Source organism: Camelus bactrianus, chromosome 1, assembly GCF_048773025.1.
Source record: "Camelus bactrianus isolate YW-2024 breed Bactrian camel chromosome 1, ASM4877302v1, whole genome shotgun sequence".
In the NCBI taxonomy this organism is placed as follows: domain Eukaryota; kingdom Metazoa; phylum Chordata; class Mammalia; order Artiodactyla; family Camelidae; genus Camelus; species Camelus bactrianus.
The window spans coordinates 2,675,672-2,746,057 of record NC_133539.1 but is presented as its reverse complement, the minus strand read 5'-3'; the positions used below and the strand labels follow the sequence as shown (position 1 = coordinate 2,746,057).

At 51.2% G+C, this 70,386-nt stretch overlaps 2 protein-coding genes across 4 annotated transcripts; one reads left to right on the top strand and one right to left on the bottom strand.

Moving 5' to 3' along the window:
• Positions 1-5,812: 5,812 nt before the first annotated feature.
• WDR4 (WDR4 tRNA N7-guanosine methyltransferase non-catalytic subunit) lies at positions 5,813-28,896 on the bottom strand. Of its 2 annotated transcripts, XM_074347915.1 has the most exons (11): positions 28,029-28,896; positions 26,459-26,524; positions 25,551-25,694; positions 21,443-21,599; positions 20,785-20,897; positions 19,707-19,767; positions 14,454-14,552; positions 13,060-13,124; positions 12,132-12,315; positions 11,257-11,326; positions 5,813-9,918 (listed from the first exon to the last, which is right to left on the bottom strand). In XM_074347915.1, exons 1-11 carry the CDS (start codon positions 28,115-28,117, stop codon positions 9,758-9,760), a joined length of 1,209 nt encoding a protein of 402 aa, XP_074204016.1. In that variant the 5' UTR covers positions 28,118-28,896; the 3' UTR covers positions 5,813-9,757. The 2 variants fall into 2 exon arrangements, with proteins under 2 accessions (XP_074204016.1, XP_074204042.1); XM_074347941.1 differs by lacking the exon at positions 28,029-28,896 and having other exon boundaries at positions 25,603-25,694; positions 26,459-26,505.
• Positions 28,897-43,893: 14,997 nt separating this feature from the next.
• NDUFV3 (NADH:ubiquinone oxidoreductase subunit V3) lies at positions 43,894-54,486 on the top strand. Of its 2 annotated transcripts, XM_074347836.1 has the most exons (4): positions 43,894-44,053; positions 45,257-45,374; positions 50,819-51,886; positions 54,247-54,486. In XM_074347836.1, the coding sequence occupies exons 1-4, from the start codon at positions 44,006-44,008 to the stop codon at positions 54,408-54,410; spliced, it is 1,398 nt and encodes a 465-aa protein (XP_074203937.1). In that variant the 5' UTR covers positions 43,894-44,005; the 3' UTR covers positions 54,411-54,486. The 2 variants fall into 2 exon arrangements, with proteins under 2 accessions (XP_074203937.1, XP_074203986.1); XM_074347885.1 differs by lacking the exon at positions 50,819-51,886.
• The last annotated feature ends 15,900 nt before the right edge of the window (positions 54,487-70,386 follow it).

The window sequence follows — 70,386 nt, the reverse complement described above, 5'->3', positions numbered from 1 at the left end:
TGCAAACGCAAGCGACAGTGCGTCTTCACCAGCCATGTGGGGTTTACTGTTGGGGATTTCCTGTGGGACAAGGCATCTTCCAGCCACGTCTCCAACTGGCCTCCCCCACGGTGGTCCCTGCACCCCCGGACTCTCAGTGTTGCCACAGCCCTGTCCCCCACATCACCAGCAACGGGAGAACAGGAGGGGCCAGGCTGGAGTCAGAAGAGCCAGCACATTTGCACAAGGAAGTTCTGTCCCTTCTCCCACAGGGTGAAGCTGGCCTGGTCGCCTGCATCAGAGGCAAGAAAGGACAAAGGCCGCTGCGTGGGAGCGAGGCTCTCACTGCCCTCCGTGGAGGTGCGGCCCCTCCCAGACCTGCCTGCCGACAGCCAGGGGGGTGCATGGGGCACAGGACACCACCCCCTCCACCACTCTGCTGCCCTTGGGTGCCCTGACGATGCGGGGCAGCTGTCGGGACACGGAAGGGCGAGCAGAAGTCAGGTGCGTGCATGTGCGTAAGTGAACACGCACGCACACACGGCCGCAGCCTCTGAGTGAGGGACGGACTCACTGACCCTGGGCGGCGGGGCACAGAGGAGCAGAGTCCCCAACAGGGAAGGAGGGGGTTAGCCCTCCCCGAGCACCAGAGGGACTTAGAAAATTCTGAGGAAGGCACTTTGGGGTGAGGGGCCCCTGGGGAGGGTTCCCAACGCCCTCTCGTTGGCTGGACCCATCAACCTCCCACGGGGTTCCACTTGCCCGGGTCCACACTTGGTGCTGGGGAGGCACCGACTGTCAGGGGCCCGAGGAAAGACTGCGGGATGGAAGCTCTCTGCGGCTTGACGAGGATGACAGCGCAGGTGCACGTGGCGGGCAGCGCTCACCCAGCTGCTCCATGTAAATTAACCGTCTCCGCAAAATGCAACCTGCCCCGCGAAGGCAGGAAGGGCAGGCGTGGGGCCCCTGCTCACCTGCCCCGGACGCTCCCCTGCCGTCCCCCGGCTCTGCCGGTCACTCCCACAGACGCACCAACGGGCCAAGTGCCTCCCCTGTTTCAAGTGTCCCCACTAACATCCTCTTCCAGTTCCAGGATCCCAGCCAGGCCCACGCTGCCCCGAACTGCCAGTCCCCAGTTGCTTCTGTGCTAAGGCGTCCCCGTCTGCTGTCCTTGGTGGCCATGCCGCCTTCGCTGGGCCCTGGACGTTGTCCCTTTGCCTGGGCTTGTCCGCCGTTTCACGAGGTCACTCCTGTTGGCAGGAGCACCACAGCCGAGACACCAGATGCTGCTCAGCGTGCCAGACCAGTGAGGACGTGGTGTCTGCACGCCTGGCTCAGGGGAGGCACTGCCATCGCCAGGCTAGGGTGGCGCCTGCCGGGTTTCCCATCGTGAAGGTGCGGTTTCCCGTGGTAACGGACGAGTATCTTGGAGGAGGTACTTTGGAGCCATGCAACCTCCCTGCTGCTCCCCAAACTTCTGCCCCTGAACTGAGCCTCCATCGGTGAGTCTTGCTATGGTGTTTGCCTAGTGGTGACGTTCAGTTTCAGTCCTTCCTTTTACATTTCTCCGCTGGAACTCTTCTGGACGGAGAACCTGGCTCTCCTCCGCCATGTAGGTGTGTATTCAGCCGATGGCTTGGACCAGCTGGGTCCGTGGGTATGTGTCTCACACTCTGGGTTACTGTCCAGCTCAGTCACCATCTACTTAGTCGCTCAGAATGCCCCAGCTTTGGCCACTGGGAATGCCTGCAGGTTGGGTCCTGGGTCCTTTCAACAAAGACCCCTCTTTTTTCAAGCAATTCCTTATTTTCTGGTTCCATGAGACACCCTAGGCTCGGCTTCTATTCCCCTGCCACAGTCCTGGGATCAACCCCTCCTCCACGGATCCCGGTTTCTGATACTGGAGAATGGTGCTTTAAAATGGAGATCTGGGCATGAAGTGAGCTCACTGGGACTGAGATGTCACTGTCTTTGAGCAACGAGAGCTAGAAACCGTCCGTAGACACGCTAACCCCAGCGCACGCCCGCTTCCGTTCATCTGTCTGAACACGTGTACAATGAAAACCACAGATTCACCCCGATTCCTTGGATTCCAGCCCAAAGGAACCGCCAGCCCCCTTTCCTTGTTGGCGACTTCTTTCTCCAACAGGGAGGACCCTGGCCCCCTACCCCGCCGTGTATTTACTTGTTTGTTCAGTCCCAACGTGACATAAAGTGATTCCAGTATTGCTAACCCACACCCCTGTGTGGGATGAATTTACTGCCTGTTTTTTGAAGACTTCTCGGGGGGAAGTAATTAGGTTTATTTCTTTATTTTTAACAGAGGTACCGGCAACTTAACCCAGGACCTTGTGCGTGCCAAGCACGCGCTCTACTGCTGAGCTCCACCCTCCCCGCCATGAATTTACGGTCTGAAGCACAGTATTTTGTCTGGGTCTTTTTGTCTTTAGACTTAACAGCATTGTGGCAAAATTCTGTTCTGCAGAGTGACTTAACGCTGGCTCTCTCCTTCCGCAGCCCCTTCACAGAGGCCGGTTACTGACTGTACGGAAGTTAGGTTCATTTATTCCTGTTTGTATTCTGTCTCCCCCCACACCCCGGTTGGCTTTCATGGTTTACGTGGGGGTGCGCTACTATGGCTCTAAGAATGGGAGCTTTACAAACAAGCAGCCTTGGGTAAAAGCTGCTCCCACCTTCCCCCTCCTCCCCACTCTTCAGCTTCTGGTTTATCCTGTATTCTTTCTGCACAAAAGAGCAGATGCCTGTGTCTTGTCTTCCATCCCCATCTTTCTTACATGAAGGGAGCATGCTACAGTCACGCGTGTGCATGCTGTCCCTCCACGTGACGGTGTGTCCTGGCAATCACTCGTCTGTGCACAGAGGCCTTCTCCGTCCACGTCCCAGCCGCACAGGCTGGAGCCCGTGGGTGCACCCTCCCTGCGTGGGCACCTGCCCTGGCTCCAACATTCTGCAGTGACAAACCACGCTCAACAATGAACCTCATGGGTGTGTATGTTCATACTGTTGGACATGTATCCCCAGGGTGGGTCCCAAGAAGGAGGAGGGGCAGCACACGAGTGCACGTGCGGTGCTGCTGGTCACTGCCAAGCGCGCATCTCTTCCAGCGAAGCACGGGGGGCGGTTCCCGCTGAGTGTGTGTCATCGTTTTATTTAAGCTGCCGGCGGTCTGCTGAGTGAGACGTAGTATCTCATTGTTGTTCTGATTTGCATTCTCTAGTTATGAGTGAGTCAGAGCATTTTTTTTCATGCTGTGGGAGTTATTTTTATTTCTCTTTTGTAAATTATTTGGGCACGACTTTTTCGCATTTCTCCATCTGGTTCTCGGTCCTTTGTCTCTCAACCTTTGAAAGAGCTCTTTATATGATCAGGACATCACAAAGGGACAGACAGGGAGCTCTCTGTGGTCTGTGTTGCAAATATTTTCTCCCAGTTTGTCAGTTCAGTTTTTATGTGGTTTATGGTATTTTCTGTCGCGCAAAAACCTTTTATTTGTATGCAGTCACATTTATCCATCCTTTTCTCCTACTGCCTCTGGATTTTGAGTCACACGTCGACCCTCCCTACACAAAAGTTAACAAGGAACCCACCTGTGTTTCCATCGCTTGCATGGTTTCATTTTTCGCTTCCTAACCTGTCAGAGGCCACTCCTGTGTGTGGAGTGAGAGGAATCTAATTTTCTTTTTCCGAATGGCAATCCAACTGTCCCAGCACGTTTTCTTTAAAAAATTCATCTTTGCCCAGTGGCCTGAGACGCCACCCTCTCACGCGTGGCCTCCACTTGAACTGGGGCTAATTCTGCACTTTCGCCCGTCCCTTGCTCTGTGTTCACGAGCCTGCACCGCAGGGTCCTGACGACAGAGGCGTGGTGGTGAGTGTCACTGCTGGTCAGGTTAGTCCCCCCTCAGTTTTCCTGGATATTTTTGTTTTTCCGTATGACCTTCAGTATCAACTCACCGGAACTCCATAAAATAGCTAGTATTTTTACAGGATTGCTTTGAACTTATAAAGTTAGGGAGAACTGACATCCTTATAAAGCTGTCATTCCATCCAAAAGGAGAGATGTCTTTCCATGTGTTCAGGTCTGCTTTTGGGTCTTTCAAGACTACAATGTTCATTGCAGAGGTCTGCATGTTTCTGGTTAAATTTATTCCTGAGCAACCTCTGAGGCAACTGTAAACGGAATTTCCTCTGCGGTGATTCGCTTACTGTCCACATCTAGGAAGGCTACTGACTTTTTTATGCTGGTTTTGTACCCAGCTACTTCCCTGAATTCCTTCCCTTGGAGCGTGGATGCCCTAGGCATCTCCAGATGTGCTACCCCGTCATCTGCAAACACAGCTGGGTGCGCTGCTTCTCTGCCAGCTGCCAGGCCCCCGACGGCGCCCCCTGCCCGGTGCCGCGCTGGACTGCAGGGGGCAGGGGGTGCTGTGCGGCAGCCCCAATTTTACTGGGGCTGTCTCTGTCTCTTCGTAGAGTAAGACAGTGGCGTCAGGCCCAGGGTGTACAAATATATATTCTTATGTCAAGAGCACATCCCTCAGATGATTGCACACAACGTACTTAACGTCAGCGTACTTAAAGATGGCTAGAATGGCAGGCTGTATGTGTATTTTCAGCCCCATTTTTCAGAAACAGAAAGCACCGCTCAATCCCCGTTTTCTGCAGTGTGTTCACCATGGATGCGGAGTTCTGCCCAAGGCTGGTCTCCATGGAGATGACCGAACGTCTTCCACCAGCAGGTTTCCTAGCACCGAGCAGACCTGCACGCTTAAAGCAAGCCCCGCCCGGTCGCTGTGCGCTGCTTCCGTAGCACGGTGCTGGAGTCCGGCTGCGAGCGCCCAGCGTTGCTGTACTGATACTGATGAGGGACACCGGTATGCAGGCTTTCCCTCTGTGTCGTCTGCATCTGGCTTCAGCACCCAGTGTCACGTGAGCGTCACAGAGAACCAGGGAGCTTCCTTCCTCTCCTACGCTCCGCAACACTGGATGGCGCTCTGGGACTGTCTGGTCTTTCAAGTCTGGTGGAATTCCCTTGTGATCTCTGGGCCTGGGGTTTTCCTGGGGTGGGTATTTCCTTAATAACTTTCTCTGTTACAGTTACTTTTAACCTAGTTGCTCCCACTTAACCACATACGGTGAAGAGCTTTCCAACCAGCACCTACAAGAGCCTCTTCCCACTGTGCTGGTGGCTTTCCAATACTGAGCTGTTACGGTTCAAAACAAGCGTCATCCCAGGGGTCGACGGCAGAGGGGCCTGGAGCCCACGTGCTGTACCCAGCCTGGGCCTGGCAGGTTTCACTGGGCATGGGGCCAGCATGGGGACCTGTCGTGTCTGCTCTCGGGGTCAGACTCAGGGCGAGGGGACTGTGGGAAGTCATCACCCTCAGGCAAGGGCACCGCCTGAAGGTTTGCTGTGCGGAACAAGCCGCTTGTGCCTAAGAGTACGAGGCAGCACGCTCATGGCACGCTCCTAGGACCGTGTCACTGGAATATTCAGTCGTCAGAATCTTCTGTGAAAGGGGCAGACGCCCCTAGCTGGGTCACTATGATAGGCATCTCGCGTCCTTTTGATTTCTCTGGCTAATGGTCTGAGCCGCGAACCTCAAAGAATACGAAGCTAAGAGATGCTCGGCCCGGAGCCGCAGGCTTCCAGGGTCTCCCCCTCCTGTCATCACCCCCGCTGCGCAGAGCATCCTTGGGGGCACGTGGGGGCCGCGTTCCTGACTCTCTGGACTCGCCGGGCCCCTGACGGGCTCTTCTCCCTCCCGACACCTGCCCGCTCCCGTCAAGCCAGAAAAACCAAAACAAAACATCCAGAGGGGCCACGAATGCAGTTTTATTGTTTTAGCTCCTTCATTTCTGTCATGGAATTGGAATCAGCAAAACACAACATATCCAGTGTCAGGCTTGTGATTTTCTGCTTCAAAAACTGGCAGATCTCACTATGAATCTTAGAGTGAACGCCATGCTGCTCCCACGTCCTGGTGAAAAGCCAGGCTTGGGGGACAAAACTAAACTGCTTCTGACGCGGGGATCGCAGTCTCCCCACACGAGTGCCTCCCGCCAGCCTCCCGCCCCGCCCCGCCCCGCCCCGCATCAGGGGGCCGCCCCGATGCTGTCACCTCTTCCAGAACAAGCCATTCCAAAGGGGTGCAGGGTGGAGAAAACCCTTCCAAGGCCAGGACAATACCCCTGGTATCAGAAACAAAGCAACGAATACATCTGATTGCCAGAAAGGTCACACGACAAAGCCTCTAGAAAGCCAACAGCCAAACCGGAAAGATGCTCAACCCACACGGCAGGGGAGACCAGAGCGCTCAGCTTCGAGTCAGTCCCGCCCCCCAGGAAGCACTGCCAAGCCACCACGCCAGGACCCTCACAGGCAGCTTAGACGAGAGGCCACTGTGCCTCCCTTGTCACAAGACAACGGGACTCAGCTGCAGGCCACGGAGAGCCTGGGGGTCTGGATACCCGCCCCCAGGGCCAACCAGACGCCAGGCAGCATGGGTCTGAGGACCTGTGCCTGGAAGCAATTCTCTGAAGGCGCAGGGAGGGAGGCCCCAACGCAGTGGAGACGGAAACTGGAATTCAGAGGCAAGGCAGCTCGAATCTGGGACAGAGGACCTGTAAAGAGGGAGCTGCACAGCTCACGGGATCTGCCAGGGGTCCTCTTGGGTCTTGGATCAAACACCAACCTGCAGGTGTGGGTGGAACCCCATGCACATCACATGAGTGACTTTTGAGGAAAGAACCATTCCCAGACCCCCGGGGATGAGCTGGGTCCCCCAGGCCAGCCCATGCGGGGAGACGTCACGAATACACAGCATGCTCAGCGTGGGCCCTGGGGGGGCCAACCTCGGAAGTGGGAGCGCGCCATCCCTCCCAGGGCCAGTCCAGAGCCGCCCCAATGAGCTCAAAGCCCGACCTCGAAAGGTGGACTTGACCCACAGCAGCTAAACTGCTGCCAGGGACAGAGCGACATTCTTTCAAGGAACATCGTGAAACTCAGCGCTCAACCGTGAAAACGTCACAATGCTGGGCACCTAGCACCTAGACATACTCAGTAGCGGGAAGACGTGGCCGTAAGCAGAAGATCAGTCAACAGAAGCAGCAGGAATGATGGAGAAGACGGAATTAACACAAAGGAAAACAATCATTCTAAGGACGCACCAGATGCTCAAGAATTTTTTTTAACAAGTATGATGAGAAGAGGAACAGAAGACATTTGTTTAAAAGGACAAAATGAATTTCACAGAGACGAGAAACACAGTATCTGATCACGGAAAATACTCAGCCTTGGGTTAACAGCGGCGCAGACAGCACCGGGCATCAGGGGGCGTGAAGCAGCGGGAAGAACCCACCCAAAACGAAGCCCGAGCACGAAGGAGCCCGGGGTGGGGGCTGCTGGCCGCGGGCCCGTCCAGCGGCCCGACACACAAGCACCGGGACTGCGGAGGCAAGGACAGAAGGTGCCAGGGAGAAACCCGAAGAAGTAACAGCTGGAAACTTCCAAATTCAATTAAAAAAAAAAAAAACTAAATGCACAGATCTAAGAAACGCCAAGAAACCCTAAAAGGACACACACACCCCTCCCAAAGCATATCATGATCAAACGACGGACAACCAGTGACGGGCAGGGAAGCCTTAAACTCCAGGAAGAGAGAAGCGTTACGTGCAGCGGGGGAAAGGTGCATCTGTCAAGGGAGAGAAACCACACGGATAACTTAAGGGGGAAAACTGAATAGGAAAAATTACTAAATAGCAACAGGGGGTGGTCCACTAAGATATGGACGACTTTAAAGAACAGAGGAATCTCAGGTCTGGGAGTACCCCGAATCCCTCGGACGGAGCAGCCCCCAGACGCTGCAGCCAGAACAAGGCGCTCACTCAGCTGAGATCTGTCAAGGCCCGTTGATGGAAGGACTGATCCCAGAGGCGTGGACAGGGTTTGGGGACCAAGAAAAAGCCATTTCTGCCCCTGGGGCTGGAGCCAGAGGCACCCCCCCTCACCCCCCCAGAGGCGGCAGCCCTGCGGGAAGGCGCTGCTGGGCTCCGGGACGACTAAGCCCCCAGGAGCAGAGGCGACCGCCTCCCACACCCCTCAGCGCCCCTCTGCTGCCCTCCCAACCCCCGCAGGGCGGGGATGACCATGGGCGCAGGGTGTCAGAGAGCCCCGCTCCCCCTGCCCCCAGGGAACACAGTGAACGAGGTGAGGAAGAAGGTCCAAGAAGAGATAAGCTAACCAGTTCGTCTGAACCACCACACGGATTTTTAAAAGCCCTTAAATTGGGATTGACACACTTTTCTGTAAAGGGCGGGACTGTGCAGGCCATCCGGTCTCCCTGGCAACCACCCCACTCGGCCGCTACAGCCCGACACCGACACTGACCCCCCAGTCGAGCAGGCGTGGCCGTGTCCCAGTAAAAATTTATTTATGGACACTGGAACTTAAATTGCATATGATTTTCACATATCTGGAAATACTTTTTTTTTTTTGATATTTTCTAACCATTTAAACACGTAAAAACCATGCTCAGCTCAAAGCACAGAAAATCAGGCCACAGGCAGGATCTGGCCAGCAGGCCAGTTTGCCGACCTCAATCTTAGACCAAGTCACCATCAAGAACAAACCCAATTTTCTCCTAAAACCAAGAATTCAAAGCAGATCCTTACTGAAAGCACGCCCTGCGCCAGGTGCAACGCTGACGAGGTCAGGCTCCTCTATGCGGACCGTGGCCAGGTCGCCCCCACGTGGCTCCTGGGCACCCCATTCTGTCCCAGGCCCACCCCCCCGTTCCTGGACTTCTCTGTCCAATCGGCCCCCAGTCTGGGGGGGCCCGGATGCCCCGTGTGGGAAGCAGCCCTCAGCAGCTCACGAACAGCTCTGTTTTCAGATCAGTGTTTAAAGTAAAACAAGGCACTTAGGAAAAATATGAAGCACCCAGCTTTTGATACACAAAACGATTTGTTTCCAAGTGCCCTGGGAAAGCCCACACCAAAACAGTATCTTCAAATCAAAAAGCGAATGTTTCAGTCACACACAGTACACTCATCACTATTTCGCTCGATGTATTTCGGAATTAGTTCCACGTGTCGCTGCTAAACTACCAGAAGCTGCAGAAAAGCTCATCTTTATGATCGGTGATTAGACTTCAGCTGACACGGCCGCTCTCCAACACACAAACAAGTTTAAATCAACATCACGAACACACACACCACCCATCCTCTCCCCGTGGAGCACGCGTCCAGCCAGGGCTCCCCCGTCCTCACACGTCCGCAGACAAGCCCACCGTTTCCACGACGTCCCTAGGGGGCACCTGAGCTATTTAATTCCTCTGAGGTCTCAACATGGAGGCCCGAGGCGAGGGGCTGCCTGCTGGGCGGCGTGGAGGACCACCCAGCAGACAAGGAGACAGGAGCACATGCTCCCCCGCGCTGCTGTGAAGCGGGCGCGGCCGGCACGGGAGGTGCTGCGGGACGAGCGGGAGGGACGGGGGCCACGACTGGGGGTGACATCCCTCCAGCGCGAAGGGAAGGGGCTCCGTCCGAGGCACTTCCGGCTCACAGGGAGCATCTCCAGTTCAGCTGACACACGGCACGACTTCCTTCAGCCAGAGGGGCTCTGGACTCAGGCAGAAGAGCCTCTGCTCAGTAGTTCTAGAGCCCAGGTGACGGCCCCCAGGCACGGGCTGAGGGCGGGACTGCCCTGCCCCCGGGCCCTCCGCGGCTGCGGGCTGTCTCGGGTGCCGCCCGGCCTTCACCTCCGCGGCCGGCCCGCTGGGCCTGGGGGGCAGGTCCTGCGTCGCTTCCTCTCCAGCTGCTGCTGCAGCCGCTCCTCCTTCCTCTTCAGGTACGAGGTCACGTTGTCACAGGTGGCCTTGTAGAGGCCGCTGAGGCCACTGTCCCCGCCAGCACAGCCTGCGCGGGAGAGGCAGGAGCGGGTGTCAGGAAGGATAGGGGGCTCGGGGCGGGGGACCCTCCTGCAACAGGGAGTGGACTTGGTGACCACCCAGTTCCCAGCAGGCCTGTGGTGCCTTCTCCAACACGGCCACCTCCCCGTCACCACATCTGGCTGGATCCAGGACTCGCGAAGGCCGGAGGGTCAATGGGAGACCAGGTTCACAGCCTGTGCCTGCATCCTGGTGCCCATGTTCCCTCGTGCTGGGGGTGCCCTCCAGCCTGCAGGGACCTGAATCCTGAAACCCCCGAGTGGCCTGGATGCAGCGCCGCCACAGGTGGACGTGAGCGGGAGCCGGAGAAACAGTGAGGTGAACAGCGTGCGTTGTCTGAACCGGGAAGCACATGCTATGCAGCAAGAGGCTTGGTTGGTGCTGAGGCTTGAGGAGCCGGACAGGCCCAGACCAGCCCCACGGAGCCCACCGCGCCCAGGCAGGAGCTCCCGGGCCCCCCCAGCACTGTGCACTCTCCACCCTGCCCCCCCATACCGCCGCGCCCTCCTGGCTCCCTCCAACTCTTCTGCCCTTCGTGGTTTTCAAGGTCAGCTTCTCTTCCCCATGGGGCACCCCACCCCGGGGCACCACCCGATCACGCCTCCTCCACATCCGTGGCAACAGGCTCACTGATCTGCAGAAGCTCTTAGGACATCGAGGCCAGCCAGGGCCGGCCCTGCATGTCGCTCCCACCCTGGGGAGGTCCAGACACTCCTGCTACCACTGCAGCCCCCTGATCCCAGGAGGACAGAGGGTGGGCACTACCTGTGGGGCACAGAGCCCACGAGTCCCACGAGGGGCCATGCACACCGCCCCTGCATAGACAGAAACTACGTTTGTCTCCCCAAGAGCTCCAGGGAACGACGTCCCACTGGAGGCCCGTCTGTCTTCGCACGACGTCTCCTGAGCAATTTCTTTGCGTGAAGGCACCTGAACTCCGATGCTGACCTAACATAGTCCCCCAGACACTTGCTTCAAGCCTGGGCCCAAGAGAAGCCGCGTGTCTAAGAGTCTGCCTTCTACCCACAAAGGCGGGGGTCTCAGCATTTACTGTCCTCTAATGGGGCCAACAGCGTGGCTCCCCCGGGCCTTGCAGCTGACTGCGGCGCGTGGCTCTGACCCCGTCCCCAGGCAGCGCAGTCGCCCTGATGAGGACTCACACCCAGTGTCTGTGCTGGGTCTCCACCTCGGTGCCCCACCCGCCCATGACCCCCCTCGCAGAGATGGCTTCCTGCCCGCCGGGCACCGTGTTCCACAGCCGCGCCCGCGTCTGGACGCCACCCTGAAGGCAGGCAGGCACCCTCACCTTCCAGCGCAGCCCAGTTCCCACGGAGGTGAGCGGAGACTCTCCTCACCACGGCACTTTCAGGAACAGCCTGAGGAGATGGAAGGAAACCTTCGTCAGAAGAGGGAGGGCCGGCCCCCCAGTGCTGCGGCCAAGAACGGGCAGCTCTGCCGGGGGGAGCCTGCCCTCTGCACCTGGAGACGCCCCAGAAAGCTCTGCATGAAGACCAGCCGCACAGGCACGTTCACTCTGGCCCAGGAAACCTGGCAGTAACCCCACCCCATCGTGAGGAAACGCAGGGCACCAGTGCTCATCGCGGGTGACCGTGCAGGGAGCCCAAACCATGAGCAGCCCCGGCGGTGGCGCCTGCTCACGGCTCCTTTTCAGATCAAAGTGCCTGAATGAGCGGTCGGGCAGCTGCAGGGTGCTCTGCCGCCGAAGACTCGTCGGGACGCGCCAGTCTGCAAAGGGCTCCGTGAGCTCCACCTGCCCCTCCACAGCACCCTGAGACACACCCGGGCCTGCTCATCCAGGCCACCTGCGAGGGTGGCCCCCTCGGTGTCCAGCAGGACCGCAGCCCCAGGTTGAGGCCGTGCTAAGCCTGCAGATGTTAAGGACACACACCCAAGGCTCACCGACCGTGGGCATCTGTCCTTAAAAGACGTGTGACCAGGAGTCACAGGGGAAATAGGCTCATGATGGCAATTCCCCACTGCAGGCATCAAGACACTGAGAACCTGGCCCGGCGCCCCAGCTGCCTGCACCCACGGCACAAGCCCTATGGCCACTGCCCCAACAGGTCACAGCCTCCGGCACCAACGTGACCAGGCTGGAAGGGGCCACAGCTGTCACCCCACCCCCGGCTTAGGGGACAGCAGGGGCCCAGCACGTCTCACCTGCCACTGGCCGCCCACAGGCCTGCAGAGCACGAGGGGCTCCTCGCGGCAGTCCTGCAGGACCCACAGCCCCTGGCCCTCCTCGAACGCCACGTCCCACACTCGGTGCTGGAAAGGCAGCTGCTGTCTGTACACCAGCTGCTGCCGGGGGGCATCGAGCTGGAACAGGTAGACCACGGGGAGGCTGCGGGGAGAGCAGGCACAGTTGCCACAGCTCCCGCAGGGCCCACTCAGCCCCGGGCCAGCCCCGCGGCATACCCCGGCCGCCACCCCGTGACACCCTGAGCCAGCCGCCGAGCCGCGGGAACCCTGATGTAAGTCTAAGTTCTCGGGCAGCAGAGACAAAAGGAAACGTGCGGAGAAGACGGCCGTTCCACGGGCAGCGCCACCATTGGGACACCAGGCGCGGCACCCAGCCACTTCCTGCCGCCGTTTCTACCCTCTGGCCCTGCACCCTCGTTCCCAGTACGAGCGAGGGCTTGTGGTAAGGATAAGTGAGAACCACAGGGGGCACCAAATACCTTTCCTGACACACAGACTATGCTCAGGAGGAAACAGCTGAATGGCAGGTGCATCCTAAACCCGCCTCATCAGCACCGCCAGCCCTCGGGTGGAATCTACCATTCCCGGCTGGGACTGACGGAGCCGGATCCTGCCACCACTGAGCCTCAGCTGGGGCTCTATCTGCACAGAGGACCTTGATGCTAGTGGATTCAAATACCAAGTAAGAAGCCAGCATAAAGAAAGGGCCGCCCACCCCAGCCCCCACCCACCGCCCGGCAACAGCAGCGCTCATCAAGTGACACTCACTGCAGGGAGGTCCAAACCCCCCGATTCAGGAGACGCAGGCCACGGGGCCAACGGCACAGCCCATCTACCCCTCCCTCGCGGGTCTGAGGGAGCCAGGAGCAATTCCGCGTGAGCCCACCTGTCGCACAGAAGCGCCACGCAGTCCTCCTGGCGCCAGTACGTGATCCTGGACACGGCAAACCTCTGAAAGGAAAGGCAGTGGCTTCAGTGATGTCCCATCAGGGACCCGACGCCGGGCTGCTCTGCTCAAACAGAGAACAACACTGACAGCCCTCAGGTGTGGTCCTCGACGGGCAGAGACAGTGCAGAACTCTCTGGAAACCAGTGCAGGCCCAGCTCACAGGTGACACATGGGACAGACAACAGAGCAGGTCCGTAGCATGTCTCCAAGGCCAAGAGAACCGGTGAGAAAGTGAGGAGGGCGGAGAACACAGGGAAGAGAGAGGAGTTGTCAACCATGGGCAGCTGTGTGCATGCTGACGCATCCCAGGGTCAGAGCCAGGAGTACAGAGAAGAAACAACGGGAGGGGGCCACGCACACCTCTTGGGGGCTCCCAGACGGGAAGTGCGAGGTCCCGAGAAGCCCCCAGGCTCGTGCAGGCGCGGGGCCAGACGCAGGGCCAGGAACCTGCTTGTTCCGGGGTAGGCAGGTGGTGCAGGAGGGCGCAGATGTGAGGAAGGCAGTGGAACAACCACACCTCTTCGCCACAGCTCCAAAGGGGGCCCCAGGGCTGCAGAAACCCAAGGGGGAGGCACCCGCAGGGGCGGCCAGAGTAGCTGGAGTCCACTGACCTGGAGGCCCCTGCAGCCACTGGGCTGGGGGCCGCGCTCTCAGGGTGCACAAGAGAACCAAGAAGCCGAGCCAAGGACGAGGCTGGAGAGCCCTTCAACTCACACCTAGGACTCATCAGATGCACGGGGAAGCTACGTCCAGTGGGCTGCCACCCCGCCACTGAGACACCAGCCCTCGGCCAGCTCTGCAGACCCTCCCTCCCCACCAGGCCAGGTGAGCCTCTGGGAAGCTGGCAGGGATGCCCTCATGGACCACCTGGACCAGAGCTGCACAGGGCACCCATGTGGGAGCATCAGGGCGGAGAATCCTGCTCCCCTGAAAAATCTCCCTCACAAAGGCCCAGGTACCCTGACCTGGGGACAGACTGGCCAGCGTGTCATTCTGGGACATGAGACTGACCCCCAACAGGCAGAGGGAGAGAACACTTGGTGATCTCAGCTCCCTACCCAGGCACCACTATTTCTTCCATTTCCCAGCAGGACTAGAGACTTTTCTGTAAATCAGTGGTTTGAACAGCAACACAGCGAGATATAAATTACTTTCCACTCACGTGACTAGGTACCTTCAAAATCCGAAACACGTGATTTCTCCTGAGCTGGAAGAGGTCTGTGTTGACATCAAAGAGCCGTTTCCAATGTAAAAGGATTTTCCCACAGGACCCCAGTGACTGGAGAGGTCCCCACCAGCCCCTGGTAAACCCCAGACAAACGTAAGGTTACCTTGTCGCCCCAGGGCTCCGCTGGCTCCTGCAGGCTGGTCAGGTGACAGCAGTGCAACTGGCGGCCGCTCCGGTACTCCCAGAGCCTCAGGGTGCGGTCCTGCACACACCAAGGACGGTTAGCAAGGCGCCCCAAAGCACCCAGGCCCCACCAGCTCAGGAGGGTTAACTCGGCGACGACCAGTGCGCCCTTCCCAGCTGAAGGCTCTCTGCTCTTACTGACGACTGTGCAGTCATGCACATCAGGAGGAAAGGCCCCGCACAGCAAACGGGACAGGACACAAGACACCCCGTCACGTGCAGGTCAGAGGCCACGTCTGTGGTGCTCGGGCTGGAAGCACATACACACATGTGTACACACGCATGTGCCCATCAACGAGAACGCATCCACACAGGGAAAAACATGTGGGACTAATGAGTGTGTGACAACTGTCCACTGCACGGTTTAAGAGCGGGTGATGGGGACGTCCACTTGTTACCCGTGAGAGCGTCAACCCGAACAGCCTCATGTGGGCTCCAAAATTACAGATGCAAAAAGGGGGGATTTATCAGGAACAAGACGAGGATGCTCACTCTCGCCACTTCTATCCAACACAGCGTTGGGAGTCCCGGCCACAGCAACCAGACAAGGAAAAGAACAGGAATCCAAACCGGGAAGGAAGAGGTAAAGCTGCCCCTGTTTGCAGATGATGTGATTTTATACAAGGAAACCCTGAAGACTCCACCAAAAAAACGAGATTATAATAAATGAGTAAAGTTGCAGGGTACAAAATGTGCAAAATTCTGTTGTATTCCTATACATTAACAACAAACTAAAAGAGCAATTAAGAAAACAACCCCATTTACAACCGCATCAAAAAGAATAAAATACCTAGGAGTAAATTTAACCAAGGAAGCGAAAGACCCGCACACTGGAAAGCGTGAGGCGCTGTTGAAAGAAACCGAAGATACAAACAAACGGAAAGATAATTCATGTTCATGGACTGAAAGAATTAACGTTGTTAAAATGTCCATTATTACCTAAAGCAACTGACAGGCAATCCAGTCTCTATCAAAATCCCAATGACACTTCTCACAAAAATAGAACAAGCCCGAAAATTTGCATAAAACCACAAGGCCCCAAATAGTCAAAGCGATTTTGAGAAAGAAAAACAAAGCTGGAGGCATCACACCCCTGATTTCAAACTACACTACGAAGCCACAGAAATCAAAACAGCATCGTATTGGCAGAAAAACAGACACACAGATCAATGGAACAGAACTGAGAGCCCAGAAATAAACCTATGCATATGTGAACAATTAACTTACAACACAGGAGCAAAGAACATTCCACAGAGAAAGGACAGTCTCTTCAATAAACAGTGTGGAGGAAACTGGACAGCCACATGCAAAAGGATAAAACTGGACCCCTATCTTACACCAAACACAAAAAAGAACCTGAAACATATTAAAAACCTGAATGTAAGACCTGAAACCATAAGACTCCTAGAAGAAGAGAACGTACAGGCAGTACATTTCTTGACACTGGTCTTAGCAACATCTTTCTGAATATGTTTAAACTAAAAAGCTTCTGCACAGCAAAAGAAATAACCAAAGAATACAACTCAACAACAAAAAAACCCGGGCAGAGGATATGAATAGACATTTTTCTAAAGAAGACGTACGGAGGGCCAGCAGACACGTGCAGAGATGTTCAACAGCACTAATCAGGGAAGAGCAAATCAGAACCACCACAGCTCATGCAGGGTCTGCAGACACACACGGCTTGCATGTGAAACAGATGAGCGACAAGCGTCCACTGTACAGCATGGGGAACTACGCTCAGCATCTTGTAGGAACTTATAGTTAAAAAGAATACAGAAACAAATACGTGGATGTTCCTCTATGATTGAAGGATTGTGCTGTGCACCAGAAATGGACACACTGTAAACTGACTGTACTTCAATAAAAAAAATACATACATACGTACATAAATATCTTATAATAAACTGTAATGGAAAAGAATCTGGAAAAAAAATGTATGTATATACATAAGTGAATCACTGTGCTGTACACCTGAAACTAACACTGTAAATCGACTATACTTCAATAAAAAATAAGATTAAAAATAAAACCACAATAGCTGTGAGAAGGGCTACTATCAAAAAGACCACAAACAGCAAGGTTGGCAAGGATGTGGAGAAAAGGGAGCCCTGTGCACTGCGGCTGGGAATGCAAATTGCTGCAACCACTCCTGAAAACAACATGGAGGTTCCTCAAAAAATTAAAACCAGAACTACCACACATATGATCCAGCAATTCCATTCCTGGGAAGAAAAACACTAACTTAAAAAGCTACCTGCACCACTCTGTTCACTGCTGCATTATTCACAACAGCCAGGAAATGGGAACCACCCAGGTGTCCATCAACAGATGAATGTGGCGTGTGCACACACACTGGAACATTACTCAGCCATAGAAAAGATGGAATCTTGCCATTTGCAACAACATGGATGGACCTGGAGGGCATTATAACAAGTGAAGTCAGTCAGATGGAACAAGACAAACACCATGATTCCACTCACATGGAATATAAAAATAAACAAACCGAACAAAAACATGTAGATACAGAGAACAGAGCGGTGTTACCAGAGGGGAAGGGGTGGGGGGCACAATGGGCAGAGGGTCAACTGCACGGTGACACGCGGAGACTAAACTTTTGGCGATGAGCACGTGGTAGCGTGCAGAAGGCAGAATACAACGTTGTACGTGTGATACTGACACCTGATAAGCCAACCCAAAGAAACACTTGTGACAACACTCATTAGGATGGAGGGAAACAGAACTGTGCATCTACGGACAACAACCAGACAGGGAGTGAAGGAGCTGAGCCCACACCAGCATCCAGCACGGGAAGACCCCTCCCGCGGAGCGTGGCCCCGTTACTACAACAGGCACGCACAGGCCACGTGCGCCTGCGGGGCGAACACTGAGTCGAACGAGACAGAACTTCTGCCTGCCTCGTGAACACTTTTAAGTGACCAAAACAACACAAGGAAAAGTGCGGGAAGGGTAGAGCTCAGGTGAAGCGTGTGCTTAGCATGCATGAGGTCCTGGGTTCAATCCCCACTCCCTCCATTAAAAACAAATAAAATAACTTTTTAACAATTAAAAAAAAAAAAGAAAGAAAATTAATGTCCACCGAACAGCTGGCAACAAGAATCTCTGGGTACTGGGATGCAAGTATACATATCTTGCCATGAATAGAGCAGACATGGAGACAAACACGTGTCTGCAGGTGTTCCCACTGACCCCAAAGCCCTCTAGGGGGCAAGGGGTGTTAGTGAGCGGGCCCTCCAGGACTGAGACAACCACAGGAAACGTCAACACATCCTGAGATACGGGGAACATGAGGCCCTGGCCTCAGGGACACCAGATACTCGCAGAGCCACAGCCCCCCTAAAAAAAGTGAAGAAGGGGGAGCCGACCCCCACGGAAGAAAGAAGGGTTGACCCAGATGGACTGTGGGTCCCCACAAGGAAGCAGCCCGGGGCCCGACTCCACCACCCGAAGCGCGCACCGGAGGGCAGGAACACGAGGAAACGCCCAGGACTATGGACCTGAAGACTCAGAGCAGAGCCGCTGGCCACGCAGGGGACTCACATCAGGCCCCGCCAGCCCCACCCCGTCTCCATCACCCTTCAGAGCAGTGGGTGAGAGGGTCCCCCTCGAAAGGGTCTGAGAGAAGGGAGACCAGATCCCACACAAAGGACGCAGACTCAGAACGGCCTCAAACATCTCAAAAGAAAAAGTGGGGAGAAAACCAAGCCAACTGAACAGAAAACTCTGCAGCAGCTCCGTGAAGAGCTCTGGGGAGACGTCTGAGCAAGAACCACGCCCCCACCTGCAACCAAGCGCTGGGAGCAGAGAAAGGGCACGTCCAGAAAGCCAGCCTCCCAACACGCATGCTGCCCGCGCCGCCAGGAAGCTGCCAGGCGACGTGCCCCCCAGACCAGGCAGGGAGCGGGGCAGGGTGCCTTCAGGAGACCAGGAGACTGCCAGCAAAGCAGGGCGGGCAGAGGCAGGAACGCACCGCCTCCCACGCAGAGGACGGGAGCTCCAGTCCCTTGGTCACCCCTGTCGTTTGGACACTCAGGCTGCACAGCTGAGAGCTCCAGGGCCTGCCTGGAGTGGGGGGGTTCCGTCCTAAGCCGTGGAGCAGTACCTGACTTTGCAAACCAACCACACGCTCTTAACAAACTTGCACACCGCACTTCCCAGCACGCAGGGCAAACCACACCATGCACGCCCAGGCGGCCTGTGGCCCCGGGACCCAGCGCCAGCCCCACTGTTCCTATAAAAAGGAGCAGAAGCAAAATATTGAACCTGACACAGTTAAGTGCTGAGTTCAAAGGTGGTCAGTGCACTTTTCCACATGCCCGAGTATTTTCTTTTTTATTACAAACGAGGTGCACAGCAAAATTCACAAAACCCGGCCATCTCTGGGAACTCTGCGCACGTTTATTTCTTCTCCTGGCTTTCACAGGACCATATGTTGCCTTGAAGAGCAGGAAAGCAAAACCCGTGAGAAACCACACGTGATGAAGGAAACGGGAAGTGGTGCCCCCAACCCTGGAAGGAGAGGACGGGGGCCCCCCTCCTGGCCCACCCCAGGCCCCTGAGCTGCACAAAAAGCTACTGCACAAAAAGGCAGGGTGTAGGGAGGGGGCAGAGCCTCTGAAAAGAAGGGAAGAATCAGGCCCTATTAGTAATTCAACACCTGCGCTTCAGCAAAAGGACTGCTTAGTGAGCCTTTCAAAGATTATTCCTTAGCGAAACGTGCCTTAGTCACCCAGCGGGTCCAGCTTCAGGCCCCGGCGGCTGTGCTTACGCAGAACATCCGCCAAGGCCAAGTGCCTCGGGCCCTCCGTGTGCTCACAGCCCCGCGGTCCCTCCAGGATTCACAAAGGGTGTCCACTAGCTGTCTGAACTGAGACCCCGGTGCTGTTACAAATGTAACGAGCCCTCAGAAGAGACTCCAGGCATACCCGTTCCGCCTCAGTGCGCACACACGCTCACACACACACACGGGCGCGCACGCACGCACAACCCGGAAGCGAGGACCAAGCCCCAGCCAGTACTGAGGACCACAAGCACCATCTAGTGGACGGCCACCAGGAGAGGGACATGGTGACTTCGGAACCACAGCTGAGAACAAAGACAGGCTGGTAGCCGGTGGGTAGAGGACCCGGGGCGCGCGCAGGGGGGCACTTACCCCGGAGGAGGACAAGAGCAGCTCAGGGTGGCCAGGCGCCACCAGGATGCGGCTCACGAACCTACGGGTGAGAGACGGGGTGAGCCGGTGCCGCGGGGACCCCCCAGAAACCCTGAGCAGCCGCAGCAGCCTGTCACCACGTGGGGAGCACGCCCTGTCACCCCGGGCCCGGCTGCTCCCCGGCCACTCAGGGGCCGCCCGCACGCACTTCAGGGACATGGCCACCGGGCGAGGGCCAGAGGGCTTGCGGGTCATAGGGACTCTGGAAGCTGATTTACCAGACAACCGAATAAAAGCCAAAATACACTGTCATGAAGTATGAACCGAGCCAGCACTGACCTTCTTAAAGGTCAGTTTTTACATTCCGTTCAAAATCAAGGGAACAGGAGCAATCTCAGAACTAAGCTAAATCCCCCCAATTCTTCCACTGCCTCAAATGACGTCACTTAAAACATTTCAGCCAATTAACAAGCTAAGCACTTCTCCTTTGTACAAACTGTAATGACTCTTTTGCCTGAAGAGGGCGGTATTCTTCAGAAATGCCTCCCTCACATAACGTCAGAATCCGATCCCTGAGCCAGCGCTCGCTTGCCAGGCGACAGGGTCACAAAGCCAGCGAGCGCCTCGGTCCTTAGCGACGATTTGATTCTTAGACCCTTTAAATTACTGAAGCATGTTCCTCGCCCTCAGCGCACCCCCTACTGAGCGCCGCCCATTGCCAGGCCCTGACAGGAGGGGCAGGCCCTCCGGGGACAGTCACTGAGCAGAGAAGGGTGGGTTGGGCAGGGGGCCCAGGCTCCAGCAGTGGCAGGGCCAGCCCGTCTGCAGTGACCACGAGTGGGGGACCGAGCCCTCAGCGCCAGCGAGACAACCTCTGGGAAACAGGTTCTGAGCAGGGAGGGAGGTTCTGCAGGGAACCTGCTGACAGAAAGCAAACAAATGCAGGCAGGGCTGCACTGGCCGGTCCCCTCCTCCCAGGAGGCGCCTCCCGCTAGCCACCAACCACCCGAGCTGAGGGGTCCACCCGCCTCTCAGACCTGAGCCTCCCTAGGGGACGGCGTGCAGCAGGGAGACTCACTCAGTGTGTCCGAGGCAGAAGGACTCAATGTTGTGCGGGGCCGTGGCCCAGCTGACCCGGATCTTCTCATCCCGGTCGGCAGTGAGGACATAGCGGTCGTCAGGGCTCACGGCCTGTGCACAAGGGTGAGAAGGGACAGACCACAGGTCAGGAAGCCAGCTCCCCGCCCCCCACCCCATCTGCATGCCAGTTGCTTCCGGGCACCTGTCTGCTCAGCACAACCCCTGCCCACCCTCACCCACTCCCGTCCCCAGGATCACCTTCCTTTCCTCCCTTTCCCGTGTCCCTGTGTCCAACCAGTCACCAAGTCCTGGTGACCTGTCCTTCATGACCCTTGCTCGGGCAGGTACCCACCACAGCCCCGCCACTCCCTGGCTGCAGCCCGGCCCTCACTGGGCCTCTCGGGGCCTCTGGGCAGGGCCAGCTCCTGGCTCTGGGGTTAGGGTGCCAGCTCTGCCCACACCATCTCCCTGACCTGGGCGGCCCTCACGTCTAGAACCGCCCAGCCAGCCCCCAACCCAACCGTCTCCTTTCAGCCTGCTCTCAGCTTCACTGGAATCTGTCCTGGGGGCCCTCCTGCCCACAGGTCTGCCGGGGCTGTCCCCACCATACGGGCTGGCCTCACCGCGAGTGCACGGGGGCCAGGCCACCCACATACCACATCCAGCAGCATTGACAGGTGTCCGAGCTCAAGCCTGCCAGGGCCATGCTGCTCCAGCACTGGGAAGGAATAGACGTCCCCGGACTTGTCCGCCACCAAAACCTTCTCCTCAGAGGCTGTGAACGTCAGGGCCGTGCACCTCCTCACCACGGTCCTGGAAGGCCAGACGCCTGCGGTCGGCTCACAAGGGTCAGCGCCAGGCCCGCCCGCTGACCTGCAAGCCGTCAGTCCCTTGGCTCCCAGCCACACGGCAGTTACCAAAGATAGAGCCAAAAACATAAAGCAATTACAAGAGCAATTACAAGAAAGGGAACAGAGCCGATGCCTGAGACAAAATTTATTTTCCTAATACTTTTTTCTTTCAAACACACGGGAACGGCAGACCCGAGGTAGGGGGTATTTAGATGCCCAGCGTGAAGCCCTCCCACCTCGGCTGTGACTGTGACAACGTCCTCAGAGAAGGCAGGGGCTGTTCCCTGACCTCTGGGCATCCAGGGAAGACAGCGTCCAGCTTCACAGCCACCAGACGAGCTCCAAGCAGCAAAGCCACAGCACAGCCACCAGGGGGCCCTCCCGCCCCGCAGCCTCCCACCCCACCGACCTCCGTGCCAACCCAGGGCTGCTTCTGCGCCTGGCCCAGGTCCCCACACGATGCTCACACGCGACACCTGAACACAGGGAAGGCTGCGATGCCAAGAGCCGGGGCGGACACAACACGGGGCGGCCGCGAGATTGCACTGGCCACCCTCCGGGGGACGACTGGAGGGACAGTCACGAATTCAAACTCTCAATCTGGAGCTGCAAGACCTGTCACATCTGTGAGCCAGTCCAATAACAATGTTGGCCGTGAGGCCAAGATGACAGCTCACGCCCGGTTTGTGGCATCAGGGGGCGCACAGCCCGCCCACTCTCCAGGGCCAGGGCTTCGTGTACCCTCCTGGTTACTGCTTTCCACTCCTACTAGGATGTCTCCCAAGTTGTGAAATGTGCTCTCCACAACAAGGCAGCTCCATTTCTCACTTTACACTAGAGACAACCGAGACCTTTGCTTCACAAAACACAAAACCCTTATGTTTATCTACACGCGGGGCCTCGTCACAGAAGAGCCAGTCCTGGCTTTCCCGGTCACCCGAGGGCTGGGAGGGGACCTACCGTCCCCATAAAAAATTCACATCTGTGCAGACGGCACCCAGCTCACAGCAGCTGGAATTCCAGATGCTAGCTTGAAATGGAAACTGACACATAAAGGAATGACATCCCGAACACGAGGACCCACAGGCCCCCGCAGGGCTCTCAGGAGGGACAGGAGGGCAGGGAAGCAGGCGGGAGGCCTGGCTGTGCTCCCCACTCCCCGCCGGCACAGGCTCGGCTGCAGCTCAACCGCCTCCGCTCTCCGGCTGGTGCAGCCCCCGCAACAGTAGCGGCTGCAACGTGATAAACCCAGGAAAACAATGACAAAAAGGGGTAATTAGGCTCCAGGGCAACTTAATCAGAATTTCTTGGGGTGAGCTGTAATTTAAACAAACGGCCTGTGCTGCGCTGCAGCCACACGTCCGCACATACTGCCTGGTAACCAAGCAGCTGCGCGGGGCATGGCTCAGGGCTGGGGGGAAGCAGGGCAGGGGCACCAGCCTAGGACCGTCCTCCGGGAGAAACGGGCGTGGATCCCAATGAGCTCATGCACCTGCCCCAGGCGGCCCCCTCCCATCGGCTGGGGACCGAGGAGGCGCGGTGGCACTCTGAATCTCACCCTCTTGCCCCCTGCCAGCAGGGGTGCTTCCCACTTCTCAGGCTAAATTCAGGCAACGATTCCAGGATGCAGCTCAGCTATGTGGAGCGGGTTTGGGAGTCAGGGTCCCAGGGCGTCAGGTCAGATGGGGGCAGGTCGTGGGACAGGACAGTAGGTGGGCTGGCTGCACTGCTCCAGCGGGAGGGGCCCTGGGGGCACCGATCTCTAGCCCGCACACGGTCTGGGGCCTCAGCACTTTCCCTCCCTCCACCGAGTCACTCGGTTCACGGCCCAGGCTGGGCTCCTCAGGCCCCCCAGGGCCGAGAGGCCTCTGAGGTGAAAGCGGGTCCTGCAGCCACTTGGGGGCCCCGCCAGTGAGATGCAGGTGAGCTGCGAGTCCAGGAAAGCCCTGACCTGAGCTGGACATCAGATGTGCCAAGGGTGGTGGTGTGCTGAGGGGCCCGAGCCCCAGCAGTAAAGGGCCGCCAGGCGGGAGGATGACGTCCTGGACCAGCAGGGGGGGCGCCCAGTGCACGTCATCGCCCCGTGACACAAGCTCACCCCCCTGGCATAGCTCGCCCCACCGAGACGCAGGCTCACCTTGCTCTCCTTCTCCAAAGGCTTAATCGGAGAGGCGAGGCGCTGAGCTCAGGGAAAATGTAAAGGAAGAGGCAACGGGAGAAGTGTGCCCCTCCCACTGCCCGGGCCCGTCACCCCGCCACCCAGCAGCTGCCAAGCACCATGACAGAGGCCCTGAGCCTGTGACCTGGTTCCTCTTCATCAATGACACCGTCTGTCGTCTGTACCACCTGATGCAAGCCTTTCCTATGCAGTTACCCTGCAGATGTCAATTTAAAAGCCAAGGCAAACACACCAATTAAAAGGGAAAAAGGCCCGGCTCCAAGACTGCTGATGTGCACAGACCCGAGTGTTACCAGGTCTCAGGTGGAAACAGCCCCCAACACAGTCTTCCCCTCAGTCCGACACCCACAGACCTCGGCAAGGAGGGACCCAGGACCCAGGTGCATACGTGACCAGGCATCTGGACACCCTCCCTGCCCTGTGCTCAAAGGGACCTCGCCTAAACTCTCTTACTGACCAGCCCGATGACTCATGGACCCACATGGGTCGGGGCCTCTCCCTCCTCCCCTGTCAGACCCCGAGTGTGCCAGAGCCCTCTAAAACAGTCAGAGCCCCCAGGAGCCCAGGGCGTGCCCTCTCCAGGAGCAGAGGCCTGGGAATTAGGACCCAGGGGTGCAGGCAGGCTGCGAGGACATCCCTGTTCCCAGCACCAAGAGGCTCATCCAGTTTCCCGCTCCACACGCCACACCACCAGACGGCCGGGCGAGAGCGCAGCCGCTGTAGACGGACTCACTTAACACAAATAGGGAAACCCACGTTCCCCAGCAGATCATCAAATGAAAAAGGAGCCACTACTCCAGTGGGAAAGCAAACGGTAAGAGAGGACAGCTCCTGAGACACAAGGAGCTCAGGCTGAGAAGCTGCTCTCCTCACGCGTTAGCAGGAGAGCGCGCAAGGCCGTTTCCCTTCCATCAGGCTGCCCGAGCCCAAGGCTGGGAGCTACTCAGCGCTGTCGTGGGCAGGGGTCAGGGAGGCACTCCGACGCTCTAGGGGTGAAGGGAAGACCCCTGGGAAGGCAATGTGTGATCATCTACCTCATTTACAGATGCACCTGTCTTTAGACTTGGCAATTCATTTTTAGCAACTTGTTCAGATAAATGAGAAAAATTTTATCTGTACATGATAATTCACTGAAGCACTTTTTGAAAGAGCAAAATAAGTGAAACGCAAGTGAGAAATGTCCATCGCGAGAGAGGGTCAAGGAAACTCGTGCAGACCCCCAGGACAGGACCACAGGCAGTTTCCACCCTTTCCCAAGTGCTGGCCAGCAGTGGCCTTTCCACCACCGGCTCCAGGTGTGCCTCCAACACGCCCTTCAGTCCCGGAAGACCCCCAGGGTCTCCTCTGACCCCGGCCTGACCCCTCAGGGCCTCTGATCACTGCCCAGGTCCCCTTGCCAACCTAGAGGGTCAGGTATGGATTTACGATGCCCCTGGAGGGCAATCAGAGCTCTGTACATCATGAGGCATCCACAGCCCAGGCAGAAACAATCAGCCTGCATGTCCTCAAGGTACCCCAGTGGCTCTAGGACCTTCCAGAACACAGCCAGACGCTCACAGGCCGGCCCGAGGATTAAATCAGTCATCACAAGTCAAACACTCAAAACAGTGGCTGGCACATAACCGGTGCTACGTGTTAGCTGCTTATGCTAGCGTTACTGTCACTACTGTCACTGGCATGCAAGTGTAAGCTGTGCGTTCGACATCATAATTATGCAATGTTAGCATTTCATACCTGACACTCAGACATTGCCATGGTTTTGTACGGAAAAGAATCAGACGCTTACTGTCATCGGTTAAAGCAAAATAGCTGCCAGACTTGGAGAAGGTGGACGCCAGAATCGTGTCAGTCCCCTTATCCTCGGGCTGTCCGTCGGCCCTGAGAAAGAGAGGAGACAGGTCAGGACTTCTCCGAGCAAGCAAGGCTGCACCCCACAGGCCAGCCCTGTGTGTTTATAACGTGAGCAGAGGTAGAAAGGGTAAGAGGTTTGTGCAGCCAGAGTATAAAACGTATTAAAGGGTCATGGAGGAGTTAAAGGTCACTCTACCTTTTAAGGAGAAAAGTTAATGAAACGGGAAAATCTCTCAGCACAGACACCAGAATCCCAAGAGCTGTGCTGGAAAGACCCTCAGAGATCACATGACCCACTCCCTCACGACATGAACTAGTCCAAGACTAGAGGCAGGAATTAAGTCATATTAAAAAAAAAAAAGTAATAAACTGGGCCACAAAACCAATTCTTCTGAAGAAAACCACCACACAAAATGATCATACTCTGCCTTTTTTAACTTTCACCTAGCTCCAGTTAATTTCATAATACATTGTATATTACATAATACATACCTGCTGTCAATGTATTAAAAACTGCACTGTGTCATTTCAAAGTGCCAGTAAAATAATTAATCACTGGCAGAAAAGAACTTAAAGTATTTTTAAAAGTGCTAACATTCCTAATGCCTAATCTGAACGTTAGTTAGTCCACGTTTCCTTCCTGAGTGGCACCTGGTCTACCCACACAGCAGCAGTGACAGAAATGAAGAACCCGCAAGTAAGACAGCGATTTTCTTCTTAAAACCATATGGGCCCATGACTCAAACCTCGGACTGCGAACCAGCCCTGAAGAGGCTTCCCCGTCATCTCACCCTTTATATTCTTGTGACTCCTTTTCCGCAGTACTGCAATCATATATGAAGAGGCTGTCATCATCACTAAAGAAAAATAACAAAAATATTTTAAGGGAAGCACTTTGTTAATAAAAATGGTCATTTCTTTTCTTTTTATTTTTTTTTTTGGCCTGGACCAAAAAAGTATTTCCATACTAAGGAGCTTATCCACAAGAAACTGTCTCCATATGTTATTTCAGGAACAGCTAAGGAGCTTTATTTGCTTAACTTACTTATATTTGCCATACATAACTAGCATGGTTCTGTCCATCAGGTAAGTAAAATAAATGAGGACAAAAACTCAACAGGAAGTAATAATACTGTTTTTTCATGCACCAGAAAACCTGTGCAAGATGGTTAGGTTAGAAGAAAGCATGTTCTGATGTTGAATTTTCAGTGGGTCTTTTGCACTCAAGTTTAAAACTGCCATTTCTTGTTTAGAAAAATGTCTCATCTGCCCCCCAAAAAGTTCCCATGGCTGCCAAGCACTTACCAATATAGAAACCACCCATCTTCCCTATTAGACCCCAAGCCCCCCCACCCCAGTGCCTGGCAGAGACATCTTGGTACAAATTTATAGGCATAAGAGACTGCAGCCAAACTCTTTTCATGTGAACACTGTAGTGCAGAAAGAGGAGTAGTCCTCCAAGTCAGAAACTGCCAGCCAGCCACCAGATTCCCTCAAAAGGTCTACTGAAGCAAGCAGATGAGGTCTCATTTGCCCATGTCTCACTGTGGCATGTGTTAAGACACCAGGAGGCTCTAAAGCAAAATAATCTGGGACAAACGACAGGCTTATGAATAAATTTGTGAAGTCTAAACTTAACACGGAATTGTATTTCTGAAACCAAACGGTGAACAGAGAGCACAAGAGAACACATTTACATTTGACAGACATACCGTCTGTTTCAAGTTTGAGAGAATCAACCCTACCCAGGAAAAGAAAACAGAGGGCAGAAACTGACTGCTGCTAATACACACGAGGCTCCTGGGCCAAGACTACTCGATGAACAAACATCTACTGACTTTAAATATCCAGGGAACGATAAGGAAGGAGCGGGAAACTAGGGATAAGACCCTCCGGCCTTGAAGGGCAAGTCGGGCGGGTAGATTTTGGATGTGGCGGGGATGAGGGAACAGGCACCACCGCAAGAAGGAGGCGACAAGGAGTGCGCCGAACACGTTCCTGAGAGTAAACCCCTCTCTCCATGGGAGGTCAACGGCTTCCTTTCTCCTCACACACCAGACCGGGTCTGACCGGCACCCCCTAGACACCGCACTGGCCCAGCCAGGCCCGCGTTTCCCCCGGTGACCCGGCCCCCGCAGAAACCGGAAGTGTCCGGCGCTGACCCCGCGGAGAGCGCTGCAGACCGGCCACCCAGGGCGCGGGGCCCAGGAATCGGGGCAAGGAGCGCCCTGGGCGGGTCTTGAGAGAAGGGCTGCAGGCAGCCGCGGAGCTCCGCGGGGTCACCCCAGGGCGGGGTCACCCGAAGGCGGCGCGGGGGCACAACCGCGGCCTGGACGCCTGCTCCATGCCCAGACCCCTCACCTGCTCGAAGTGGAAGTGGCCATAAACAGGCTGCCGCCCCGCACCACCAGCGCATGTCCGCACAGCTCCAGCCCCGCGGAACTCGCCATGTGCCCGCCCGCCGCGCCGCCACCCACGTGCACCGCTCAGCGCCTCTTCCAGCGGGCGCCGGCTAGTGACGTCACGCGCATACGCAGCGCGGTGGCGTAGTCCGGCGGGCGCGCCAGTCCCGGGCATGCGCAGAAGGCGCTCTCTCGCTTCATCCTCCCATCCGGCGTTTGCGCTCTGGTGGCTCCGGTTGGTCGTGGAACAGATTTGTCCGGATGGAATACACTTGCTTGTTTAGTGCTCGTCTCTGCCTCCGGACCGGGCAGGGCCGGTTCTGGGTCTCTCTCAGCCTGTGGCTGGGCGACTTGGCTCTTAGTAAATATTCCTTCAAGAAACGAGAGGGTGTGAGTTGTATACGGGTCCGGGACGTGGTGTCGGGTGCGTTCGGAGGAGGGCTCCGAGCTGAGGTCGCTGGGGGGAGCCCGCGTAACCCCTGCACTTAGGTTAGCGGGACACGCCTGAAACGCAAAGCCTCTCAGCTGCTATTTTTCAATCCAAGATGGGGCTCTTTTCCAGGGAGTCACGCGGGATGATTTCTCGGGACTCGCCGCCCCCACATACCACACTGCTCATCTGATCACTAAACCCTTCTGGACGCCCCATCTCCATGGCCTCCGCCACGGCACAGACCACAGCAATCCCGCTGCTCGCTGGTCTTACTTCCGCCTCGTCCCTCCCACGGACCCCACAGATCCACTTTCCACGCTAAAGCCAGAGAGAGCTTTATCAGAACACAATTCCAATCACTCCATCCCCCTGCAGAAAATCAACAAGAGGCTTCTCGTTGGCCTTAGTACATAATCCAAATCGTAATCTTCCTCTATGAAATACATGTGGTCTGGCTCCTACCTACACCGCAGCCCCATTCCCTACCACGCCCGGTTTGTTGTCCGTGCGCTAGCTCTGACTGCCCCTCCAGTTCATTGGCACAATGCGCTTACTAACCACGGGGTCTTAGCACGTGCTATTCTTTAGCCAGAAGTGTTCTCCCCACACCCTGTCACTTTACTGCCCCTAGTTAATTACATCACCCCATTTCACGCAGTGGAGACATCACTTAATCAGGAAAGCCTTTCCTGACTCTCCATTATCTCCATCTGCAGCATCTGTTAATCTGTTTAATGTCTGTCTCCAGACTACAAATGCCATGAAGGCAGGGACTGATTCCTAAGTTGGTGGGTCCCCAATGCCCCAGCTTGCAGCACAGCACCGGGCATGAAGTCAGAGCTCAATTAATATTTGCTAAATAAATAAATGGAACAACTAATCAACTGTCTTAAAGGATCACCTGTTTTTGCATAAGAGTGAAAGAATTATGATAGGCATGAGGCATAGGAAACTAGAATGCTGACCCAAACTCCACCTCCGATTTGACTCAAGGATGAATTTACACCCAAACATTAAGGTAGCTATTTCTGGCAAAGCAGAATGCTTGGGGAAAGCCGGGCTTCCTTAAAGGCAATGGGGTTAAAGGGGCCTTCATGGAGGCAGAAGATGGAAGACAATCTGTTTATCACAGAACAAAGAACAAGAGGGCTGGCGGAGTAGGGAGGAAGGGGCAGGAGCAAAGCAGACAGCTCACAGAGCCAGCGCGAGGGAGCTTCAATGGAGGGGCTGACGCTGGGCAGTATCCAGTGGAAACAGGAGCCTTCACGGTGTTTCTGAAAATGAATCTGCTATAAACATCATTTCTATTCAGCTAACTCAGCCGGCACAGTGAAAGTCCATACTCATGGTCTGGGGTGTTTTCCAGGCATGCAGGTGAATTTACAGTTTCTATTTTGGGTAGGAGAAGAACCAAGACCACAGAGATCCTAGAAAGGGGCCTCCAGGCATCAGCCAGGCTCGCGAGCAAATTATGCTTCCTTTACAGTCATGGCTGACATAAGACGTTCCATAAAACACATTCTAACAGATACAACTAACTGTAATATGCCTATTTAAACTGGCCGTGAAGCTTCACTGCCTTCACGTGACAGGTTACAACCTTGAGAAAGAACTACAATTTTTGTGTAGCTGGAGACCAAATAATAAAGATTTACGAGGAATCATGCATTACATCACAAGACAGAGCACATACAAATGAAAACTTAAAAATCTGTGCTTCTGTCAGATGTCGGTGAAACTTAATCATTTTGGTCTTTTTGAGATGATAAATCACACTTTGAATTCTTACAGTACTTGTGCCAGCAAGTTTTATTTTCCTCCAGATCTTTTTTTATCAAATTTCATGATAACCTATACCTTATCTTTTTAATCCTAATGAAGTCTAAATTGAAATGTTTTCCAGCTTATTTTTATTTTCACAGTCTTCCCTTTTGTGTCTCTTGGAGGTGCTACTTAAATTTATTTTGTTGTATGCTATCTGAGGTTAATGTGTGTCTACAAAGATACTATTTAAGTGGCTTTTATCATTAGCACTGTTATATATAAGTAAACTATAATTATCAACATTAATATGATGCCTTGATATTTTACTATCTAATTTTTTTTAGCTTATTACCCAAAACTCACTGCTCAAATTTTAGTTCTGAATAATTTGGCTGTTTTTTTCCTTAAATTTCTTAATGTGGCTACTTAAATTATAACCACGTTTTCACTTCTCTGAAATTTATAAAACAATGAGGACATATTTACATTTACAGCTTAGATAAAAATGGAGAGTCATTTGGTTTTCTACCATCTGTCTCGGTAATTTCCTCAAAGGAGTTAGCAGTGTTATTTGGTAACTGTATTTATTATCTATTGCTGTATTAATGCATAACAAACACAGAATTTGGGGGCCTAAAACAATAAGCATTTAGTTAGCTCATGATTCTGCGGGTTGACCATTCGAGCTGGTCTTAGTTGGGTGGTTCTGGCGTTGCTGGCCTTGGCTCATGGGTCTGTGGCCTGCCGCTTGGTTAGAAGAACTAGCTGGTCTAGGATGGCTGGATGGATCATCTCTGCTCTGTCTGGTCTCTCATCCCCCAGAATGGTACTAGGGCTTATCCACACAGCAGGCACGACGGCAGGCGCGAAGGGGAAAAAGTCCACAAAAACCTCATGAGGCCCAGGGATGGAGCTGGCGCACTGTTACTGCTGACGTTCTGTTGGCCAGAGCAAGTCACAAGGTCAACGAGATCCAAGGGGTGGGGAAGGAAACCCCCTCCTGATGTGGGGGCTGCAAAGTCACATCAGAAAGGGCCTGGAGACCGGGGCAGAGCGGGGGGAAGGGATAAATTGGGAGTTTGAAATTTGCAAATACTAGCTACTATATATAAGATAGGTTTGAAAAAACAAATTTCTTCTGTAGAGCACAGGGAACTGTATTCAATATCTTGTAGTAATCTATAATGAAAAAGACTATGAAAATAAATACATGTACATATATGCATGACTGAAACATTACACTGTACACCAAAAATTGACACATTGTAACTGACTATACTTCAATTAAAAATAATAAATAAACAAATGTTTAAAGAAAAAAGACAAGAAGTGATAGGATTCACTGTACTATAGCAACACTACTAGGTATTTGAAAATAAAAGTTTGGTAAATTAAACTGGGGGGAAAAAGGCCTAGAGAAAGGGAAGGGTGGAGAACTGAGGCCAATTCTGAGTCAAATCTACCACAGTCCATTCTCTGGCCTCAGTCTCTCCAACTGAAAAACACTCACCTCCTCCCAAGGTCCCCCAAAGTCTCATCCAATCCCAGCAGCAGGCTCAAAGCCCAGGGCCTCGCGGTCTGTACCAGGTTAATGCTGCTCCTCAGGTGTGGCCTCTCTCGGTCAGAGACCTGCAAACTAAAACCTGAGATGTCTGCCCCACATGCCAACGAGCAATGGTGAGGGGCGGCAGGATAACCATGATACACGCTTCCGTTTGCAAAGCGGAGGAATGGGTTGCACAGAGCGATCGCTGCATCCCAGAAATTCTGAAATCCACTGGGAAATGTCTACAGGGCACACAGGGGTAGACAGTGTCCCCTGATGAGGTGCGTCTGCTTGCTGGGAGAGTTTCCCCAAACTGTAACCCAATGTGACCCTCACCTCTGCCCTCTGGGATAGCACCCCCTTTTCCAGCATCTTCTTGGTCACTTTGGAAAATGTGCCCTTTGAGTAACTCTTGACCTCTGCCTGCCCTTAGCAAGTGGGGGCCCAGAGGCCTTTTTTCTCTTCAAACTGTCCTGTCCCCTTAGGCCAGCAGGTGGTGCTTTGTTCAATACAACTCCCAGAAAGCTTTGTGGGGAAATCAGCATGGTGGCCGAATGAGACATCCTTCACTGTGTCCCCTGACTCAATAACAAAAATTTAGCGTCCATTCACAGACAGAAGTGCCATTGTAGGACGTGGAATCCAGCACCATATACCAGGGAACCCAGGTGAGTCCTGTCCACCCGAGTCTTGGGTAACAGACACCCAGATGCCAGCCTCAGCTGTGGAGCCTGCAGTGGCCCATGGCCTCTTGACCATGGTCTGGGAGCTGTCTTAGACAGTCACCCATGAGCAGGAGCTTGTTTGGGAGTCTGGATTTCCAGAGGATGAGTTCTAGCACATAATTAGAGCAAAAAAAGAAAAAAAGATGCAAGTTTGGATGCAATGGAGAGGGTAAGAGAAACAGTTTGACAGTGCCCGCATCACTCCAAGGCAACACAGCTTAGGGCCAAGAGAGAGACTCTCAGCCCGTGACTCCTCCCACAGGGGGAGTGAGAGCATGTGAGCGAGAGCCCGGCTCCCCGGGATGTGCGAGGTGCCGCCAAAGAGATGTCTTTCTCTCTTGCCTCATTCAGAGTACTGATTCATGAGCTGCATAGCTGAGGGACAGGAAGAGGCTGGGAGAGCAGAAGACAGGACACTCAGAGGGCATTAAAGGGATGCTGACGCTGCTGGCTGCGCTGCGGACTCCATCTAGACACACCTTGCCTGTGGATCTCTCAGCTGGCCCCAGTGCTCAGTGTGCCTCACCCCCACACACTCCCACCGTGGGGCCAGCTCCCTGTCTGCACTCCCAAAGGCAGTGAGAGCGTTTTTGTAAATGAATAGTGAACACACATAGAGAATGGGCCTGATCTGCAGGCCAAGGAAAGACCACAAGCCTGAGCTTTTGTACCACCTCTGGTGAACAACCAGGAGGCTGTGAGCACTCCCCCAGGTGCACTGCAGGATGGGGAGAAGGCACACATGCTTAAGAATTCTGCCACAAGAGAGAACAAGAATGTGGAAGAGGCATATCCACAGAAGGGCTGACAAAGTCTCAGACTCACTCACAGGGTGGATGGACAGTATCTCTCTCCCAAAGGCAGTTAGTAAAGACCAGAAGAGGTGGTTGCTACCTCAGATGCAAAGATCGCAACACGAAACCTCAAGGAATGTGAAAAATCAAGGAAACAGGACACCACCAGAGGAGCACACTAATCTTCCATTCCAAAGACATCTATGATTTACTTGATCAAGAATTCAAAATAACTTTTTAAGGAAAGTCAATGAGCTATAAGAAAACAAAGAAATGCAATTCAGTGAAATCAGGAAAACAGTACATGAACAAAATGAGAAGTTTCACAGAGACAGAAATCGTAAGTGAGAGCCAAACAAAAATTCCAGAGCTGAAGAATACAATGAACGCAGTGAAAATCCATCAACCACAAAATGGACCAACCAGGCGAAAGAATCTGTGAGTCAGAAGACAGGATCTTTGAAATATTCCAGCCAGTGAAGAACAAAGAAAAGGAATTTAAAATGTCAGTGAAGAAAGCCTACATGATCTATGGGAAACCAACAAAACAGACAACTGGCAAAGTACCGGAGATGCAGAGGGAGAGGGGGGTGGGGTGGTAGAAAACCTATTTGAAAAAGTAATGGCTGAGAAAGATTTGGGCATCCCAGTTCCTGAAGCTCACAGGCCACCAAACATACTCAACTTAAAGAGATCTTCTCCAGGATACATTATAATAAAACTGTGAAAAATCAAAGACAAAGAGAAAATCTTAAAAAGCGGCAAGAGAAGAGACGCTTGTAATTACAACCTGTCCCCAGAAGGCAGTCAGCAGACTGCTCGGCGGGCTGGTCTTACAGACCAGGGAAGAGGGGGGCGAACATTCAAAGTGCGGGAAGGGAAAACTGCCAACCAAGAACACTCTATCTGACAAAGCTGTCCTTCAGAAATGAAAGCAAAATAAAGACATTCCCAAACAAAACTGTTGAGGGACTTCATCGCCACTAGACCTGCCTGCAAGAAAAGCTAAAAGAAGTTCTTCAAGCTGAAATGAAAGGATGCTAACTAGTTACATGAAGACATATGAAAATACACAACACAATGGCAAAAGTAAGTAGATAGTCAGATTCATAATACTCCTAACACTGTAACACAGGGCTATGGTAACCACTTAACTTGAGTACAAAGGTTAAAAAGAAGAGTACTAAAGACAACTACAGCTGCAATAATTTGTTAATGAGCACACAATTTAGGAAGGTAAATTGTGACATCAAAACCATAAAGGGGAGGGAGTAAAAGGGTACAGCTTTTGTATGCAATTGAGTTAAGTTTTAATCACTGTAAAATTGCTATATCTACACAAAGTTTTATGTAAGTCTCATGGTAACCACGAAGCAAAAACCTACAGTAGATTCACAAAAGAAAAAGAGAAGAGAATCAAAGCATATCACTGCAGGAAAGCATCAGTTCACAAAGGAATAGAGCAAGAGAGGAGGAAAGAAACACGGAAACATCAAAACAGCCAGAAAATGATTAATAAGACTGCATTAATAAGTCCTTACCTATCAATAATTACTCTAAATGTAAATAGATTACATTCTCTAATGAAAGGCATGGAGTGCATGGATGGCTAAAAAAATAAGACCCAACTATAGCTGGGGCTCACTTCAGCTTAAAGGACACACACAAACTTAAAATGAAGGGATAGAAAGAGAATTTCCATGCAAATGGAAACAAAAAGAGAGCAGGATAGTAATCCTTATACAGAGAAGAGAGACTTTAAGCCAAGAACTGTAATAAGATACAAAGAAGATCATTCTATAATGACTAAGGGGTCAGTTCATCCAGAAGCTGTAACATACGTCTATATGTCATAGATACAGATATATACCCACCCAACACTGGAGCATCTAAATATAGTAAGCAAATACTAACGGATCTGAAGGGAGAGATGGACAACAGTACAGTAACCACGGAGGGACTTCAGTGCCCTGCTTCCCACAGCGGCAGGTCATCAGACAGGAAACAAATGAGGAAACGCTGGACTGTACTTTAGGCCCCACTTGGCCTAATACACACACACAGAACATTCCATCCAACAGCAGCAGAACACACGTTCTTCTCAAGTGCACAAGGAACGGCCTCCAGGATAGATCATGTGATAGGTCATGAAACAAGCCTTACAAATTGAAGAAGACTGAAATCATACTAAGTATCGTTTCCAACCACATTGTATGAGACTAGAAATCAACAACAGGAAAAGAGCTGGAAGTTCCACAAATACGTGGAAATTGAACAGCACACACCTGAACAGTCAATGGGCCAAATGAGAAATCAAAAGGGAAATCAAAAAAATCTCGAAATAAATGAAAATGGAGACGCAATACAGCAAAACTGAAGGTATGCAGCGAAAGAGCGCGAGAGGGGGTGTACAGCAGTCAACACCTACGTTTAGGGAAAAGAAAGACCCCAGATAAACGACCTAACTTTGTATCTCAAGGAACTAGAAAAAGAGCAAAGCTCTAAGTTAGCCTGAGGAAGAAAATAACAAAGATCAGCGCAGAAATAAATAAAATAGAAACCAGAAAAACAACAGAAAAGATCAATAAAAACAAAGAGCTGGTTTTTCAAAAGATGAAATTGACAAACCTTAAGCTAGACTAAGAAAAAAAGAGAGCGAGAGCGAGGAGAGGGCTCACATACATAAAGTCCGAAGTGAAAGAGGAGACATCACAACCAATACCACGGACGCATGAAAGATCACAAGGCCCAAAGTAATAGGCAAGAAATGGATAACCTAGAAGAACTGGACAGACCCCTGTAACGTACAACCTACCAAGCCTGAGTCATGATGAAGGAGAAGAGCTAGACAGACCAACACCAAGAGAGGGGGCAGAGCTGCGACAACGCTCTAGCAAGCAAAGCAGGTACGTGCTGGCACTAAAACAGACACACAGACCAGCAGAGAGAACCCAGAGCCAGACGTACACCCACGCATGTACGGTCAACCCACGTGTAACAGGGGAGCCCGAATGCTCATGGAGAAAAGGTGGCCTTTCAATAAACGGTCCTGGGATAACTGGACACTCACACGCAAGAGAATGAAACTGGACCCCTATCTTACACCACCCACAAAAACTAACCCAAAACGGATTGCAGACTTAAACATAGGGCCTGAAATCGTAAAACTCCTAGAAGAAAACAGGGAGAAAGCTCCTTGATATTGGTCCAGGCAACGATTATATGGATATGACACCAAAAACACAGGCAACAAAATAAAAAGTAAACAAATCAGACACATCAAACTAAAAAGCTTCTCCACAGCAAAAGAAACAACAAAATGAAAAGGCAACCTACTGAATGGGACAAAATACTTGCAAATCATACATCTGATAATGGGTTAATATCCAAAATGTATAAAGAACTCATACCACTCAGCAGCAGAAAAATAATCCAGTTAAAAATGGTCAAAAGACCCGAAAAGACATTTTTCCAAGGAAGATATTCAGAAGGCCAACAGGTACATGCAAAGGTGCTCAACATCAATAATCTTCATGGAAATGCAAATCAGAACCACAGTAAGATATCACCTCGCGTCAGTTAGAATGGCTAACATTGCGAAGACAAGAGACAACAAATGCTGGTGGGCATGTGGAGAAAGGGGCCCCTTGTGCACTGTTAGTAGGAACTTACACTGATGCAGCCACCGTGGGAAACAATGTGGCCATTCCTCAAAAAATAAAAGACAGAACTGTCATATGACCCAGCAATCCCGCTTCTGCAAATAAATCCAAAGGGCAAGAAATCACTCTGTTGAAGAGATATCTGCACCCTATGTTCACTGCAGCATTATTTACAGTGTCCAAGACATGGAAATAACCTTAGTGTCCATCAACAGATGGATGGATAGAGAAAATGTGTTATATGCAGTACCATGGGTGGACCGTGAGGACATTACGCAAAGTGAAATGTCAGAGAAAGACAAATACTGTATTATCTAATTTATATGTGGAATCTAAAAAAAAACCAAACCCAAACTCACAGATACAGAGAACAGATGATGGCTGCTGGAGGTGGGGATGGGAGTTGAATGGGTGAAGAGGTTCAAGAGGGACAAACTCCCAGTTATAAGATAAACAGGTCCTGGAGACATGACGGACAGCCTGTGACTATAGTTAATAACACTGTATTGTTAATAATACAGCACTGTAGGTTTGAAAGTTGCCAAGAGAGTAAATCTTGAAAGTTCTCATCACAAGAAAAAAAAAATTTGCATCTATGTGTGGTAATGGGTGTTAACCAGACTTACTGTGGTCATCACCGCACACTATAGACAAATATTGAATCATGTTGTACACACTAATATAATGTTATATGTCAACTGTATTTCAAAAAAATTAACATTTTATCGATGAAAGAAAAGAAATAAAATGTAATGTGTATATTATTCAGCCATAAAAAAAGGTAAATTCTGCCATTTTACAACATGGATGAACTTAGAGGCGAAGTAAGGCAGACAGAAAAAGATGAACACTGTATAACCTCATTCATATGTGGAATCCAAAAACCCCTACTCATAGAAACAGAGCAGACTGGCAGCTGGTGGGAGCGAGGCTGGAGGGTGGGAGTCGGGGGGAAATGGTGAAAGTAGTCAAAGGCTACAAACCTTCAGTTCTAAGATGGGCAAGTCCTGGGCGTGTGATGTCCAGCATGGTGACCACCGTTAACAATACTGGGTTGTATACTGGAAAGATAACAGAGTAAATCTCAAAAGTTCTTACCACAATTTTTTAAGACGTATACCTATGTGAGTAAAGGAAGTGTTCACTAACCTTATGGTGGTAATGATTTTGCAATATATACACCTGACCCTTGAACAGCTCAGGGGTTAGGGGCGCTGACCCCGTGCTGTTGAAAACGCATGTCCAGCTATCTCTACCTGAAAAACAAAGGAACTGATAAAGGACTCTACCCAGGGTAGGAAGCCGACACGGTGTGGACAGAATAGGGCTCAAACCCTAGGTCTTCTGAGTCCACATACTAGGATCTCTAATCAAACAAACTTCTCCCCACACTTAGTTGAAGATCTGTAAAGTGAAAATACAGGTACTCGATATATTGAAAAAAGTTCACTATCAGTGAACCCCTGCAGTTCAAACACTGTTGTTCAAAGGGCCAACTGTTCATATAGCAAATCATCACATGACACACCTTAAACCTGCACCATGTTTTGTCAGTTACGTCTCTATAAAGCTTTGACAATTTCTCCATAAAAAAAATAGTGTCACTCCTAATCTCCCATTAGGTGTTTTTTTTTTAATTTTGGGGAGGGAGGTAATTAGGTTTACTTCTTTATCTATTTTTGGAGGAGGTACTGGGGATTGAACCCAGGACCCTGTGCATGCTAAGCATGCTCTCTACCACGTGAGCTACACCCTCCCCCCATTTGGTTTTGACACAGGTCATGGGTTGAATTGTGTTTCCCCCAAAGAATATATGTTGAAGTCCTAACCCCCAGGAGCTCAGAACACGACCTGATTTGGAGAGAGGGTCTCTACAGAGGTAATCAAGTTACAATGAGGTTTTTAGGGCAGGCTCTAATCCAACATGACAGGTGTTCTTATAAAAAGTAGAAATATAGACACACAGACATGCGCAGGAGGAAGACTCCGTGAAGACACACAAGGAGAACACCTTGCGAAGACAGAGGCAGGGTCTGACAGACGCAGGGAAACCTAGGAATATCGAGGACTGCTGGCCACAAGCTAGGAAGAGGCAAAGAAAGATTCTACCCAGAGTCACAGAGGCTGAGGGGCCCTTCTGACACCTTGTTGTGGGACTCCAACCTCCAGAACTGTGAGACAATACATTTGGGGGGGGGTTGTAATTAGGTTTACTTACTTATTTTTAGAGGAGGTACTGGAGATTGAACCCAGGATCCTGGGCAAGCTAAGCATGTGGTCTACCTCTGAGCTATACCCTCCCCCCAAACTTCTGTTGTTTAAAGCCACCCAGTTTGTGGCACTTGGTCATAGTAGCCCTAGCAGACTAATGCAACATACATGTTCATTTTGGGGACAGTGGTGTCCTAACAACTGAGTTCTTACTCAGTGGCAGCACTTAGCTACTCGAGTAGTGGGTAGTGACATTTGCTCATTAGAGGGTTGGAAGGTCTCCAGTAACAGTCCACTTGGTGAGCTGGGAGAAACACGAAGGCACAGCTTCAAAGCTGCGGGCAGGTTTTGCCCTGGCTGGCCCATCCGGAGTGACTGAGAGCAGCGTTATCGCCACAAGATTCGTACACACAAGAGCTTGCTGGACAAACCTACTCACCATTTCAGGGGACACAAAGACAGAATTTCTAGTAGCACTATTGGAATCTACATCTTTTCCATTAAAAAGTGGGCAGCTAAAACCATCATATAACTTTGGAGCACCAAATGCAACAAAGTATTTGTGGGTTTTTTAGCTCATCAAAGTATATCATGAAATATTTCTTACAAATCAAAAACACACGTTTGAGAGCAAATGCTCACATACCCACAACACATCTGAAGAACTAATGTTAACTGACAGAACTGAAGCCCCAAACCTCGTGCAGACCTCACCCCAGCCCCCCAGCGCCCTCCAGAGGTAGCCACTATCCTATTCTTTTGAGTGGCTTGTCCTTCTTGCTAATAAGCAGGAAACACTTTATGTATTTGGATACTAATCCTCATGAGTTAAATGATTTTCCAGCTTGTGACTTCTCATTTCACTTTTTTTCCCACCATTTAAAAAAAAAACTGCAGTAGAGTTGATCTACAATGCTGTATTTGTTTCTGGTCGTTTCACTTTTTGTAGTACCTTTTGCTAAAGAGTAATTTTGATTTATATATTTATTTCTTTTTGGAGAGGGAAGTGATTCGGTTTATGTATTTATTTATTTATTAACTTAATAAAGGTACTGGGGAGTGAACCCAGGACCTTGTGCATGCTAAGCATGCACTCTACCACTGAGCTCCACCCTTCTCCTCCAAGAAATTTTAATATAGTTAAATAACCTGGAATTTCCTGGACCCTGGGACATATGCGTATGTTTTAACCCCAAACTTGAGAAAGAAGAGGCCTTGAGACAGCTTTCCCCACCCGACACAGACACATTTCCTGTGGCCTTGCTTTGCTAGGTTTCTTTGCCAGCAGGTGGCTTTGCCCAGGTTCTCCCCATCACTGACGGGCAGATCTGCAAGGACTTCCTCTGGTGCTGTCCAGCCCACTCCCAAGTGCTCCGGGGCCAAAGTCTCATCTCCTCTCCTGACGTCAGTTAGACCAAGGCCCTGGCTTACTGAGATCAGCAAACGCTCCCAGGGCAGGGCTGGCTTCTTGTGGTTTCTTGCTTCTCTGTTTCTTGGCCTCTGGGGACACACACTTCCTGTGGTCCAGGACATTCCAAACTATGAAAAAAATGATCACACTAGACCAAGATAAGCAGCACTCACAAGAGTCTGGCAGACAGAAAACCCAAATCCACTCAGGAGAAATGCATGTTTAACCCAGGACTTGGGAACTCCCACAAAGAAGAGCCCAGAAACACGAGCTTCCAATACAGGAGCCAGGAGCCAGCAGAGACCACCGGGAACAGAAGGGGCATGAGAACAGAACCCACCATTTGAAATTATGCTTGTAACGTTGTACCTGGCATCGCTACACGTTTTGTAACCCGAGGGTTTTCGTAATATCTAGTGACTGACTACTGCCAGAGACAGACAGCGTTACGCATGTTTTACAGCACAGTTTTGGGAACATCCAAAGTAACTATAACTTTCCTTATTTCCTTATTTTTTTCTTTACTAAAAGCCTTTAAATTTACTTTTCCTGTTGCTGAGCAATCTTTTTTTTTTTAACTCTCTTTCATTAAAAAGAAAATTATCTTAGTAACTTAGTAATATGGTCATCCTAAACTAGTTTTAAAACTACAATGTTATTGAAAGTTTTGTAAAAGTTCTGTAATTTTAAGACACAATTAAATTATATTAATTAACACAGGAAAATGCCATAATATATCTCCTTTGGGGCTTACAAAGAATGCATGTGTTAGATCAGAACGCAGACCTCGCTCATGCGTGAGGAAGGTGCGATCGCTGAGTATTTTAATTTTCCTCTTTAGCCCAAACACCTTTAAGTTCAGGACCCATCACTGGGTCCAAGTGATGCTCCAATTATCTAGTTATCTTAAAAAGAAGGTTAATTCACCCTTGAGTGGGGCGGGGGTGAGTTCTAGTAGTTTAGATAGAATATTACATAATTAATTGAGGATTATAGACAAACATAGGATTTTGAGGTTTTGCCTAAAAATGTTGGGTCAGTACTCGCTAGAGCTCCAGGCAGGTGACAGGTGCCAGCAGAAAGACTCAGGCAAAGAAGTGACAACTGGAGGAACAACCCCTGCTCTCAGCAAAATCTAGTCTGCAGTTTTCCAGCTGACACTACAATCCCCTCTCCACAAATATTCTTGAAACCACCGGCCCTTCCTCCGGCCTCTCTTGGTTTTTCTGTTTTCTATTTGCCTCTTGCACTTGGCCCTATTGTTTCTGTTCATTTTTGGCCAAATGCAGCGTAGGCCGGCATCTACCTCCCCACAGAGCAGGTCCAGCTCCCCCACCCCCAGGCGTAGGCGCCGGTCTTAACACACTGTTGCCATAGTTACCTTCACATCCATAATCCTCTTGCTTCTTTGAAAACCATTAAGATGCCCACCCCACTCCCCAACCGGGTCACTCCCTCTGCAGGGCTGCCCTCAAGCAGGTGCCCCTCCTCAGGCCACTCTGGCTGGTACCCCCACCTCCTTGACTAGGGGAGGTGTTTTCACTTGGTTCTTGAGTCTTAAGACCCCAGCTGGACATCTACGTTAGTTGACTGTGCCCCGAGGCTGGTGGGAGGGAACGGGGGCTCTGGATTCCTTGACGGACAGTGATGTGGACGTTCCAATTCTCTATCAGGGCCCCCAAGTGGCAGCTGTGGCTTATCCCCTTCAGTTTTCTTCATCACCTGTAAGGTCAGCACAGTTCACAAAGACAAGTGAACACTTTTCCCCAGAGACAAGAGTTAATCTGGTTTGAGCAAAGCATGATTCTTCCATAGCATGTTTTCTTCCTGCCTCCTATAGGGACAAGGACTCCTTTCTCATTATTACCCTAAGGCTGAGCTGTTGTCTTTGCCTCCCAGGGTGGATGGTGACAGGTCCCATTGCAGCCACTTGACTCCAGAGTCCCCTTTGACAAGAGTCTGGGGGTTACTGAACCAGCTTCTTTTGCCCGACGCACAGAAGCCAAATGTTGAGACGCCAAGGTTTGCGGCAGGCAGAGAAAAATTTATTCACAAGGCAGTGAAGTGAGAAGGTGGGTGAACAAATCTCAAATCCACCTCTGGAAGGCGAGGGGCTTGAGGCATTTACGAGATGAAGAAGCAGGCGGTGTCAGGTGTGGGGACAGGAGGCTGCAGGTCTGGAAAAGGTGAGGCACAGGCATATCTGAGTTACGTGTTACTTCATGGGAAGCATGTTAAAAAAAAATGGAGGCTCTTAGCATGACTGCGGGTGAAGTTTTCTGCCCTTTGACCTCAAAAGGTCAATCATCACACACCTGCGGCTTCCACAGGCCCAGTTTTGGGGTTGGTGATCCCATCTAGTCTTAGCCAGCTTGAACTGGACAGAAGCCCACCCCAAGTCCCTGGAAAACAAATTAAGCCCCTGTTCCTACGGTGATCCATACCTCAGAGGTGTTACCTACAGGGGTGGTTAAGGAGTCAAAAACAATTAAGGTGAGCTTGCTCAGTGAAGGCGGGTTAAAAGTAGAGGAGTTTTGAGCAAGCTGTCCCTTAGCTGCTGTTCTGTAAGACAAGCTCTAGAATTTCTGTTAGTCACCAGTTTCTGTTAATCCCACGGTGAAGCTTTTTTGTTAACCCTACGGAGCACGGTTCATGCAGCACCTGTTTTGCCCCATTTTCCTGCCACCTGAATGAATCTCGTCTCAGCCCAGGTGGAGGGCCCCTCCCCGGCGGAGGTGAGATGTGGGCGCGCTCCTCTTGTATGGACTCCCTCCCAGCACCGGTATGGCGGGAGTGGGCGTGAAGACATGCGTGGTACGGGGAGGAGGAGGCCAGTGACTGACTACCCCCACTCCCTGACTACGCCTAACTTGCGGCGCATCTGTGCACTGCAACCTATAAACATGCAGGTAGAATAAGAAGCTCGCATTTCTGATCTGCCCAGCACGGGGACTAGTGCACTCACAGGCCAAGAGCGCGTCCACGGTCCCACCAGAGGTGGCCCTGCAGGATGACCACAGGTGACCACTCGGCCGGAGGACAGACAAGACACCCGCAATAACCACCTGAGCATCCCGGCGCCCAGGCCGCTGAGGCGCCCGGCTCCGCGGGAACCTGTGATTGGTCGCTCCGCCCGGGGGCGTGGCCTCGAGGCGCAGCGCCGGGAAACGCGAGGCCGCCGGTGTGCGCGCGCAGGAACTCCGCAGTGGTGCGTGCGCAGGAACTCCGCAGTGGTGCGTGCGCAGCGGCCGCTACCCCGCCCCTCGCCCGTCTCTGCCTGTGATTGGTGCCCCCGCCCCAGGGGGCGGGCCTTCCGGAGGTAGTGCGCGCGCCGCGGCCGCGTCTGTGCGGTGCGACCTCCGCCCTCCCGGCCAGCGCTGAGTTGCGGCCATGGCGGCCTCCCTTCTGCTGCGGCAAGGACGAGCGGGGGCGCTGAAGGTAACGGGGGCCGGGCCGGGGGCCGGGAGTCTGCGGAGTGCCGGGGCGAGGGCCGCGGCCCTGACTGTCCCCTCCGGCCGTCCGGGGCGCCGCTGACCCCGCTTCCGGCCCGAGGGGAGGGCGCGGGGCCGGGCCGGGGCCGGGGGTGGCGAGGGTCCCGGCGACAGCGACCCCGACCTCGGCGCCCCCTGGCCCCGCTGGGCCCGCATCACCAGGGAGCCTCCGCTGTGCGGTCCAGGCCGCGGACAGGTGCGGGGGCCGCAGCTGTCCCTTGCCAAGCCCTGTTAGAACCGAAAGAACAGAGTTTTTTTTTACTTCTTATTTAACCCAAGAGGAAATGAGGGAATTCTCGGGTCCCTGGTGACCCAGTAACTCACCTGGCAGCAGCCAAGAAGCCAGAAGGGCTTTCTTTCTCCATATAGAAAAATCTAAGTTCTCTTTACTATATTTAAAATTAAAAGTGGCCTTTATTACAAGAGCAGCAACTACTCTATTCGTTGCAAAATGAAGTACAGATGGTGGGGGATTTATTGTCAGAGTCCACTATTAACTGCTTCATATCTAGTCCCGAATGAATTTCTTTAGCTTTCCTATGTACGTGTACACACATGCTTACGTTATAGCTATAAAAAAAACAAATGTTTCACCTTCATATGAGTGCTGTGGGCACTTTTGTTCGCAGTCCAGCATCTGGAACAGTGTGGGGCACGTAGTAGGCCTTAGTAAATACATCCTGAGTGAATTAGCGCTTTATACAGTGTTTTACCCGTCCGGTATATTGTAGACAGTTTTGAAGCAACTGTTCGTCTACATCATTTTTAATGGCTAGGTAATGCGTCTTCCACTTTATATCCAAAGTACAGGAAAACATTTTACAAAAGGAATCAGTATTTTGTAGGTCGGTAGGTAACTGGAGACTACAAAAAGGGTCCTCAGAAGAAAGTCTGATTGGGGCAATGCCTAAATGTTCGTAGTGACTGTCCTTGAAGTCAGGTGTTTTTTTCTTGCAGCTTTTTTTGTATTTTCAAAAATTTTCCATAGTACATGTATAGTATGTAACTTGTAATAACCATCAGAAATTTGTCATACGAATGCAAAGCATTTGCAAAAGATATGTTGCGATAACACTTGGTATTCACGTTGTAATGGCTGCTACAAAGCATGTGACTCTTAAACATCCGTACCTGTTCCATCTTTTGTCAGACCGTGCTAGAAGCCCGAGTGTTTCGAGGACTTGCTGCTACAGTTTCTCTCTCTGCAGAATCAGGAAAGAATGAAAAGGGACTGCCACCAAATCCCAAGAAGCAAAGTCCACCAAAAAGTAAGGTTTGAATTGTAGTCATAAATGAGAGAGAGTGCAGAGGAAATAAATCAGCTTCCCAAGTGTGAAAAGGGTTTTACTGACTGCATAATTGGACTCTTCATTCCCTGCGGTTTCCAGGTTATAATCAGACTGAAGATCTGTAACCAGTTTTAGACCTAACAGAGCAGCAACATAACAGTCTTTGGCTCATCATTTAGCCCTGAACTATTTCTGTCTGAATTTTCTAAACCTGCAGCGGCGGGAGACAGAGTCCACAGGCTCAGTGGGGCTTGATGGCTGTGATACGGGTCCCATGCTCCTGGGGGCAGCTGTGAACCCACCTTGCTTGTCTTGCCTGATGGTGACTTTCTTCAGTGTCTCTGAGGCACATCTGTGGCTTCGCAGGCTTTGCTCAGCCGCAGTGCAGGATTGCAGGTGGCCCTTTAAGGCCGTGGAGAGGGAGTTACGGGTAGGCACCATTTTCCCTTGTGAATCACTTGGATGAAACATGATGCCCAGTCTGTTTCCAGCTCTTTCTACAGTCGTTTTGACTTTTTTTTATCAAAAATTTAGACTTAATCCCCCCGCTCCCTGCCCTGAATCCAGGTAGCATACCCTCTTGGAAGGAAAATAGGAAATGCAGTGTGTATTTTAGATACTTCTGGGATAATATTTTCTACTCTCTGCTCATTATTAACAATTGATTATAATCCAGGTCTATTGCATTTAGTCTTAATTGGTGAAACCTTCGTTAACTCTTAAAGTACATACGTGGTAGGTAACTTCCCCTTGCTGACCCTTTGGGGCTTAGAATGATAATTTGAGTTTGTCTTATTTTCATCAAAATATAATTTCCTTAGTTTGAATGTTTGAGAGTGTGTAGATACTTTTGTCCCTCCTTTGTCTGCACACACAAACTTGGTTAGGTTATAAAATACCGGCCCCCAGCTGCCTTTCACATGCCATCGATCTGGGCTGAGGATCCCCCCGACCCCCGCCGCAATGTCTGCTGCCCGAGCCCCAGCAGCCCAAATCCAGCAGGAACGTTGTTGTGTTCTGTCCGGTACCTGCCTCGTTGTAAACTTGCTGTTCTTCTTTCATCTTAACCTGTATGTTTTCAAATAGGTATCTTAGGCTTAAAGACTCTTCTTTTCTCGAAAGATCCCCCTTTTTAGAAATGTGCTTCTGTGTGTAGTAGAAATGGAGGACTTCACCCCGTGAGGATTTGGGGCGTGGGTATGAGAAGAGGACGCTGAGCTAGGAGTTGGCCTTGGGCTCCTGTGGCTTTTGCCTCTGGATGTGGCAGGCCTTGCAGGCCTCCGAGTTTGTTCGGGCCTGGTGGGAGCAGCGTGCCGGTCTTAATGATGTTGCCGTGTGCCGTGTGTGTCTGCCGTGTAAATCAGGGTGCTGTCAGGTGGGAAGACGGTTTTCAGAGCTACACTGTCTTTAATGCACATTACATTTGTATCTTATAATTTAAAAAGTAATTATAATCCCTGCGTGAAGAAGAAGAAAGAATGCATCTAAGTCAGCATGGGCGACCTCGGTGTTTCCCCGTGAGTGTAAGGGACAAGCTTGGCCTCGGTGTTCCCCAGAAGTGTCAGAGATTTGTGAGTGTAAGGTACACACGTGGCCTCAGTGTTTCCCCAGAAGTGTCAGAGATTTGTGAGTGTAGGGTACAGACATGCTTTTCACCCACCAGTGGCACATGGCCAGATGAACCCCATCAGCTGCAGGTGGCCTTGGAGGCTCTAGGGAAGATTCCTGCCTGCAGACAGGGCCCTAAGCACACACTCTTGGAGTCACATGTGGCCAGAGGGCCTGCACCTGGGCTTACGGAGCACATTCCCCCTCGTTCCATCCAGGGCTCCGCCTTCCTTCCTGAGGAGAGCAGCCAGCACTGTGGGCACAGCCATCAGAACCTGGGGGCCCCTTGTGGGCGCCCCTTCCCATAGAACTGCCTGGCTAGCCAGCTTCGGTGTTCAGGTGGATTCAGTCACTAGGCTGACTTTTGTGGCAGTCAGTAATAAGTCATTGACTGAGTAACTCCTGTGTCGCTTTTTAAAGAATCTGCCAAGAAGCCGAAGTTAATTATCTATTTCACGTCCTTATTTCAGTCTGGAAAGTGAGGACTCCTTGGAAATAGGAGTTTGATGTATTTATTTGTAACCAGCAGTGCTGGGCACTGTTTAAGCTCTCCATGCTGATGACCCCATCTGGTCTCCACAGCCCTGTGAGCAGGCGCTCTCAGTATCCCCGTGTCACAGAGGAGACAGTCAGGGGCAGGACACTCCTGCACTGCCCAAGGTCACACAGATGTCAGTAGTGGAGCCTGGATTCGGGCCCAGGCAGGAAGGCCCCACAAGTGCAGTTTATAATCAGTGTGCTGTCTTCCCTCTGAAAAAAATCTCAATCCTCATGTGTTCATTAAACAAAAGCAAAAACAAAACACAACTTTTTATAGTCAAACACATGTAAAAAAAAGTTTTAATTACTGTATAAAATTTGGATAACTATTCTTTCACAGCTTGTTGAAATGTACCTTTGATTCTGACCTGAATGTGCTTTGTTTTTGAAATTAATTCTGTGACTCATTGGCGACGTGGAAGTATTTTGCGGTTGCTGATCTATTTCAAACACCAGTCGTTTTTGTTTTGGGAGGAGACAGCAAAGGAGTTGAAGGTCATGCCGTCCCTTGCTTTTCAACAAGCAGAAAAGAAATTCAGGGAATTTAATTTCTGTTTTGAGAGCAGGTAGAGAAGTGACAGGAGAACTCCTCTCTGCGCGTCACTGGTGTTCATAGACCTTTATTTACATGGGCTGTTACGGGCTCTGAGGGCTAGAAATAGTCCCTGGAAGTCCCCACCTGGTGCTGGGAGGTGGGTCTCCTTTGCTAGTGTTATTTAGGTAGCTTTATGTTTCCATGTATTTGTCCTTTTTTTTTCCCCAGTTTTTTGTTTTTGTTTTTATTGAATTATCTCTGCTGTCTTTAGGGTCATTTTAAATTTGTTTATCTCGATCTTCAAGGAAAGTCACACTCAAACTAAAACACTGTCAGAGTAGAAGGCATCCTGCCTCTAGACAGATGTCAGAGATTTCATGACAACAAGCGGGTTCAGTCATACTGACACTCACAGTAAGGGCCGTGTTCTCTGCATGGTAGTCTGTCCTCCAGGTGACACCATCCGACCTGTTGATGCATGCGTGGTGTCCACCCGGCACTTGGGTACAGGGGTAGCAGCCACAGATTATCATGGCAAGCTTCCTCTGAGTCCCAGAGAGGACTCTAGGTCTGTGCTGCGGCAGGTCTGAAGTTGGCTCCCAAAAGCAAAATGCGTGACTCGAGTTTGTTAGCCTTTCTGTGGACTTCTCCCAAAAACTTCACCTGAATAAAAGATACTTCAAAGCATTCTTACTTCATATGGTCAACAGAAGTTTCCTTTTCAGACGAAATTTCTAAATTATACCATTTGAAGTTTTCTCTCCATTTTCGGTAGGTGATAAATCCACCTGTAATGTTGTTTTGATAACATATTTACAGTTTAAAAAGTCTCCACAATAAATTTTGAAAGATTGAGGCATTACAGTTTTTCCTATTCAACACAGCCTCTGTAAAGTAAGTCTTATTTTAAGTTAGTTTTTCACACTTGGAAAATTCATGCCCAACATAAAAGTGGATTAATGAGACAGGTGAGCAGGGTTTGGAGGCCAGCTTATCTTCTACGCTGCCTGTAGGAATTTCTGAGCTGTATCAGGTGTGGTTTCGAAAGACACAGGAAAGGGAGAGGTCAAGTGGTGCCTTGTTTTAATGTTTAACATGATCCTGGAGCTCTGTCTGAGCTCTGCTCCTGCAGTCAGAAGGCAGATTCTGGGGTGACACATGGCCACGGAGTCCGACATGGCATGGAGGGGGTGGCGATGGTGGGGGGAGGTGGAGGGGGCGGTGTAAATAGTCCTACCCACTGCTCTGGCTGTTCAGTCATATCCTTTTCTCTGGCTCATTTCTGACTTTTGGTTGTTCCTTAGTTTTCTTTTATCATTTTCCATCATCCTGTGATATATATAGATATATATATGTATCTCCATATCCAGATAGATAGGTAGGCAGACAGACAGACATACAAAGATATAAAGTCCTTGAGCTCAGAAAACAATTAGAAACTTTTGAACACTGGTAAGATGGCAAAGTTAGGAATACATTTTTTCACTTTAAAGAAGTAGGGTTGAGATCCTTTTAGTGTAAAATAAACTCCTAGATTTGAAAATAAACACTGGATTTAGAATTTGCTCATCTGTAATATTTTTTTTTTAGATTTTGCTTTAGATTTGAGAAGTCATTTTAATTTATAAAACCTTGTCCTATATTTTTCTTCTAATCTGTATGGTTAAAAATTGAGAAAATTGAATGACATTCACTCTATTGAATATACTGTGGGATTTCATTTTTTTTCATAATTGACTGCAAAATAAGAATTCTCTATTAGCACTTTTTTCCTTTTTTTTTTTCCTTACTTTTTATATATTACATTTACTTACACTGGCCAGCCATTTTGAATCCATAAAGGGCAAGGGAAACTCCAACTTACTCTTTTTATGTTATTTTATCCCCAAAGTATTTTTTTAAACATTTTTTATTGAGTTACTGTCATTTACAATGTTGTGTAAAATTCCAGTGCGGAGCACAGTTTTTCACTTGTACATGAACATATATTCATTGTCACATTTTTTTCGCTGTGAGCTACCAAGCACTTTATTTAACAGTTTAAAACTTGTTTCCAGTGATATATATGATACTTAAGTATTTTAGACTTTTTTGATCTTGTAATACTTTTCTTGGGCAGAAGAAATCCTGAAATGACGTGATTTTGAAGGACTTTTCCACTCCCAGGGCAGCTTCATTTGAACCACGCGATCCCCCCAGCCGACTCCCCACTCTTAAACTTGTGCGCACACACACCCCAGACCCAAACCAGGCTCTTGTCTCTACTTCTGCTTTGCTGTTTTGTTCAGAAAGTTCAAGTTCATACAATATGGGTAACTTTTAAAATATTTGAGATGCACCAAATTTTTTAGAGATTTAAAATTTTTTACATTTTTAAACCTTCATCTGCAGGTATCTTTATAGTTTAACTCCCTTAAATTTAGATGAAATAGTAGTTTAAAAAATAATTATCAAGAAACTCATTGTGAAACATGGAGACAAGTTTGTTACTTCTGTTGGTAAAAAGCCCCATTTAAAAACTTTTCAGCTACCAAAAAAAAATCTACATTTCTTATGGCTCTGTCTCTCGTGTGGCTTGGCTTGCACGGTAGGAGTGGGTTTCCATGAAACAGTTCCCAAGATGATTTTGTTGAAGATATTATCATAACAAGGTGATGTGTCATGAAATGTCTGACCTTGGTGAATTTATATGGTTTTACTAAATATTAAAAATAATATTCCTCTTTATGCCATTTCCTAGATGTAGTGGAACCAAAGGAGAGGGGGAAGCCACTAGCCACCCCACCAGCAGCTGAACTGTCTAAAAACTTACCTCCGCCCAGTTCCTCCTGGTCAGTTGTGAACGGAGGCAGGACGGTAGCTAACCCCAACCCCGGTGACAGCCTGCTGGTCACAGAGGAAGGGCTTCCGAAGTGTTTGTCAAGAAAGACTTTGGTAGAGTTTCCTCAGAAAGCTCTGCCGCCATCCAGAAAGCAGGGTTCTGGTTCAGACGCAGTCCTGGGGAGCAGGAGAGCGACAGGTGGCTCGTCCTCGTCCTCGTCCAGCTCCTCTGACTCGGAGTCCGACGAGGAGGGTGACAGCCCAGGAGCTGACCGTCCAGTGAAGAGCAAAGGCAGAGGAGGGTTCCCCAAAGCAGAGGCCCCCCGTTCCATTGTAAATGGAGCCCCCCAAATTGGGGTGTCACAGCAGCCACATGCAGACCTCAGCTCTCCAGAGAGGCCCCGCCAGGCAAAGAAGAAAGGGGCCTCCAGGAAGCCTGTAGAGGACAGAAAAGACACCAAACCAAAAACCACGGCACCCACGTCACAAGAGGGTGAAGAGTTTACAAAGCAAAGTGGAAAAGAAAAACAATTGCACAGAGCAGCTAGAGCGAATGACATCGATAAAGGAAGCCAGAAGGCAGCTGAAGTTAAAAAAGTCTCATCTGACCATACAAAATCAGGATTTTCCACACGACCGGATGGCGACCCAGCGCCCACCCCATCGACAGAAACCAGAGCAGGAACACAGCTGCAGGCGACTCCTCCTGGGGCCGGAGGGCGACGCGGGGAAAGTCAAGTACCATCACCTGACGGGGAGGTGGCTTCTGCCCCGCTCAGAAATGAAAACGTGGGAAAGCCAGTAGCAGACGGACTCTTGAAGGCTGAGGGGGATTTGGAAGATCAGTTACCAGTAAAACATTTGAAGCCAGCTCCTGTTCATCACAAGGACGCGTTGGATGAAAAGACAACAGGACTGCAGCTTGAGGAAAAGGACGAAGTCATGGAGGACTCAGCCACCCCGGTGGAAGGCCGGGACCACGCACAGGGTATACCGTGGCTTGTGGTCAAGGACGCCTCTGTCCTTGGGGGTGGTTAGACTCTGAAGAGCTGAGTGATGAGAGGAAGCATTGCACCTGTCAGATTTGGTGCTAGCGGCGTGGCCTGTAACGCCGTCCCAGAGAAGCGGGGGGCAGGTCCTAATCACAGGTCGTGCTCACCTTGAGTACAAAATCCCTAAAACCTTTAAAATTTATTTCACAATGAAAGAGTTTGCCCTTGGCACTCTTGACTGTCCCTTAACCAGTATAATTTTTGAAAATTGGCAGTTTCACATCATCACCTTTAGCTTTTGAGGGTGTCTAAATGCTTGTTTCATGAAGCTGCAGAGCACCCACTAAGTGAAGGGGTCCTGTGCAACTCCCACAGATGATGAGTGACAGGCACACTCGGTGTGATGGTCTTCAGGAGAGCTAGACAGGTGGTTGCTTTTTTAGCATCTGTGTGCCAACCGGAAAATCCCATTTCAGGAGTTAAAGCAGGGACCCAAAGGCAGCCCTGAACTGCCTTCATCTAATTGACACTGCACGTTTCCTTCTCCGATTTACCTGAGTAACGACAGGCTGCTTTTTTTCTATATTGAATTTTTATGAAGGGCTTTTTTGCTGCCGTGAATTTCCGAAGGGAGCATGCTTATTCACGTTACGTAGCACATGACTGGCCCTGGGCGGCCCCCGGGCTGCGCGCTCCAGTGCCCCTCGGAGGTGCGTCTCCGGCCGCCCCAGCTGCTCCCCGTGCGCCCCGCGCGGAAGCCTCCCCGGGCTGCGCTTCATCGCCCGTGTCACTGCGCCTGGTTGCTTTACGTCAGCAGGACTTGTGTGTGTTCTTCCCCCTCGTTCTCTCCCTCTTTCATAAACACGCAGAGTGCCGGCGCCCGCCAGGCTTCTCGAGGCGGTGAGAACTGCTTTCCTGAGCTGCTGTTTCAGTCATTCCGCTGTAAATCTGAGAGGAAGCCAAAACCTTCAGGGTGATAATGCAGAACTGGGGGTTTTCAGATGGCAGATCTTTTTGGAAACAGTTGGACTTTGTTTTTCATGGTTGTGCTGTTTTCCTGGTACTCTCTTTGCCCTCTGGAGGCTAAAGACGCTGCCCGGGAGCCCAGCTCAGCTGCAGGGGCAGCGTCCGCGGGGCCCGCTGCCTCCACCGCGCAGCCCTCCTGGCCTGGCTGCCCGGCACTTCGCCTTCGGGGGGGCTGGTTTTTGATGAGAGTTTTCTAAGCCCGCGTTCCCATGTGGACTCTAAGAACGCACCTGCTTTGAGATGTCCCTGCACCACATCGAGATACTCTGCCTGTTGAGGTTGGAAAGGTGTCAGGTCTTTAAATAAGACATCGTTTTTGTTTTAACGCAGCTTAAAAAAAAGAAAAACAAAGCGTTTGGTATGAATTCGAATAATGGGAAACTGTAGTTATTTTTTATGCAGCGTGAAGGGAAGCAGAGAGTCTGGGTGGCAGCGGCGCAGGGCAGTGAGAACCTCCCCAGGCCTAGGTCGCCCCCGCCGGCTTCAGTTCAGTCACCTCGTGTCGCTTGTCCCATTGCAGGAGAGCAGTGTGCTTTCTGCTTCATCCACACACTTAATTTAAAGATTACCAGATGTGCAGGTGTATGGATTTGAGTTCTTTTTTCCACTTAAATAAAGCTGCATGAGGATTTTTTAGTCTGTGACTCTAGAGTATGGCAACGGCTTCTTCAGAAAAGTTAAAACCTGCACGTCCCATGTCTCGTTCCCCTTACCTGTGTGATTATTATTGAACCTGTTGGAGTTTAATTTTCTTGTATTTAGAGACTAAGAAGGCTCACTTAAGTTTCTGCTTTTGAAACTTTTCTTCTGTAAAACGGTTTATTTCTATTATAGACAGATTTTTAATAGATCTACTTTTTTTTCTGCATTATTTTTGGGGGGATAGAGGGCAGGTAGATAGTAAGTAGGTTTATTTATTTTAGAGGAGGTACTGGGGATTGAACCCAGGACCTTGTGCATGCTAAGCACGTGTTCTGCCTCTTGAGCTGTACCCTTCCCCTTTCTGCATCTTTAAGCGACCCTCCAGAGTTGTTCTTGGCATTGTCAAGACTCTGAGAAGCCCAGGGTCTAGACGTATACAAAGTAAGATGTGAAGACACATTGTAAAAACTTTTCCATTCCTTACACTGTTAAGGCTGTGTGTTTTAGTGTAAATTTTCAGCTGACTTCTTTACTTTGCTTTTGAAGATACTGTTGCTTTCCGGGCTTTTCTGAGTAGACAGGGTATTCGTTGCCGGCGGGCTTCGTGACGCATGCTTGGTGTGTGAGTGTGAGCTGACTGGGGAGCCCCTGCTTGTTGGTTGTCCTCACGGCCGTGTGTCCCCCGCAGGGCCCGCACAGGCCGCCGCCTCCGCTGAGCCGTTCGACAACTCCACCTACAAGAACCTCCAGCATCATGACTACAGCACGTACACCTTCCTAGACCTCAACCTGGACCTCTTGAAATTCAGGATGCCTCAGCCCTCTTCAGGACGGGAGTCACCGCGCCACTGAGAGCTCCGTTTAAATATAAACCTTCTGTTGTCCCGCAATCTTGCGTGCAGAAATAAAATCTGCTCGGCAGTCCTGAGGCCTGGCGTGCGTGACTGGTTCCCTTTCCGCACCTTTCGTAGGGAGAGGTGAGTCAGCCTCACTCCCGCTGCTGGTTTGCTCACTGTGTGTTTAGAAACATCTGTGTGCAGGGAATTTTTCTCTCACTACATAGTAGGTCTCACTGAGTAAATCCACAAAACTAGAGAACTAGGTGCTTCCCTCAGGGTGATGCCGCTATGTTGAGCCCCTGGTCGGTTTTGCATTGATCTCGTTTACCAGCAAGGTTTTGTTAAACGCAATGGTGACTTCTAATTTGGTAGGTCTAGTTCTCGATAAATTGGAAATGGGATTTTTATCCACTTCAACTACTACTTTGCAAAGATACTATAGTGTTAAAGTACAGCATTTTGTTATCAGAACTTTGTTCCCTCGAATCAGGCACGCGCCGTGAGCTCAGGCAGCTCTGAGAGGTGGGGTGAGGGGTGGGGGTCGTGTAGGACCCAGCGGCAGCGCCTGCCCCGTGGCCCCACGGGCTGCATTCATTCGGCCACGGAGGGTCTCTGGGATGGCCGAGGGACTTCCCAGCACTCGTGGAAACAGGACTCACCTGGAGGTGACCATGGTTTGAGCAGGCCCCAGTGTGTCACTTGCCATCTGCACCACACACCTCATGGGGACAAAATAAACAGCTCTGGGAAAGTCACACATCCAGATGAGACCATTCCCAAGGTGAGGGACAGCGTCCATCTGGCGGGACGCAGGTGCCCCTGAAGGAGACTGTCTGCGCCCGGGGAGGGGCGTGTCACCGTTTGCCTGTTTTCACACCTCCCTGCTTGGCTCTGTGCCCAAACTCGTGGGCTTTATTTCATTTCGGTTCTGGTTCTTGGCCTCTAGTCAGTTTACAGCAGACAGAACAGTGTGTGGTGACTTACAACTCACATTTCTATAATCCTACAGTTCTTAAAACGAATCCAAGACCAAGATTAAAACATAGTGTTGAAAACCAGTATTGTGATCTGCCTCCGATTTTGTCACCACCCAAGAGGCTTAGCAACTCAGCAAGGTTCTTCTAATCACATTTTTTATTGTAATAGTACTAAAGCCACATTACCAAAAGAAAGAAAATGGAAAATAGTAAGACTGCCTAAAATCCACAACGTTAACCCAAGCATTATTAACACTTGGCATGTCTGCCCGATGGGTTTGGTCAGATATGACCCTGTAATGTACATACAGTTTCCTATCCTGCTGGGGCTTTTTCTTATTTCATTTAATTGCCTGCTTCTCATACCGTGCCCACGGAACCCCTGTGATGTGTGGGGTGCGTAGGGGGGTGTGGACTGTAAAGCCACAGAGTGCATTTCCCTGTTAACACCACAGAGAGAAGTTCTTTTTACACGAAGATGAGTCTGAATATATTTTCCTTTGTGTGAAGTGTTTCCCTTGGAACAGTCTGGTTGGGCTAATCTTTCAGTCTCCTGGGGGGTTTGGTTTCCCCCACCTCCTGAAAAGGCTGGAGAGGCCTGGATACACAGCACCGGGCACCTGGTGGCATCACGACCGTGCCCCGCCGAGTGCAGCGTTTTGGATTTGTGTTGTTTCCTGTGTTCTCATTCCAGGAGCATGGCCAGAAACGCCTGTGTGAATGTAATTCGTTTTGCATTTCGTGTTGTTTCCTCAAGATTAATTTCCAGACACTGCGCTGATGAATGACAAGTGATTTGGGGACATTCGTATTGCTTTCACTTCTGTGAGATTTTTTAACTTGCTCAGTACATTTGAGTTAAATAAAGTAATTATTTCCCCTCCATTTTAATTTTTCCTGTCACATCACCTGAACTCTGGCGTCTCCCTGGACGTTTGTTCTCCTACACCTGCTCCAGCAAATACCCGGGACCGCGGGAGGCTGTGCAGAGACCCAGGTCCAGGCCTTGCTTACTGTGGATCTTCGCCCTCAAGTTTACTGGCAGCTGGTTAATAACTGAAACCCAGCAGGTTATCGTGCAGCTTTTGTGTTTTGATGGTTTATATTCTGCCCATCTCCCCACTTGGCGTTCAAAACCCAGAGACGTGCTCAGTGACTCACCCCACTACCCGGCGCCATCTGACAGTGGCCTGGTGCCTTGCATGCAGGAAACAGCCAAAGGTGTGCAGAATGAAATCACTGCACCACATATTACACCATGCAGGGTGCTGCTGCATGAGGGGAGTTATGCAGAACTGACGCGTTGTCCTGATAAAGCAGGCAGGGCACGCTTTTCTGCAAATGGGCTGGAGAGTAAATATTTTCGGCTTGGCTTTGCCACAGTCCATGTGGCTCAGTCTTTCCTTTTTCCCACCCTTTAGAAACGTTAAGAACCATTCTTAGCTGTGAGCCTTAGGAAGGAAGCGGAGAGTGGGGTTTGTCCAAGGATCGCGCTGTGTTGACCCGTGTTAAGGGGCTGCTGCAGATCGTTTAACTCGGTGGAAGGCTGTCTGGAGAGAAGCCTGGCTAAGTGGTGGGGAACAGGTGCTCAGCGCCCTGGTTCTGCCTTCACCCCCGCCCTCCTCTTTGCCCTCCTCTGGCCCTTATTCTAAAGGGGATCTGACACAAAGACTAAGATACAAAAGATAACAGCTGAAGTGATGCCCTCTTTGGAGAAGCTGTCCCTCTTATAGGCCTGTAGTCAGCACCAGTCTAAACACTGATGCTCCACAACCTGGGAGAGGAGGCACGTGAGAAGCCAGTGCAGGCCACGTGCCAAGTCTCAACGACAGGAGCGGACTCTGGGGACAAGATGGGGATGGGGGTTCATCAGAGAAGGCTTTGTGGGGCATGGTGCCTAACCCAAATGTTGGGAGGTGGCCAGGGATTCACCAGGTGCAGGGGGAACTGGTGGAGCCCTGCAGGGTGGCCTCCAAGGCATCAGGGTGGGGATATGCCAAGGTCTGGATGCTGAAAGCATCAGGTTTTCAGGAAGCTGTAAGCATTGCTAGACGCCTTAAGTACTGGGGGCTGAATTGTGGAGCTCAGCCCACCAGGATAAAATACAGCAGGCCTTTCTTGTCTCATGGTTCTGGAGGCTGGAAGTCCAAGAGTAAGGTGCTGGCTGATCCCACACCTGGTGAGAGCCCTCCTGGCCTGCAGACAGCCGCCTGCCCCCTGGGCCCTGGCGTGGCAGGGAGTCAGAGGGCGAGCTTTCTGGTGTCTCTTTGCAGGAGAACACTAATCCCATCTTGGGGGCCCCACCCTCATGACCCCTCTAACCCCAATTTCCTCCCCCAGGGCTCCACCTCTAAATACCATCACACTGGGGGTTAGGGCTTCAATGTGCAAATTTCAGGAAGAGGCAAACATTCAACCCATAACGGGCTCTGTCCTGTAGGAGAGGAATTTAACTATCTGTTTGGTTTTTTTTAATACTGGTAATTTGTTTGAAATATTCTGACCAAAAAATGGGGGAAGGGGTGAGCTGCAGAGACGGTAAAAGAACTCTAAAATGCTGATGTCTGCTGCAGCTGGGTGACAGGCACACGGAGGTGCACGGTTCTGCTCTCTCCAACTTTCACAATAGAAAGAGCTTTAAAAATCCTCCTAGTTGCATGAAGAATAAAACGGAAGAGGAAGACGCGAGGCAGGAAGAGGAAACAGGCCACTTTCTAATTTCTCCAGGCAGAGTGAGGGTGTCCTGCCTGCCAGCCCGGCGCCCCTCCGTGGCAGGGTGGCCAGGGGGCTCCTGGAGGTCTGGGCAGCCTGGCCAGCGGCCGCCCTGGAGGGCAGCTGCAACAGTGTGTGGACGCCCCGCAGCAACGCTTATCTGACAAGTGGCTTGTACGTTTCCTTCAGGCTCAGAGGCACGGAGCGAGCTGCTTTGACGGTGACCACATGTCTGTTTCTTCTCTCTGCTCTCACCTGTATTTGACACAATTCTTCATTTCGAGGAAATTTTCCTGGAGTCTATCTCTGAGTATGTTTTCCTTTCTGTTTCTTTTCCACGCGTTTGGACATAACCAATGTTAGCACTTTTGTCTGTCCTCCGCGTGTTCCATCTTCTAATAGCCTTTCTTCAGAGACTCTTATCTCCATGCGCCCTTGGCAGGAGTGAAACCCAGCCACTTGGAGATGAACCGACTTGCTGATGACCCAAGGATTGGAGAGCTGGCGCGGGGGCTGGGTGGCAGGACGACAGACCCACAGAACTGTCAGAAACCCTGACTAAGGAGTCACGCAAACCCAAGAATCCAGAGGAGGGAGAAGGGAGTCAGGAGGCGGCCCGAGAGGGCCACTCAGCTCGGCTTTCAGAGCGAGTTAACCGGGGCCTAAAATAGAAACTGCGAGAACAGCAGCTAGGCTTTGCGTGGCCCTGGCTGGCTGCTGCTTGATTTACTGGGATTTTTAGCGTCTCTTGAAGAAAATGTTTTTCTGAGGTTTAGCAATTCCTCCTTTTTTACTTCAATTTCTTTTCCTCTTAACATTTAATAATTTAACGCTTTTTATTTTTAAAAATGTCAGAGTTCTTTTATGCCTGATAGATTCTTGGACAGACTTTTTTAAATTAATATTAAAGTTTTTAAAATGTATTTTAAAAGGTAAACTTTTAATTTTTGAAAAAAATCAAAGCTTCTAAAAATATTCTATCAATCTTAATAAAAACATTTTTTATAAACTTTACTAAACTACTTATAAATAGTCTAACTTTCAAATACTTTTAAACTTATAAAGTAAATTTTTATTGGATATATATTTTTCTTAGTGAGATATATTGAAACTATTTTTTTTTCAATTAGTTCCTACATCCATGAATGACTATTACTAAAGGCTAAAAGAGGTTCAATGAAGATTAACAGAAAAAAAAGAGAGTGAGAGAAGGTATAGACGATTATCAAGGATGAGTTCCGGTTTTGTGGAGCCTGAAGCTTGTAGAACTTGGAGAGCTCTTTTAAACAAAGATAATGCAGAATTGTGAGTTCAAAATTTAGGTAAGAAAGTGAGTATTATTTAGAATAAGAAAAAAATAGCTTATAATTTTTAAAAGTTGGCAGATACCATAAACATCACAAAATCCAGGAAAAAGACATGATGCTTTATTAACTGCGTGCCACACTGCCTGTGCCAGGCAGCTAATGAGACGTCGTTTGGGAGCGCGTGCCTTTTCATTCCTTCTCCAAGTGGTGATCTCATAGTACTGTGCTGCCAGAATGTCGAGATAATTCAGCCTTTCCTCCTGCGGGGTTGGGCAGCTTGGTTTTGGATAGTTCGGATGCACAGAAACTGACCGCACACAGGTGCGCTTGCTGTTTGTCTTCAGACGCAGGAATCCCGGTTCGCCTGACGAGAGAAAGGCAGGCCTGTGTTCACCTGCACACGCACCTCCTGGTGTGTCCCTCGCGGGAGAGAAGCTGTTTGTCTAGGCACAGTGGGAACCAGATCCTGACACAGTTCTTCATGACTGAAAGAATTTTCCACCGACTAGCTTCTGGCTCCATGCGTTTCAGAACTTGCTTCTTATCTGCCCCCGCCTCCGTCTGCTGCCAAGCCTCTCAGGACGTGGTCATCGCTCACGTTCACGGTCACTGCGTGTTTGTGGCCACGCGATTCATTCTATCTCCGGTTCACGTCACACGTTGGTAGTCATGCTACGTGTTCGTAGTCACATCACACGGTCCTGGTCATGTCACATGACCGTAGCTCATGTCTGTGACCCTGTCACGGGTCACGTTCATGCCACAACACCCCCTCCGGTCACCACCATCACATCAGCGCGCCTGGCACATCAGCTCATGGGAAGCAGGAGGGTGAAAACGTGAAGACGGAAATGGATGTCCCAGAAAGTGGGCTGTTCAGAGTCTGCTTAAGAAGCAACACTTCTTAAGAAATGAGGTTGAAGGTGTCTCTTTATTGACCCCGTCGGCTGACTCCCCCGCTGAGCAGGGTTGTGGCTGGTGGGACAAGTCAGGGCACAGAATGTGGCCGGGGCAGCTGTGCCAGCCTAACATCTAAAGCAGGCAACCAGAGGCCTGCAGACGTGGGAAGACCGGAAGGAAACGTCTTTGTGCTTTCCTTGGTGGCCGAGGCCTGGCTGACTGCCTGGATCCCCTCGGCAAGCGGCCCCCAGGCTCCAAGGGCCACACTTCCTGGGCCAGCCACACTCTGTCCTCGGGCGCCAGCGGGACCCGCCCTCAAGGGATGCAGTCCACCCTGTCTCCTTGGCCCCCTAGTATTTTTTTTCCTTTTTAAGCACTGGCTTTGAAATCTTACGAAATCCAAACTAATCAGAGCCTGGGTTACAAGTTTATCCTGATGCTTTTAGTTCATCAGAAGCCTTGCCAAGGGTTTTCAAGTGTGGGGCTTAAAATACATCACCCTCCACTCCGAGCCAGCTGGGGGAAACCAAAGGAAAACACCGTCTCCTTCAGGACATATGGCAAGTCGCTGCTGCAGGAATAAGGGAGGAATCAGAAAAGAAACGATGTTCCAGTACGAAATTAAAATGTAGGCTTATGGCATGGAAACAGACAATCATCACACCACCGGAAGCTGTTTTCAGAGAGCATTGTTAAACTATAGAGTTGATGGGGGAAAAAAGAGGGAAAGGCAGTGGTGAAAACTGACACTGGGCACCTGATCATCCCCTCTGAGATGCTGACGGGAAAGGAGGGAGACATGTTTAGGACACAGTTAAGAAGTCCGCTCTGTGCAGCGAGGATCGTGGGCGGGACGAGCCCTGGCCTGGGCCTCGCGGTCCTACAAGCTGACCCTTTTCTTGCTTGTGGCTTTCAGGTCCCACCTTTCCCCTTCACATCCCGCCACAGTGTCCTTTAAAGCATCCTGATGGCATCAGCAGGTGTACAGGTGCATGCAGGGGACAGCTTAAAGAGCTCGTGGTACTTGAACCCTGTTGAAGGCTTCTTTCCCAGCATCTTTTGATGCTGTATTTTTGCTCAATCTTATTTCATCTAAAAGCATGATTCTGTCTTCCGCCTGTTTAGCATTCTGGGGATTTCCACTATGTCCTCCTTTCACTGAATGTTAGATTTGTCATTAAGGATCTGACAACACAGAGAGGAGGAACTTTCATCTCGTGTCACTGGATAGTCAATTTTAGGTATCTGAATTTATTACTGGAGTTAGAGAGTCTTTAGAAAAATACGTGTACAAGTAAAGGAGACTGTTGTGTCCTTGCAGAGGTACTGGGTTAATACATAATGCATGAGCCTCTGTAACAGATCGTTTTAATTCATCATAAAATTTGCAGATGACTCGCAGATGTGTGGCCCTGTTCCTCCGTCGCTAATGGCCTCAGGCTCTGACTCAGAGAGGAATTCTGTGCCAAGGAACCTGGCAGCCGCCACAGTTCTGGTGATAGTCCCAGGGAGGAGCTCGTTCGTTGTCAGCAGCGGTGAGGATGACAAACCAGTACAAGGCTGCGTGGGGACCTGCTGGTGAGGGAAGAGGCCTGGGTCCCTGGCACGTGAAGGACGCTCTTTCTGACCTCGAAATTCTTACCGTTGATTTACTCAAATCTGTTCTGTTTATGAGGTTGGCGTCCCACCCCCCACCCCGGGGCACATCAGAGTGGCCTGTGAACACAAGCTCAAGGACAGAACTGGGCTTGGAGAGCGAGTTCCCCAGCCAGACGCCCGCGGTGCCCCCACCTGCTAATGCAGATAGTGTCCAAGGTTCGACTGTGTGTCGTCCCTGGTGCCGCCGCCTCCAGGGTGGAGCTGCTCCAATTTGACCTCAGGAATCGCCCAAGGGTGCCAGCAAGAACGCTGATTCCTGGCTGGGTGGGCACAGGGCGGGAACTGTCAGGACGAAACAGAGTGGAAACTGATCTTGTTCCGGCTGCAGTCAGGAGGGCCTCCGCCCGAAGATCTCGGTCTCAGCAGAGCGGTCCTGCCTTGGCTTCTGCAGGCAGGGCCCTTGGGGGACGGCCGTCAGTTCACTGAAAAGAAATGTGTATCTGTGTCTAGCTGGTTTCTCGGGGACAATTCCAGTCTTAGCCAACTATCCACGAGACAAAGAAAGGGAAATTTGGAGGGTCTGTGTAAAAGGGCGTCTCCTATGAGCCCTGTAGGAGGCATAAGGAAACGCAGACAGCAGGTCTTCTCTAAGTCCTGGGGGCCACGGGAGGTGGGTTCCTGGGGCTCCGCACCAATAATCTGCACTTTGGACAGATGCTCAGTGACTCAGAAGCAGGTGGAGCTGGACCAGACGTTGAGAAACTCCGCTCTGGGGCGTCCGAGTGATGCAGGAGTGCCCTGTTGCCCCGGGACCCCTTTGGCATCTCCTGGTCCTGTGATAACCTGAGACGCAGAGGCAGGGAGTTGCACGTCTCCAGGGTGGGCTACTGCCTGCCCGTGAGGATGCTTTCCCACGTCTGACACTTGGGAGACCCCCACCCACGATGGAAGAGGAGCCTCACCAGCCCCGCTGCACAGAGGGTCTGTGGTGTGGACAGCTCCACTGGCATCTGACCTCTGCCCTCTGTCCTCAGTGACCTTTATGGGCTTGTCCCATCTCACCCTGATTTGGTCCAACCAGAACCCCCGGGCATCTCCACAATGAGCCTCAGAGCCGGGTGGGCGGGTGGTGGCCATTCCCAAAGGGCGCAGGCTGCTTTCAGCTGCCCCCTCCCTGCTCCTGTGCACTGGCAAGGCCCCGCGGGACACAATGCACCAAGAAGCCCGAGTAATCTGAGGTCACTTTGCCCAGGCCCTGGCCACAAGCTGTGGCCAAGGGATGCTGCAGTGCTGGTTCCTCAAGTGGGGTTACCAAGGGCTGAGAGTCCATCAGCGGAGGGCAGGGAGGGGCGTCCCCAGAACCCGGGGAGGCGGGTGAATGCATGAGGCCATGGCAGTGGGCGAGGGACCGCGCACCTGTGGCGACCTGGGTGTGACCCCCTCACTCCCCACCTACCTTGTGAATTCTGACGGTGCCGCCATTGGCCAGCCCACATGGGAGCCAGAGGAGGAGCCTGGGCAGGAGCAGGGGGTGCTCCCAGAGGCAGCATCCCCGCCTTCCCTGAGGGAACCATACCAGACTTTCCCGTCCCTCCTAAAACAGGATGAGCTCCCTGAAGGGAACGCCTCTTCCAGGGCATAGAGGGTGCCCACGAGGACCCTGAGGCTACGTCATTTATTGACATCTGTATTTTTGTTTGCTTCTGTACTTGAGCTTTTCATAACGTGTGTGTTATTTGATGATAAAATCTCACACAGCTGTTTTAAGCCGCACGTGAAGCGGCACCTGGGCTAGATGCTGGGCCCTCTGACGCGTCCCTGCCTGCCCTCGGCGCAGGCTTGGGCTAGGGGTCCTGCCCCACTCAGGGTGGCCGGGGAGAGGCCCCTGGGTCCCCGGGGTGCTGTGCTGAGGTCAGGGCTGTGCCCACAGTGAGTGTGCGACTCTGACACCAGATCAGCGGGCAGCGCAGACCCCGCAGGCTGAGGGCACAGCACTTCCACAAGATGGCACTTGTAACCGAGCAGAACCCTGTTATCATCAGTGACCATCTGATATCTGCAGTGGTGTTTGTAATTGCTCAGCTGTCTAATGGTTTAAACAGTTTTTCTCATGCTCTTGCCAACCAGGGTTGGGCTGGAGAGGAGGGAGGTTTGAGTGGTCCACCCAACCCCCTTGTGGTGCTGTGTGCAGGGATCATGCTCAGTGCCCTGCCCCTGACCCCAGTACCCTCCTTTGGATGCCCTGTAGTTTCTTTGTGTCCTGTTGTCCCAGGCCTTGGCCTGCTTAAAAGGCTAAACGCATTTATCCACCTGACTTTAAACTGCACAAGTTTTCTCTCTAGAGCTCTTTTCCACAGAGCCCCTTCCTATGCACCCTTTGTTCTAGGAACAAGAACATTAAGAAAGTCCCAAAGCTGGAGGTGAACATCATACCCAGCAGAAGGAAGGGGACCCTTGTGCCTGCAAAAACAGGAACGACTTTGCAACAATCTGTTACTCTGTATGTGATCTCTATGGAAACCAGCTCCGCCCTTTGAACTCTTGAACTTTTACTATATCCCTGCCTTCTCTCCCTGGCAGGCTCCCGGTCTTTGAGGCATTAGCCCACTTCGACCTCCTTTGCTTGGCAAAGAAATAAAGCTGCCTCTTCTACTTCATCCAAAACTCTCCTCGAGTCTCAATTCAGTAAGCAGGGTACAGAGGCCAAGTTTTGGCAACACCCTCACTCCCAGACACCAGTGGCACTTTGAGGGTTCCAGGCCTCTTGTGCTTCTGACCAACTGGCTAAAAATTAGGGGCTTCCCGCCACTTCTTCCTGTTCCATCGTTTGCTGGAACCACTCACGTAACTCAGGAAAGCACTGTACTGATGATTACAGGGCGAGGTCTGCAAGGGCCCTCGGGTGGGCCCCCCTCCTGGCACGTCCACGTGCCTCACCACCTGGGGTGCACATCTGAGCTCCAGTGTCTGGAGCCCTGCTGAGGGTTTGTTACACAAGCACCACTGAACCACTGGTCACGTGACTGAGTCCAATTCCCAGCCCCCATCCCCGGCCTGGAGGTCGAGGTCAGGCAGGCTGGTATCACTGGACTCAAAGTCCCGACCCTCTAAGCCCATGGGTGGTCTTTCTGGCGCAGTGGGCCCCTCCTGAAGCTCTCTGGGGCCACTGTTTGTCACCTCGTTAGCATAAACTCAGGTTGGTCAGAGGGGTCAGGGGCCCACCCAGGAACCAGAGACAAAGATGGCCAAACTCTGTTGTACAGCAGCTTCCCGGGGGCACCTCAAGGGACCAAAGGAAACTCCCAAATCATCCTTCTCGCCCGTGGGAGCCGCCCTGGAAGACACAGCCCTCTGCGGAGACTGGAGGGCAGCGACGTGTCTGGCCACGTTCCCTTGATGCCCAGGTCCCCGAAGCTCCACAGGTGGTCAGGAGACCACCCTGGACACTTCAGATGTCTTCACAGGAGATGGTGCTTGCTATCATTCCCCTCGCAGGAACGCTGGCGCTGCCAGCGCAGCAACAAAACAGGTATTTGTAGGGTTGCAGTTGGACAGAAGGTCACACATGCATTCTTTCTGACTCTGTATGTTTGGATTTGAAATGATGTTCCTCTGAGTAAATGTAACTTTGGGCATTCTGCTTCCAAATTATTCGTTAGAGGGACTCGGATGTTTACTTTCAGGACATAAACTCTGAATTTATTTAAATACCTGTGGACTGAGATAGATCTGGCCACGCGGTGCATTTGTTTGAACACCTCTGCCCCCACTGACACCGTGGGGCAGGTGACACACTCTACCTGGGACTCAGTGAATCCGTGTGTGGGAGAGTTGCTTCACTTTGCAGGAGCACAGTAGGATGCAGGGGAATCCTACCTTCCCCCTACCTTTTGGTACCCACCTTCCCCCACAAACTTGGTGCATCATTTTCAGTGAGAGTCTGCTTTTCAGTGCCTCTATTTTCCCATAAAGTGAAATTATTAACATTTACGCTTCCTACTGCCATGAAATAGCATGATGTCTGGGATTTGTTTTAATCGCAGGGGGAATAAGGATGGGAAATAGATGAAACAAGATTGGCAGCATGCTGTAATGTTACAGCCGAGCAATGGGCACGTGCAGGTGTGCAATGCTCTGCCCTCTCTTGTGCACGTGGAAATTTCCAAAATGAAGTTAGAAAGATAACAGTAACACCCACCCCTGCGTCCCACACACGGGCACTGCAACTGTGAGCGCTCTCCTTCAAGCACCTTCCATCCTTTGGAGAAGGGTGTCACGTAAACACAAGACAGTTACTAGTCCGTGGCCCTCAGGTTATTGCATCACACCTTGAAGTGCTGTTGACAAGGGGACAGGAAATAGATTAGAGCCCAAGGGGAGAACGGCCATAAACGAGGAAGATAAAACTTTCAAAGCATCAGATGCTTCTGTCTTCAGATGACAGACCGGAGGGACATCTGGGCAAATTGGTGATGTAGGACATAAACTTGTAATATATCAAAAATTTGTTGCCCAGTCGCTGACAATGTATTTCTCGAGTTCTGTGCGTGTAACATTTCCAGTCTCGTAAATGATGAATAATAAATGTTTACTTTTGAATCACTGGTTCCCAGAGGCAGGTGAGCACACTGAATGAGAACGAGCTGCTGTAGAAGCTGGTTAATTCCTGCCCGCCTGGCACAGGCTGACTGGAGGGGGTTCCCAGGGAGGAGGCAGGGGGCGGATTCAGGAGCCAGTGGGAGAAGCCGGTGCATCCAAGAAACTGCCGGTCGCAGCACCAAGGCTACGTTGTGAGAAGCGTGGTCTGGGACACACAGAGCACCGGCGTCCCTGCCGCAGAGCTGTACATGTCGCTGGAGACGCGCAAACCCACAAAGCAGCATATTTGAGAAAACGCTGTTGGCTTCTTACAAAAAGCCCTGAGCTTTCTGTGATCGGGTAAAGAGAATTAGCTAAACACTGGTGCAAAACATATCTCAAAAAAAAAAAAAAAAACAGTATGGAAATTCCTCAAAAAACTAAAAATAGATTTACCCTATGATCCAGCAATCCCACTCTTGGGCATATATCCAAAAAAGACAAATATACCCCAATGTTCACAGCAGCACTATTTACAGTAGCCAAGGCATGGAAACAACCTAAATGTCCATTGACAGATGACTGGATAGAGAAGTTGTGGTACATTTAAACAATGGAATACTACTCAGCCATAAAAAGAATAAAATAATGCCATTTGCAGCAACATGGATGGACTTGGAGATTGTTATACTAAGTGAAGTAAGTCAGAAAGAGAAAGAAAAATGCCATATGATATCTTTTATATGTGGAATCAAAAAAAAGAATACAAATGAACTTATTTACAAAACAGAAACAGACTCACAGTCATAGCAAATAAAGTATGGTTACCAAGGGGGAAAGGGGGTGGAGAGGGATAAACTGGAAGTTTGGGATTAGCAGATACTAATTATATATAAAATAACAAGGTCCTATCGTATAGCACAGGGAGCTATATTCAGTCTTGTAATAACCTAATATGAAAAAGAATATATATATATAACTGAATCACTGTGCTGTGGAGCAGATGGGAGAGGCACCTGCAGTTAGACCACAGCCTCTCTGTCCCCCCACCTCTCCGGCCCCCGTTCCTCCTCAGGCAGCCCAATGGCCACAGCCCCTCCAGGCCGGAGTGTTGAGCCCTGGGGATCTGAGCAAGCAGGAGGGCAACCTTTCCAAGGACACTTGGAGAGGAAGCAGGACTTGAAGCACATCCCCTGAGGCTGAGCCCCACCTGTGTAACCCCCCCGGGAAGAGCCAGGACACCACCTTCCAGGGTGGTTCCACCCGGCCTTGCCGTCCACAGTAGGAAGGAAGAAGTGGTGCAGCAAATAGACAAGGCATCCCTGCTCTCCTGGGGACCTCAGCGTGCCAGGAGAGGGGCCTGGATAGAGACAGAAGGTGGAGCTGTCTTAGTCAGGGGTCTCCAGAGAAACAGAACCAACAGGCTGCAGAGATACAGAGAGAGACATTAGATAGAGAGATAGACAGACACACACACACATATATATATATATAGAGAGAGAGAGAGAGAAATTTATACATAGACATACAGATTACATATAGACAGGTAGATAGATAGATGATAGATAGGCAGATAGGCAGATAGATAAAGATACACACACAAAGAGAAAGAGACAGAGACTGATGTTAAGGAATATGTTCATGCCGTGTGGGTGCTGGCAAGTCTGAAATGTGCAGGGCAGGTTGGTGGGCTGGAAATTCTAGGAAGAGATGATGCTGCAGCAATTTGCTGCTAGAATTCCTTCCTCCTCGGGGAACCTCAGTCTTTCCTCTTCAGGCCTTCAACTGATTGGACGCAGCTCACCCACGCTACAGAGAAGGCTCTGCTTCATTCAAAGTTGACCAATTTAAATGTTAATCACATTTGAAAAATACCTTCACAGCAGCATCTAGACTGGTATTTGACCCCACAACTGGGCACCCGAGCCCAGCCACCTTGACACACAAAACTGACCATCCCAGGTTCCAAAGCCTGGAAATCCTGACCTGACTCCATGCCCGGTGCCAGCTGCACATGCCATGTCATTTCACAGCTCTTGCCTCGTGTGCTTCCTCCAGCCTGTCCGAGCACGTTGGCACCCTCCTATACGGTGGGAAGTGCACGCTGGCTCGGGCCCAGGCCCCTGTCCAGCCGGAGCCCTGGGCCTTCTCCTGCCGCCTACATTGGACTCCTCCACTGTTGCCTCGCTCCGCCCTCCTGCTGGCTATCATGTTTCAGCTATTCGTTGACCTAGTTGGGAAATGCTCTCTCTCTCTCTTAAAATGCAGAACAATTATTACTCAGCCTTAAAAGGGAAGGAAATTCTGACCCAGGACATGACATGGATGAACCCTGAGGATGCGACGAGCCCAGGGACAGAAGCCAGTCAGCAAAGGACAAACACTGCATGATTCCACCCTGATGAGGCTTGGAGAGGAGGCAGGGACAGAGGCAGAACCGCGACCCCCAGGGGCTGTGGGAGGGGTGGGGAGCAGCCCTTCCACGGCCCAGAGGCTCAGCTTTGCCAGACGACCGAGCGCTGCGGACGGGTCGCGGGGACGGCAGGGCCACAGCAACCATGTGACCTGTACGCATGCAGGTAGTCAGAACAGCAAACTCTGCGTTGTGTGTGCTCTACATCGGTGTATAATACAGTTTCCAGATACCGGGGGATTCTCCAGTCATCTCTCTGTTACTGATTTGTGGGCGGATGTGCTTTGTAGACTTAACATCCTTTTAAATTCCCGAACACCTGAGTGCACTTGCTGGCTGGCTCCGTCCTGGCGTTGCCACGTTTCCACTGTGCAGTGCAAACTCATCAGCAAAGGGCCTCTTTGAGGAGATGGGATTAGGGAATCAAGTGATTTGGAGAATTATCGGAGCAGACAGTCTGTTAGGACATTTGAACAGTTCCTGGCACGTGGAGCGAGAGGCCCTGGAGGACTCCACTCACCATAACATGAGGGGGGCCCCCACTGAGCCCCGAATGCCCGGCAAGAGACTTCGCACCTCACCAGCTCTGAATTACAGGTTGATAAGCAGGTGAATGATGTAAAGGAGAAGAAAATGCTAACGAGATCCTGGGAGTAACCGACGAGAAGTCAATTCCAAGGACTTCATTCTTCTGCAGGACGTTTGAGTCTAACCAGCTGCTCTCAACATGTGGCCCGTGGGCCCTAGGGGACCTCAGGCCCGTTCAGGGATGAGCGTCGTCAAAGCTACTTTTATGACAACACTAAGACGTTCCTCGCCTTTTTCACGGGGACACGTGCGGGCACGACTGCAGCTTCTCTAAGAGGATCAGGTGGCGGCACCAAGCTGTCCCCCCCGTCCTTGTGCGCACCACCACACACTCGCTGTGAAAGAATGGCAGGTTCACTACGAAGGTCCTCAGTGAAGCAGAACGGGTTAGCTTTATGAAGCCCTGATCATCACCTTCACAACATTCCAACATTCTGTGCGAGGAAATGGAAGTCACGTGGAGCTCTGCCGCGGATGCAGGGACACGGCTGCCTGGGGATGGGCATGCGTGTGGTGTCTGAGCCCACGTGGCTGCTGCCTGGTTCACCGACCAACCAATGACAAACTTCCGGTTATTCTAACTTCAGTGTTTGGCAGATTTTCTTTAAAATAAACAAAGGAGTTTGTTGCTTCAAAGAAACCAATGGAGAGTACCTGCTGTCAGTGATGAAATTTTTTTTAACATTTTTTAAATTGAGTTATAGTCATTTTACAATGTTGTGTCAAATTCCAGTGTACAGCACAATTTTTCAGTTACACATGAACATACATATACTCATTGTCACATTTTTTCGCTGTGAGCTACTACAGGATCTTGTATATATTTCCCTGTGCTACACAGTACAATCTTGTTTATCTATTCTGCATATGCCTGTCAGTATCTACAAATTTCGAACTCCCAGTCTGTCCCTTCCC

Excerpts from the sequence above, each read along its gene's own strand:
- NDUFV3 (XM_074347836.1), top strand. The coding sequence starts at position 44,006 with ATGGCGGCCTCCCTTCTGCTGCGGCAAGGACGAGCGGGGGCGCTGAAG. Across the intron at positions 44,054-45,256 it reads GACGAGCGGGGGCGCTGAAG|ACCGTGCTAGAAGCCCGAGT; the intron begins GTAACGGGGGCC and ends ATCTTTTGTCAG. Across the intron at positions 45,375-50,818 it reads GAAGCAAAGTCCACCAAAAA|ATGTAGTGGAACCAAAGGAG; the intron begins GTAAGGTTTGAA and ends GCCATTTCCTAG.
- WDR4 (XM_074347915.1), bottom strand. The coding sequence starts at position 28,117 with ATGGCGAGTTCCGCGGGGCTGGAGCTGTGCGGACATGCGCTGGTGGTG. Across the intron at positions 19,768-20,784 it reads TTCTGCCTCGGACACACTGA|GTTCGTGAGCCGCATCCTGG; the intron begins GTGAGTCTCCCT and ends TCTCACCCGTAG. Across the intron at positions 13,125-14,453 it reads CGGAGCCCTGGGGCGACAAG|AGGTTTGCCGTGTCCAGGAT; the intron begins GTAACCTTACGT and ends CTTTCCTTTCAG.